The following is a 72,089-nucleotide window of genomic DNA, read 5'->3' as shown; positions in this document are numbered from 1 at the left end:
TTTTCTTCTTTTGTACAGTTCTTTTTATGCTGATATCAATGACATGACATGCATGAGGAATCTTCGGCCCAGTTTTAAAAGCCAATCTAACTCTGAAATAATAATACAAGAAATTGAGTGTGATGACGAGTTGGAATTTGACGGGGATGAGGCTTATAAAGAAATTAGTAAGGAACTAAGTCATTTCGAGGAAAAGCCCAAACCTAATTTGAACAATACAGAAGCATTTAATCTAGGGGAACAAGATAATGTCTGTGAAACTAAAATAAGTGTACATCTGGAACCTCAACTCAAGGAGGAGATAATTAAAGCATTGTTCGAATACAAAGATGTTTTTGCATGGTCCTATGACGACATGCCGGGTCTGAGCACTGGTTTAGTGGTTCACATGTTTCCCACTGACCCGGTATTCCCTCCTGTCAAACAGAAGCTGAGGAAGTTCAAAACAGATATGAGTGTAATGATCAAGGAAGAGGTCACCAAGCAGTTTGATGCCAAAGTCATTCGGGTCACCCGGTATCCCACCTGGTTAGCCAATGTTGTGCCTGTACTGAAGAAGGATGGCAAGACCAGGGTGTGTGTTGACTATCGGGATCTCAACAAAGCTAGTCAAAAAGACAATTTCCCATTGCCGAACATCCATATCTTGATCGATAATTGTGCCAAACATGAGATTGGTTCTTTTGTGGATTGTTACGCGGGTTATCATCAGATCTTAATGGACGAGGAAGATGCAGAAAAGACGGCATTCATCATGCCGTGAGGAACGTACTGCTATCGGGTCATGCCATTTGGTTTGAAGAATGTTGGGGCAACCTACATGAGGGCAATGACAACAATATTCCATGATATGATACACCAGGAAATCGAGGTGTACGTGGATGATGTGATCGTGAAGTCTAGAAAGCAGTCTGACCATGTCAGGGATCTGAAGAAGTTCTTCTGAAGGCTTCGCAGGTACAATCTCAAGCTTAATCCTGCAAAGTGTGCTTTTGGGGTGCTGTCTGGGATGTTGTTGGGGTTTGTAGTCAGCCGCCGGGGCATTGAACTGGATCCATCGAAAGTCAAGGCCATCCAGGAATTACCACCTCCGAGGGACAAGACCGAGGTGATGAGTTTGTTGGGGAGGTTGAATTATATCAGCAGGTTCATCGCTCAGCTCACAACAACTTGCGAGCCTATCTTCAAACTGTTAAAGAAAGACGTTGTGGTTAAATGGACAGATGAATGTCAGGAGGCGTTTGATAAAATAAAGGGGTATTTGTCAAATCCACCCGTGTTGGTCCCACCAAAACCAGGGAGACCTTTGATTCTATATTTGACGGTTTTGGACAATTCATTCGGCTGTGTATTGGGTCAACACGATATCACTGGCAGGAAGGAGCAGGCCATCTATTAACTCAGCAAGAAATTGACACCGTACGAGGTTAAGTATACTCATCTTGAGGGACGTGTTGTGCCCTAACTTGGGTAGCCCAGAAGTTGAAACATTATTTGTCCTCTTATACTACTTACCTCCTATCTCGCTTGGATCTATTAAAGTATATCTTTCAAAAGCCTATGCCCACAGGTAGGCTTGCAAAGTGGTAGATCTTGCTCACAGAGTTTGACATTGTCTACGTGACTCGAACCACAATGAAAGCACAGGCCTTGGTGGACCATTTGGCCGAGAACCCGGTTAACGAAGATTATGAACCTTTGAAAACTTATTTCTCCGATGAAGAGGTGATGTATATTGATGAGTTGGAGCAAGTTAAGAAGCCAGGATGGAAAATTTTCTTTGATGGGGCTGCAAACATGAAGGGCATGGGGATAGGAGCAGTGCTTATTTCTGAAACAGGACAGCACTACCCCGTTACGGCTCAGCTTCGTTTTACTGCACCAACAACATGGCTGAGTACGAGGCATGAATTCTGAGTTTGAGGTTAGCTGTGGATATGGGTGTCCAGGAAGTCTTGGTCTTGGGTGACTCGGACCTTCTAGTGCACCAGATTCAGGGAGAATGGGAAACACGGGATTTGAAACTCATACTGTATAGACAATGTTTGCATGATCTTTGTCAATGGTTTCAGTCAATAGAATTCAGGCATATCCCAAGGATCCATAATGAAGTCGTCGATGCTTTGGCTACTCTGGAGTCAATGTTATACCATCAAGATAAGGCTTATGTGGACCCTTTGCAGATTCAGGTCCGTGATCAGCATGCTTACTGTAATATGGTAGAACAAAAACTTGATGGGGAGCCATGGTTCCATGATATCAAAGAATACCTTCGGATGGGGGTATATCTGGTACAGGCCACAGGTGATCAGAAAAGAACAATTCGACGATTGGCAAGTGGATTTTTCTTCAGTGGAGGGGTGTTATACAAAAAACTCCAGATCTTGGATTGCTAAGATGCATAGATGCCAGACAGGCCACAGTTATCATGACTGAGGTACACTCCGGAGTTTGTGGACCGCATATGAGTGGGTACGTTCTGGCAAAGAATATTCTCCGAGCAGGTTATTACTGGCTCACTATGGAGCGAGATTGCATCAGTTTTGTGCGTAAGTGTCATCAGTGCCAGGTGCACAGAGATTTGATTCATTCCCCACCATCTAAATTGCATACCATGTCGGCACCATGGCCCTTTGTTGCTTGGGGCATGGATGTCATTGGGCCAATCAAGCCAGCAGCATCAAACGGACATAGGTTTATCCTGGTAGCCATTGATTATTTTACCAAGTGGGTTGAACGAAAACTTTCAAATCTATGACCGAGAAAGCAGTGGTCGATTTCGTGCATTCAAATATCATTTGTCGGTTTAGGATTCCTAAGGTAATCATCACGGACAATGGTGCTAATCTCATTAGTCATCTGATGACATAGACATGTCAGCAGTTTAAGATTATACATCGCAATTTCACCCCATACCTCCCTAAGGCGAATGGAGCAGTCGAGGCAGCCAACAAGAATATAAAGAAGATACTTCGAAAAATAGTAGAAGGTTCTAGACAGTGGCATGAGAAGTTACCTTTCGCATTGTTGGGTTATCGCACTACTGTTCGTACTTCAGTAGGGGCCACTCCTTGTTTGTTGGTGTATGGCACGGAGGCAGTAATACCCGCAGAAATTGAAATCTCATCCCCTCGAATTGTCGCTGAGGCAGAAATTGATGACGTTGAATGGGTCAAAACCCTTTTGGAGCAATTAAGTCTGATTGATGAAAAGAGATTGGCAGCAGTATGTCACGGCTAATTGTACCAACAGAGAATGGGGAGAGCATATAACAAGAAGGTACGTCCACGGAAGTTCGAAGTGGGTCAGTTAGTGTTGAGACGTATCTTGCCTCATCAGGCTAAAGCAAAAGGAAAGTTCGCCCTAAACTGGCAGGGGCCATTTGTCGTAACTAGGGTGTTGTCCAATGGCGCGCTATATTTGACAGATGTGGAAGGGAAATGTTTGGAAATGGCTATCAATTCCGATGCAGTCAAGAGATACTATGTATGATTCCTTTGTTTGATTGTACTTGTTTGTATTTAGCGTATTTTGAAGATTAAAATGACGAAGACGTTTTGTTCTGCTATCTAAACACTTTATCCCTCGTCACCCCTTTTGAGCCTTATTTATTTTCTTTTTTACCCCTTCTTCGGAATCTGTAGCAAAGACAAGAAGCACAAGCGTGAAAGATAAGTAAAGGAAAAGGAGAAAAGAAAAGAATGAAAAGGAGAGGAGAAAAATGAAAATTGAAGATGAAAAAAAAAGAAAAAAAGCGAAGAGAAAGAAAAGAATGAAAAGGAAAAGAGAAGAAAAAAACAACAACAAAAAGAGAAAAGAAAGCAAAAGGAGAAAGAAAAGAAAGAGAAAAGAGAAAATCACAACAACAAAGTAATTCCTATGACGTGAACTACGTTCGACCTGATTCCTTTTAAGGATACGTAGGCAGCCTCACGGTTCGGTCTCATCAAACAAAAATCCAAAAGCCCCCAAGCAAGAAACTGGGGCAGAAGTCGTGGTTGTTCTGAGAAATCTGATTCCGAAAGTTGTAATTTTAACCCATTTGAATTGTTTTGAGCCTTTTATACCCTTTCTTTCTAACCCTGTCCAAAAGCCCACATTACGGTCCAAAGAAAGACCTTCTGATCAGTCTTTGAGAAATGCCAAGTCGAGCAGGTAAAGGTAATCCATGTCAGGGGCAACACTCTGGTTCAAGCAGGAAAAATAAAAATGAGAGAGTCTTATTGGTGAAAACCTTCACAGGCACCGTAAGGCGACGGGAGTTAAGAGAAATAAAATGAGAGAGTCTTATTGGTGAAAACCGTCACAGGCACCTTGAGGCAAAAGTGCGTTGAAAAGTCAACAAGTGAGAAAGGCTTGTTGGTGGAAAACTGTTTCAAGGCACCGCAGGATGAACAAGGTCAAGGTTTGGGTAAAGTAATCAGGTCATAGAAATTCTGAGGTGACAAAGTACGGCAACTGAAAGTTGATTGGTTGGACAGATTGGGCCAATTAATCCGAAATGCATGTCATGATCATTGGTACCAGTTGTTCCACTCAGATAAGTTTCTTTTCCTTTTCCCTTTGTAGCAGTTATCTGGTTTTGGATTCTTCTTATCCTTAACCCGCAAAGTCATTACATTTCATTTTCTTTTGGGTTTATTTTTCTAAGAGGTTTTAATGTCAGTCTTGTCCCAAGTAATAGGAAAAGATTTTCAAAGCTCACTACCAACTCCCAAAATTGCAAATCACAATGTGGTCAGAGCATACTAAAGGCAGCGTGATGTAAGGTAAGGTATGGGGAATCACCAGAAGTTTCACCGGTGGAATGATTTGGTATGTCATGGGAGATGCAAAGGTTCAGATCAAGGAGTCAGAGGTGTGAAACAACAACATGGGTATAGAACAGTCGGTTCGTCAAAGGCCATGGGATTTGAAAGTCAGTCAGAAAGTCAAAGCGGTTTAGGGCCAGTTCGAGAAAGCCATTCAAAACAAAACAATGTAGTGGAAAGATCTCCAGCAAGAATACCATCAGCTAACCACCACTTTAAACTAACAAATTTTTCTTTGATTGAAACAGGGGTAGAAATTTCATTTGCTTCGGAGAAACTCTCCGCAGGGGAAAGAGCAGGCATCAAAACAGGTTTGACCTTAAACTTTCAGGACCCTCCTGGAAAATGGGACCTAGTTTAAAGTTCAGAAATAGCATAATCTAGCATAAATGTATCCCAAAAGAATATAAGTTAGCTTAGAAGTTTGCATGTTCGAGATAGGATTCAATTAGGAGTTTCCAGGACCCTCCTGAATAATGGAACTTAGCTGTAAAATTTCAATTAGATAGCAACATTTAGCGTAAAAGTTTGTTGTAGGGTAGTATAATTCAGCCATAAAAGTTGTCACTCTTAAGATAAAACTCGACTTTTGATTTCAGGACCCTCCTGGATAATGGGAAGTAGTTTGAAGACCCTCTTAGATAACAAGATTTAGCAGAAGTCACACTTTAGAAGATATAACTTAGATTTTTAATTGTCATTTAACTAGGAATTTCACGACCCTCCTGGATAATAGGACCTAGCTTTCAATTCTTAGTAATACGTGGTAATACGATTTAGTTTTACACTCACATCTGTGCCCAACCACTAAACTGGGGCAGAAAACTTTTTTTTGTTTTATCTATTTTGAAGTCAGGAGCCCGCCTGGAGAGCAGGGAATACATTTCAAATTGAAGTCAGGAGCCCGCCTGGAGAGCAGGGAATACTTTCAAATGCAGCAGTCGGGAGCCTGCCTAGAGAGCAGGGAATACATTTCAAGTTGAAGTCAGGAGCCCGCCTGGAGAGCAGGTAATACATTTCAAGTTAAAGTCAGGAGCCCGCCTGGAGAGCAGGGAATACTTTCAAGCGTAGCAGTCAGGAGCCCGCCTGGAGAACAAGGGAGTACAATTTAAGTTTTAGCGTTCAAACTCTTTGTTTTGTCTATTATTGAAGTCGGGAACCCGCCTGGAGAGAGGGGAGTACTTTCAAGTCAAAGTCAGGAGTCCGCCTGGAAAGCAGGGAATACTTTCAAGTTTAGCAGTCAGGAGCCCGCCTAGAGAACAAGGGAGTACAATTCAAGTTTTGGTTTTTCGAAATTCTTATTGATATTCGGTAATGTGATTCATTCTACACTTACACATGTGCCCAGCCACAAAACTGGGGCAGAAAAAAATTTCTTTGGTTTGTCTATGTTGAAGTCAGGAGCCCTCCTGGAGAGCAGGGAATATATCTCAAGTTGAAGTCAGGAGTCCGCCTAGATAGCATGGTAATACATTCAAGTTCAACAATCAGAAGTCCGCCTGGAGAGCACGGGAATGCATATCAAGTTCAGCAGTCAGGCGCCCACCTGAAGAAGGGGAAAACATCTCATACTACAATTCAAGGTGGCAATGAAGGAATTTTACCGAGAGAATACAAGGCAACAAGGTAACAAGAAACACAAGATCAAGTTTGAAGATCTAGATAGGATTTTGTAAAGCATAGATCATAGTCTAGTCTAACTTCTTTTATTTTTGACATGGTGTAATAAGGGATTCAGTGAGCAACAGCAGTAGTGCAATCACAGCTCCATGGTAGTCCCAGCTACCAGACATTCCCGAACTACATTGACCTGATTCCTATTTAGCCAAGGATATGTAGGCAACCTCGGAAGCAGGGTGCGGTCAAATCTTTCAAAAATGCTTCCCACGGAGTATTCAAACGGGCAAAAATCGCTCGTATCCGCTCACTTATCTTTGCACGAAAACTCTTCGTGTTTCCGGGCAAAGAGGGGCAGCTGTGAGCACGTGATTTTTGCCCTATATGTATTACTCCAACAAATTAAAACAAAATAATTTCTTTCAGTGTTTGCAATTTTGTTGGATTTCGTGGCATTTTCTGTTAATTATTTGCATTTTTCTGTGCATGTTTATTTTATTTAATTCATGAAAAATACAAAAATATGTTGTATCTGCATTTAGGATTTAATTTTATATATTTAGATTAATTGGTAAATTAGTTTGTTTATAAAAAATGAAAATCACAAAAAAATAATTCATTTTGCATTTTTACTTTTTAATTTTGAATTGTATAATTTTTCTTTAAATTTAGGATTTAACTAATTATTGTAAATACCATGATGAGTGATTAATCTAATTGGGTAGGTTAATTTAGTTTAAAAATTATTATTAATTAATTTAGGTTTTATTTTAATTTCGAAAAGAAAAGAATTTTGAAATTGAAAAAGAAGAAGAAAGAAGTGAAAGAAAATCCAGATCTGGGCTAAGACCCATTCAATTGTCCCCAGCCCAAACGAAATTACCCAATACCCGGCTCAAACCCACGCCTTCACCCGGTCGGTTCCCTCCTCCCAAACTAAACAACGTCGTTTCAATAAGTATCAATCTGAGTCGTTGATCTCCCCTTAATCAAACGGCTCAGAATTGAAGCCCCAGGGATATTTAACTGTTCGAAAACCCTTCCCCCCCCCTCAGAATCCCTTCGGCTCACCACTTTCACCACAAATACCCCGAAACCCTAGCTAAGCCGCCCTCAAATCCCCAGCCTCCGGTGGTGGCGCCACCTCCAAACGCCACCAAAATCACACCCTATAGCCTCATCACTACCCCCTTTCCAATTCCATACGCCATTACCCTCGAATGTTGCCCCAGTTCCTCGAATCTTAGATCAGAAACGAATCCCGAAAATCCCAAGTCAAGTTTTGGCAAAATTTCGTGTCGAATCTGAGTTTATTCATGTGTTCTTCGTAAGAGCACATGATTAACCTCAGATTTGGCCGGAAAATCCGAGGATCTGAAGACCCAGGCTTCCCTTTTATTTTTTGAACTTTTCTCAAGTATTTTTTCTTTCTTTCTTCTGGTTTAATCTGTCCTTCGTTTGTTTTCAAATTTTCTGTTTCTTCTCCTCTTCTCGAATCATTCTTCATTTGTTCCGGAATCTATTCATTCATGTATGAGTAATCGAAGTCTTGTTAGGTTAGCTTTAAAATTGTTAGTTTGGTTAAGTTTAGTTAGTAAACCGTTAGGGCTAAAGTTTAATTGTTCTGTGTTATTTGGTAATCAGATAATTGCTAGTTGGGCCGAATAGATCTTTGATATTGAGGGTTGGGTTTTTGGGTCTATTCTGGTTCATTTGGGGTTGAACAGTTAGGCCAAATTGACCTGTGGCCCATTCAGTCTGTCTAAGTATCAACAGGGGTTCTGCTAGGTTGATTTCCTAGAGTAAATAACCATGGCTCGAGGGTTAGTTTGGGAAATTGGGGAAGGGAATATATGAGTAACAGAATTGAGAAGCTTCTAGGAAGCTGGGGAGGGGGACTGCCTAACAAATTAAAATTCGAACCAGGGGTAGTTAAACAAAAAGAAAAATTGGATAAGGGCTCCTAAGCTAAAAGAAAAATTTGAAAAGGACTAAAATATAAAAACTGAACCCTTAAGGCTACCCTGTTTCTTGCCTATAAAGGCATCATTTCTTGCCTTTCAAGGCAGACCCAGGAGATTTGAAAGAGAAAATAAATTCTGAGAAAACAAAAATGGCTGAGAATTCTATAACTGCATTGATTTCCAGCATATTTCTTGGATAAAAACTGATCAAATTCTGTATCAGCTGGGGATTTCTAATCTTCTTCATTAGTTAAATCTTTGAAAGTTTCACATCGTGCACCTGCTGTGATTTTTGAAATCTTTGAAGGGTTTGATTTTTGGGTTTTCTGGGTTTCATGCTACTGTGAGGTCGTTGTTGCATTGATACTGCTGTGGTTTTGTTCTGCTATTATCTACTGCTTCTTCACTTCTTTTCCTTTTCAATTTCTAGGTATATATTCTTTGATTCTACCTAATGTAAAACTTGCTTCAAGTTTGATATGGAAATCTGGAGATTGGGAGCTTAACATCAACCTGTTCTTTGTCGTAATGTAGCTTTATTTTTCTTTAGAATCATGAGTTATTGGTGCATGTTTACCTCTTTGGTGATAGTATATTTTGAGGGTTGAATTTGGTTTAGAATTAGCAAGAGGCTCACTTTCCTGTTAAATGTCTCATAGTTAAAGGCTTGGTATTGTATGACTGAACTTTATCATGATTCTGGACTATTACGAATGTTTGATTAACAGTAGGTCTAACACAGCTTGGTTATATCTTGTATTCTTTTGTTCGGAATCTTAACTAAAGCTTTTGTCAGCCTGTTTCAAAGGCTGAAACTGACTGTTGTTTGGATATAAACGCTCTAGAGTGATTCAGACTGATATGTAGTTCATTTAAGTTTTGGATATCATGTTAGTTGTGTCTGGATAATGCTATGGGTCAGCTAAATATATTTTTGTTTAAATGGGGTTTTGAGGTCATGTTTGAAGGGAAGGGAATATAAGCGAATACTACTTTACTTTGGTGTTGACTGCGGGTATGTTTAAGTAGGATTTGTTGTTTGCAAACTTGCAATGTTTATCTCATTTCATATTTCATATCGTTTCTTAATTAAATTGCAAGTGACTAATTGTGCATTGGGCATTTTAGCTGGAAATGGTATTGCAATTTCGTAATGGTTAGTTAGTCATCATGTTCTCAAATAATTGAGATGCAGAAGTAGAAGGTTAACTCCATTCCATGTTCCATGAAGTGTTAATGAATTACAAGTAGCTAATTGTGCATAAAGGAGGGTTTTAGACTTGGGCCTAATATTGGCCCAATTAATGAAATTAAGGCCAGCCCAAGTCTGCTTGCGTGACACCCCCCTTTACTAATAAAATTGGGTTCACGCCCGTTCCGCCATAATTTGATGTCCTGCGTGTTCGGGACTCGACCTCGAGTCCAGCACTCCTCAACGCTCGATCCTCCAAAGGTCTGGGCTCACGTTGGGCCTGGAGTGCAGATCAGCCACCCTTCTTCACACGTAGAGCCAGTTCGTTCGAGCCCAAGGCTCTTTCACGTTATCCTTTAACCATCATGCCATCCGTTCGGTCCGTTAGTCCAGAGTTGGTCCAAATTTTCAGTCTAAAAGTAGTGATAATTTTTTCTTAGTTGATCAGATTTTGCTGATTAAGGCATGCGATGCGTACCATGTTAGAATAGAATTTGGCCTATGGCCCCACATGTTTAATTAGACAATAAGATAAATATTCGTAGAGGAACTTTTAGCGCCGTTTTAAAAATACTATTGTGGTTGTGGACACGTTCGCATGACACGGTTACGATTTCTTAAAAATAAATCAGAGTATATGTTCGCGTAACTTCGCCTAAACTTTCTTAATAATAATAAGCGTTATTAATTATGGACACATTCGCGTGAAATGATTTTTGACGCGCCAAAGGGAAAGAGCATACGTACGTGTAACTCAATTCTTTAACTACGAATAATCAAGTGATTTAAAAGCGGTAAAGGGTATGGATTCTAAAACGAGTAATTAGACAATTTAATAAGCCAAGTATAATCAAAGCGACCGTGCTAGAACCACGGAACTCAGGAATGCCTAACACCTTCTCCCGGGTTAATAGGATTCCTTAGCCGGATTTCTATGTTCGCAGGCTGTAGAATAGAGTCAACTTTTTTGATTCAGGATTTTAAACCGGTGACTTGGGACATCCTAAATTATCCCAAGTGGCGACTCTGAATCTTTAAATAATCAAATCCTGTTTCGATTGTCCTTTAATTGGAAAAACTCCCTTGTATTTATATCCTTTACGGGGTGTGAGTAAAAAGGAGGAGTGACACATAGTGCAAGCCCACAAAAATCCTCTGCACTCTCTCTACATTAGTGGGGAGAATCATAAGTGCATGGCGATACATCTTAGAGAACCTAGCCTCATAATTAGTCACGGACATATGATCCGACTGGAGCCACTCGTACTGACCCTGTAACTCTTCCATTTGAGAGGGTGGGATATACCTCTCATAAAAGAGAGTTGTGAACTTGTCCCAAGTAAAGGGAGGATAACCTGCTAGTCTGCTGAGAAGATAGGTCCTCCAAATCTAGGCTGGCCTGGTCCAATCAATGACAGTTCTGCAGTCCGCAAATCATTTATGCGGTCTCATATTGTGCCGCAGAATCTTACTCTGAAGTTTTCTCATGCTGGTTTTGTGGCGGATGTGCGGCCTGCGAATCGATTATGCAGTCGCATAGTTGACCGCAAAACAACCTCCAAAATTGGCCCATTTTTATGCTCCACTCCGCAGTGGATCTGCAGTCCACGGAGTAGTTCTACGGTCGCATAATGGACCGCAGAAATGCCATGTTCTGTAGCAATTTTCCTCCAACTCCCAAATGTATTACACAACTCAAAAAGTCTGTACCACGGCAAAACCCCAGGTTTTAGTAGAAATTTATAGGGCCTTACACCTTTCCCCCCAAACGGGGCACCACTAAACCCTCTAGAATATCGAGACTACTTATCCCTTGGTGCCTACTCTTGGCCCTGCGGATGAATACCCTCGATCCTCAGAGCTATCTCCACAACCTGCTTGTAAAGAGTCCCCATCTCAATCTATCAGTCCATAGTGAGCTGGATACCATAGAGTAAGCCTGCAATAAACTTACGCACTCTATCTGCATCAGTGGGGAGTATAACGAGACAACTCAAAGAACCTAGCCTCATAATTAATCACAGACATTTGACCCTGCTAGAGCCACTCGAACTGACTCCATAACTCTTCCTTCTGATAGAGTGGGATATATCTCTCAAGAAAGAGACGTGTGAACTAGTCCCAAGTTAAGGGAGGAGAACCTGTTGGTTTGCTGAGAAGATAGGTCCTCAAGAACTGGGTTGGCCTGGTCCAGTCTATGACAGATCTGCAGTCCATAAATCAGTTATGCAGTCACATAGTGTGCCGTAGAATCTTCTTCTAAAGTTTTCTCATGTTGGTTCTGCGACGGATGTGCGACCCGCAAAACGATTATTCAATCGTATTGTTGATTGTAAAAAGACCTCAAAAGTTGGCCCATTTTTTAGCTCCACTTCATGGAAGATCTGCTGTCCGCAGAGCAATTCTGCGGACGCAAAATGGACCGCAGAAATGCCATGTTCTAGAATAATTTTCCTCCAACTCTCCAATGCACTGCACAACCCATAAGGTTTGTACCATGGCGAAACCCCGGGTTTTAGTAGAATTTTATAGAGCCTTTCACCTCTGCCCCCAGACGGGGAACCACTGAATCCTCTAGAATATCGAGATCGCTTGTTCCTCGGTGCTTGCTCTCTGCTCTACTAACGAATACCCTTGATCCTCTAAGCTATCTGCACAACCTACTCATAAGTATTCCCCATCTCAATCTCTCGGTCCATAGTGATCTGGATACCATACTGCAAACTCGCAATAAACCTCGACACTCTCTCTATATTAGTGGGGAATATCATAAGTGCATGGCAAGACAACTTAGAAAACCTAGCCTCATAATCAGTCATGGACATGTGACCCTTGTGGAGCCACTCGAACTGCCCCATAACTCTTCCCTCTAAGAGGGTGGGATATATCTCTCATGAAAGAGACGTGTGAACTGGTCCCAAGTCAAGGGAGGAGAACCTGCTGGTCTGCTGAGAAGATAGGTCCTCCAAAACTGGGTTGGCTTGGTCCAATTTGCGACAGATCTACGGTCCGCAGATCAGTTATGCTGCCACATAGTGCGCCACAGAATCTTCCTCTAAAGTTTTCTCATGCTGGCTCTGCGACGGATATGCGGCCGGTGAAGCAATTATGCAGTCGCAAAGTTAACCGCAAAATGACCTCCAAAACTGGCCTATTTGGCCTCTCCACTCCACACGGATCTGTGGTCCGCAGAGTAGTTCTACGGTTGCATAATGGCCCATAGAAACGCCATGTTCTGCTACAATAGTAAACATACTAGCGTACCCCGGTAGCACGAAACCCCGAGTTTTAGTAGAATTTTACGGGGACTTACATCATCGCCCGCTTAAGATCATTCTTCCTCGAATGAGGGTCAAAATCTGCCATCAGCATCAAATGTAATTTAACTCTTAATTTACACCCGCAATTCCTAATTTGACTAACTCCCCAAATTTCTAGAAATTTCGGCAGAGTTTCTCCTGTAACCAGGCCTATCCACTTGTCAGAGAATCCCAAAAACCAATCCTAACAACATATACATAATCTAATAACATAACATAACATGAAAACAACACCTATCGTGGCCTCATTAGCAAAATATTACCAGAAAGGAACACCCTTAACATCAATTGTACAAGTGATACATAATTCATAGAAGGTAAGCTCTTAACATTTTCATAGAATGAAACTACCTAATTACATAGTTACTCAAACAAATGAGGGTACTTCTTCTTCATCTCTTCCTCGGTCTCCATGTGGCCTCTTTAACCTGTTGGTTTCGTCATAGCACTTTCATGAAGTCAATCTCTTTATTTCTCAACTTTCAGACTTGCCTATCAAGAAAGATAACTGGAATTTCTTCATAAGTCAATTCCTCATTAACCTCAATAGTCTCAACTGGAACAATGAGTGTTGGATATCCAACTACCTTCTTCAACAAAGTCATATGAAACATCAGGTGCACCAGCAACATGTCGGGTGGTAACTCAAGCCTGTAAGCCACCTGACTCACCCTCTGAATAATTCTATACTACCCCACATACCTCGAACTCAATTTCTCTTTCTTACCAAATCGCATTATACACTTCATGGGGGAAACCTTTAAGAATACCCAGTCATCCTCTTTGAACTCCAAATCCATGCGATGCACGTACGAATAGGACTTCTAGCGACTTCGAGAAGTTTTCAATTGTTCCTTAATGATCTTAACCTTCTCAATAGCCTGATGCACGAGGTCTGGCCCTATCAACTCTGCTTCCCCAATCTTGAACCACCTAATGGGAGATCTACATTTCCTACCATATAGAGCCTCGAACGGTGTCATCTGAATGCTAGCATGGTAACTGATTTTGTAGGCAAATTCTATGAGTGGCAAATAATCATCCCAGCTACCTTTGAAATCAATAACACAAGCGCGCAACATATCCTCAAGCATCTAAATATTCCGCTCTACTTGCCCGTCGGTCTATGGATGGAAGGTTGTACGAAGATTCACCTGGGTACCCAAACATTGCTGAAATTTCTTCCAAAAGTTAGTTGTGAACTGTGCCCCCCAATCATAGATGATATAAACTGGAGTGCCATGCAACCTGACTATTTCCTTGATATACAACTGTGCATATTGTTCTGCTGTGTCGGTAGACTTAACAGGTGAGAAATGTGTTGATTTTGTCAGTCGATCTACAATCACCCAAATCGAGTCGAACTTGCGAGGAGTGCGAGGTAGTCCTACCACAAAGTCCATATTTATCATCTCCCACTTCCACATTGGAATCTCTATGTTCTGTGCCAACCCACCAGGCCTTTGATGTTTGGTTTACCTATTGACAATTTGGACATTTTGCCACAAAGTCTCCTACATTCCTCTTCATATCATTCAACCAGTAGACTTCCTTAAGATCATGATACATCTTTATAGAGCCTGGGTGTACGGAATACCGGAAAATATGAGCCTCGATCATGATTCTTTCCTAGAGACCATCTACACTTGGAACAAATAATCTCCCTTGGTACCTTGGAGTACCATCATTGATACCAAGAGAAAAATCCATGGTCTTATGTTTATGAATTCCTTGCTTCTCCTTGACCTCCACAACAAGTGATGATTCAGACCTACTTTGCACAACCACCCCTTCTTCACTAGAGTCCGCAAGACGAACTCCCAAACTAGGCAACCGATGAACTTCCCTAGCTAATGGCCTTTGATATGCCTCTAAGTGAGCCAAACTACCCATGGATTTCCGACTAAGTGCATCCACCACCATATTAGCCTTTTCTGAATGATATAGGATATCAATGTATCTTTGAGTAACTCAAGCCATCTTCTCTACCTCAGATTCAATTCCTTCTGCTTGAAAATGTATTGAAGGCTCTTATGGTCCATGAATATGTCCAAATGGACCCCATACAAATAATGACGCCAAATCTTCAATGCAAAAACCACCGACGTGAGTTCTAAGTCATGTATTGGATAGTTTTACTCATGATTCTCGAGTTGCCAAGAAACATAAGCAATTACCTTACCATGTTTCATCAACACACACCCGAGTGTGATCCTTGAAGCATCACAATACACCACAAATCCAATCTGTACCCACTTGTAGGGTCAACACCGGTGTCGTAGTCAATCTTGATTTCAACTCTTGGAAGATCTTTTCACAAGCATATGGCCATTGGAACTTAACTGCCTTTTGTGTCAATTTAGTCAATAGAGAGGCAAGAGTAGAGAACCCCTCCACAAACTTTCTGTAATACCCCGCTAAGCCCAAAACACTGCAAAAATCTCTATTGGAGTTGTAGGTCTAGGCCAATTTTTCACAACTTCAATTTTCCAAAGATTAATCTTAATTCCTTAATTGGAGACAACATGACCCAAGAATGTGACACATTCAAGCCAAAATTCAAACTTCGAAAACTTTGCATACAACCTATGCTGATAGAGAGTCTGCAGAACTGCACTAAGATGATTGGCATGGTCCTCCCAACTTTGTGAATATACAAGAATATAATCAATGAAAACTATCACAAAAGAGTCAAGAAAAGGCTTGAAGACTCGATTCATAAGATCCATGAAAGTTGTCGGCGCATTTGTTAGCGCAAAAGAAATCACCAGAAATTCAAAGTGCCTATACTAGGCCCTGAAAGTTGTTTTCGGTATATACTGCTCCCTGATTTTCAATTGGTGATACCCAGATCTTAAATCAATTTTGGAGAAGTACTTAGCACCCTACTACTGATCAAACAAGTCATCTATCCTTGGCAGTGGGTGCTTATTCTTGATTGTGACATTGTTGAGCTGCCAATAGTCAATATACATCCTTAGTGACCATCTTTCTTCCTTACAAAGAGAACTCGTGCACACCAAGGAGACACACTCGGTCGGATAAAACCCTTCTCTAACAAATCCTTCAATTGTTCCTTTAGTTCCTTCAATTTGACTGTCCCATTTTCTAAGGTGGAATAGATATAGATTGCATGCCTGGCAATACATCGATCCCAGAATCAATCTCCATGTCTAGTGGAAACCCAGGGAGCTCATCAGGAAAGTCCTCCGAAAATTGATTCACAACTGGCAGGGACTCCAGTGTAGGTGCCTCAGTATCTTACTGAATCCCTATAAATCCCTCAAAAAATGCTCGGTATGATAAGGCTATCCCCACCACACAACGTGACAACACAATCCCAATAAATCCCCCTGGCCACAAATAGACTCGCCAACCATAGTAGATAGAGAGAACGGCTCATGAAACTATTTCGGTTCCATATTAAATTCCATAGCAAGATAAGAAGTGACATATGACAAAGTGGAACTAGGATCTATGAGAGCATATACGTCATGAGATTGGACAGTCAATATTCTTTTGACAACATCTGGAGAAGCCTATGAACTCTGGCAACCCATCATAGTCTATAAACAGTTGGGTCTTCTTGATATTTGTGCACCACCACTAGCTGCACCACACCATGTGGGTGCTGGAGTGCCTCGAGTTGGAGGATGTGTTGCGGATGAAGTAGCTACAGAACTGGCTAACAATGTCGTTCTCCTGCCGGTACTCTGGCAGGGTGAACGCAATCTCTCGAAATGTGACCCCTCATAAGACACCCATAACATATGGACAGATCCATGTAGCAGACCCCAAAGTGCATCTTCCCACACCTAGGGCATGGGGGCCTTCGTTGCTACTGGAATCTCCCACCAGGCCGACCTTGCTAGAAAGATCCCTTATCGCCCTGACTTGGACTGAAATGGCTCCACTGCTGCTAACTGAGCCCTAATGGCAGTGCACTGACTAAAGACTGAGCAAGGGACTGGGATGGCCCTGATGACCTCCTCTAAATGCTGACCTACAACCATCACTAACACCAAAAGAACCACAAAAGTTACCTGTGCACCAGGCCTTATTGCTACCCTCTCGCTCTATTCTATTCTTCAAGTTGTGGGTCTCCATGGCTTGAGAAAAAGCCACCATCTTCCCATTGTTCATATCAAAATCCAAGGTAATTGTAGTAGCCATTAATAACCAAGGAGTTGAGGCCCTGCACAAATCGATGCACTCTAACCTCCATAGTGGGCAACATCTAAATAGCATAGATGGACAGGTGCGCAAATCTCATATGGTACCACACACTCATACTACCCTGCCTCAGGCTCTCAAACTCCGTGGCACAGGCTGCCTTAGTCTTGGCAAGTAAGAAATGATCAACGAAGGTGTCGGCAAACTCACTCCGCATTACCGGTGGGCTCCTTCCCCTTACAGGACTCCTCCCACATCTCAAACCAAGTATATGCCACCTCCTTCAGGTGGTAGGAGGCCAACTCCACTGCCTCTGTCTCTGGAGCACGTATATTTCGGAGGGTCTTGTGCATCTCATCAATGAAATCCTAGGGGTCATCAAGATTGGTACCCGTGAACACTGGAGGATCCAACTAAAGAAACATATTCAACCTGGAACTAGCAGAATCCCCTTGCTGTCTGGCAAAAGTAGGGGTAATATTCAATCTCTAGGCCTGGGAAGCCACTATCTGAGCCAACATCTGAATGGTTCCCCTAAGGTCCCCATCAGAAATATTAGGACCGGAAACTGAGGTTAGATATGGGGCTAGGATATCAGTTGGAGGAATCATTGCACCCTCAGTAGGTCTAGGATCTAGTGTAGTCTAAGTAGGAGTAGTGGAATCTAGTGGTGTAGTAGTTGGGGGAATATCCTTACCTCTCAGGTACCCGCATCATTAGATATAGAATCAACTACCACTTCTGGGGTTTCATGGGCTCTTTGGCCAATTCTTGCTTTCTTTTTAGGCGCCATGTACTGAAAATCAAAATAATACACAAGTTAAAGGAGGAAAAGTCATACAGTTAGCTCTATCGCACGATCTAGATCATCAAAGAAGAGTGACATTCCTAAATGTTCAAGTATACTCCTAATTATAGATGTGATCTAAAACACACCGATAAGAAGGACTCTACTAGACATGGCTCCGAGATATCCTAGGATGTTTTAAAATATTATGCTCTGATACCAAGTTTGTCACGCCCCAACCTCGGGGAGCGCGACCGGCGCTCAACCAAGATACCCCTATAAAGCAAGCCTTCTAGATGCATCCTACCCGACCTTACCCATGAACAAAGTGAGGATGTATTCCATTAATTAGAGAATGAGAAGATTGCACGTGCAATACAAAATTCATTACCATTAGTACATCATTCAAGAATTCTAAAATATTACATTTTACATTCATAGTTTATAGGTGGAAACAAGTGATACAATTATAACATATTTAGCTTTACTTTCTCAAAACCACAACACAACCCACACTATGTCTACGGAGCCTCTAATGGACATAAAAGAGTAAGGTGATGGTGTCGGCAACAAGGCTCCGGCTATACCTCAAAATACTATATATAGACGACAAAAGATACAAGACCCCAAAATGAAATGGGGCTCACCAAATCAGCTGAGGAGAAAGGGTGTACCACTATCACTGATTGATGCCGCCTACTATGAAATCACCTGAATCTGTTAAAGATGCAGTGCCCCCCTAGAAAGGGACATTAGTATATATGGAATAGTACTAATATGTAAGACTAAACACTCACTCAATGAATCGAGTAACTGTACGAGGAGGAACAACATAGAACCAACGAAAGCCTCAATCCATATAAAAGCATCTAGTTAGGAGCAAGATAAGTTTCATGTAAAGCCAATGTTTTATGTTGGGATATCCTTAGCACAAATATACCACCGTGTTATTAGCACGGAGTTTGATCACGGCCTTACCGCTAAGCCATCTCAACCAAAGACATCCAATTACAATACCACCATGTTTTTTTGGCACGGAGTCCAATCTTAGCCCGATCGGCTAAGCCGTCTCAACCCAAGATATCCCGCCACAACACCATGATGTGTGCAACATGGCATCCGATCTCGACCCGATCGGCTATGTCATCTTCCCACATGTTCCATGTGAGTCGACATCCAATCCAAGGTTAACAACAATATCATCCCAAACAAGGGGAAATAATCTCAATACAGCCATCTCATCCCATTTAGGGGGAAACAATATCAACACATTATTACAGGGATTTACCCCTCAATCACACCTACACTGGCACGTGTAGTTTCGGGGTTAGGTTGTTTCAACCTACCCTTCCTCGGTGGCTAACGATACTCCAATATAATTTATTATATAAAGAAGTTACAGTTTGTTTCATAGTATTTTCACACATCCTCTTCTATTTCATTGGCACTATTGGCCGCAAGTATAATTCTTATTCTTGGCACGTTGGCCACATTTCATATTTCATACACGTTCCTTTCACTTTCTGACATCATCATGGATTATCAACTAGAAGGCGTTTCTAGTCAAACTTTAGGTATACATATAAACAATACGAGTTTTAAGTACATTGAGATTTCTTGCACAAATTAGCATGATAAGTTGCAATTGAAACATGATTTGAAATCATAACATTTTGATACATTGGTCACATTTAAACACAATCCCGAAGGAGAACACAATATGATGGGAGCATTTGGCACATATTTTTAGTATATATCTATCACCACAAGCTTATTCGGAATAGTCAAATTTATAAGGAATAACTCGGAACATGATACATAAGAACTTGAGCCAACCATAATTACAACTTTCGAGGACATCATGGAATTCGATTCTACAAGAGGAGTTTAGCCAACATACCTCGCTTTGAGCTTTTCTTAAATTATTATAATGTTCCGAAAATCCTAGCAACTTTAAACTATTTAGAAACATAAAAAAATTGAACCATAATTAGGAAGATATTCGGGGGTCCAACTCGTTTAAGCATTTTATCAAACACTAGGTGGGCATTATGAGTTCAAGGTTCTTCTATGGTGGATTCCTTCATCCCACAACCAAATGTTTACCCATTTGAGCTTAACAACCTTCCCACAAATCCTGATGGTACATGCATAAATAAATAACACCTTCATGCCCAAGAATCACACTCCCCATTACATATCTTCTACCCCAAATTTCAAATGGAAAGCTATGGCTAGAGCCTTACCTCTTTAGAAGACAACTAGCAAGGTTTCTTTGTGAATCCTCCAAGACGTGAGCAAGGATTGATGAACAAATAGCTTAAGGATTCCTTCTCTCACTCTAGAGCACTTTCCTCTCTCTAAAATAGCAGTTTGAACCTTCTAAAATAGCCCCAAGGTTGTTTTATTAAAATGGGATCGATAATTAGAAAATGGACCCTCCGAACTAACCTATGCAGTCTTAGAGTTCAACGCAAATCAGGTCTGCAGCCCGCAAAGTGGAACATAGAATAGTCCTCCAAAACTGGGTTGGCCTTGTTGAGTCTGTGACAGATTTGCAGTCCGCAGATCAGTTATGCGGTTGCATAGTGCGCCACAGAATATTCCTCTGAAGTTTTCTCATGCTAGTTCTATGACGAATGTGTGGTCTACGAAATAATTATGCTGTCATGACCCAAATCGATGGGCCACGATGGGCACCCGGTACCTTACTCAACCGATTACCAACATAATGTATCTTTCATTATTACATCATCATAGGTAAGTGGTCCAGAAGGGGCCTCATGAGATAACTAGAGTAAACATGAGGGAATACCTGACATATAATGACCCAGCCTAATATAGAAACTCATACCTGTGGCATATGGGCCTATAAGGCCTATGTGATCCATTATATACTTAAAAAATAGGCCGACAAGGCCATAAAAGTATCTGTATACATAGCATCTATCTACAAGCATCTAAGAGTACATACTTATCATAAAAGTTGGGATAGGGCCCCGCCATACCAAGCAATACACGTCTAAATCATACTGACCCAACAAGCAACTCCAGAGCAAATGGAACCCACCAACATCTTCTGTTGAGCTGATGCCTACTTGGAGGACTCACGGCATGTCTATCGGTACCTGCGGGAATGAAACGCAGCGATCGTAGCAAAAGGGACGTCAGTATAGATAATGTACCGAGTATGTAAGGAATGAAAATTAGTAAATAATAGACATGAGAGAAACATTGAGTAAATGACTCAACCTGTAAGTCTGGATAACTCTATAAATCATGAAATACTTATAGTGTCATGCATATGCGTATGAATTTCATGTCGTGCATTGGTACATTTGTTCATAACATCATTAAGCCTCTGAGGGCATCCTATATAGCGTCGTAACCTTTGGGCAAAATCATCAAAGTATACCAGCTGATCAGGTGGTGGTGCGTATATAGCGTCGTAACCTTTTCCCTATCCCATATATAATATACATATATATATATGCGTATATAATGCCATCCGATCATGGGTCAGTGTAAATGTATAAATGAATGCAATGCATGAGAAGTACGTCAATAAAATCTCTTGGAATGTCATAAGACCATTATGTCTTTGAGTAATATCATGAAGCAAACTTTTCAATTTATGTATTTTTCTGAGACCCATGAACAGAAGATGTAATAATAAGACACATGGGAATTCAAAAACATAGTCACTTCTAATACTTCTATGAATAGAGTCAATGGAAGTTGTGCATTTGCTCGTTTCGTTTGTCGTATAGATCATGCCAAAAGGAAAGAAGGGATAGCCTTAATATACCTGAGTTGATTCTCTTGACAATCCTTCCAACACATGTCAATTGCGACAACATGTAACGGCGGATCAAAGTAGGGTAAATTCGCATGATATTCTTGAGAAAGATTGTACCGTGCTATCTTAGAATCACATCTCACGCTGCCGTAGCATTATAAAACTTCATATGAGATTGTTAAGAATCCAAATCCCATCCGCTACATTATTGAATCTCTTAATCCATCTCCTTAAGTAATTTTGGAGACATTTTTATTATAGGGGTGGACCCTTTGCAAGATGACTAAGCCATTAGCTAACAAATTTTTTCCACCTTAAAGTGTGGCTTAAGAGTCACTATATTGGGAAAGGTGGGCTGCCACGTTGGGGCCTCTTTATGCTAATCCAAAGACCATAGTTATTTTTCCACAATTCCTTAATCAACATGTTAATCTTCCATTAACCAATAATTAACCAATTAACCACATAATTAAGAATTATCTCAAATTACTTAAAATAGTACTCGCTTTTAATACACTTTATGTACCCAACTATCATAATCATGTGGTACCTTGTATGGCATTACTCTATAAATGTCGAGTGCTATAGGTCGGACAACATTTTATCCCAAATTGACAACCTTCAACGAAACTCATTTTCTTTGATTCGTTTACCCTTTAATCTTTACGGCACTTACTTATCACCCGTTATAAATAGCATAAATGCTTATAACCTTAAAAATAATCTCATTCCCCAGTCTGCATCGATTAACTTACGACGAAACTTTGACGTAAGAAAATGCGAGATTGGGATGTAACATCTCATTTTCAAGCTTATATCAATTTACTTATGGCGTACTTCCACGTACGAAAACATGCGGTGTAACATCATTCCCCCCTTTAAAACATTCGTCCTCGAATGTTGATTGATGTACCTATGATTTTTATAACATATGCCTTCCGAACACATTAGTACTCTTCTTGCCATCTAGGCAACTGTTTTGTGAATAAATCCAATGGCCGGGGCATTCCCCCATATAGGTCTCTTTCTCACACCACGACTTGTGGTCGGAAACCTTCCAATCTTGTAAATGTTGCTATCTTCTATCATGCAACATGTACGACTCTGACTTTGTATGTGCGCCTATGCAACTCTTCTCTCCTCTTTCCTCAAACTTTTAGCCAATCTCTAGGCTTCACTTTGTATACATATACAGAGCTTGATAAGACATCCATCTGGCATCTATATGTATACTGAAGTTCTTTGCTCGGACCTTTGTTAAACTTATGAATAGAACTATATCTTGTTTCATATGCCCGGTTATCTAACCGTATGAGTTTACTGTATCTAGGTAGGCCATACTATACCATAACTTTTACTTCGATTTATCGTTACTGAGGTTTGCTACCAAACTCCAAGTTACTTGCGTTGCTCATCCCATACATATAAATCTAAGTCCTTTAATGCTTCCTCATCACTATTCATCTTAAGAATGACGGCCTAATCTTATCTCATACTTTGTGATATTTTTCCATCCGTTGTTGATTCACCTTATTATTGATCTACAATATACCACTGATAACTTGAAACTTCTTACATAATACCTTGCCACTAGGGATTACGTTGCATCGTGGAACATTTGAAGTGATTTTCTTGATCCATAATCGTATTTCATAGTATCCCAACGTGATTCATCTTATGGGTTTGAAAAATCTTTTTTTTTTTCAAGTCATTACTCAATCGAAGGCCCAAATGTCATCCTTTATCTAACACAATTACACCCTCATTCTACTACCAGGACAACATTCCATCTCGTCTAAATGCTACTAGTCTTAGATTCCTTTGAGTTCATTCAGGCTATACTGAGCTTTTTATAACTTAGAGAAACCATCAGCTCTCTTGTTTTTCATGGGCTTAATCCCGAGGATTTACCCATTCTCGTCACCTTCTCACTCGCCTTTTCTTATTCTTAGTCCTATCTTCCTAAAAGTTTGTTGCTCTACCATACTTTAGCTTGCAACCTACACATATCTATTAATACTACTCGCAACCTTCCTTCAACTTGCTTGCACCATAGATTTCCTTATGTTATTCTGGAACATCAAGCGAGACATCATATTATCTCTAACTCTGTTTTACTCTCTTGACTAGATCTCACGGCACCTAAAAACCATAGGCTGGAAGATATGCCACTGACGACGCTGCTATCTTTCCTGGATACTAAATCCACATGCTTCTGGCCTTCTATCCGAAGTATGGACTATTCACAATCTTCTTAATTTGAGTATCTCGTACGTTGTTCACCTTTATCTTACTTACCTTAAAATATCACATCATATCTTCTATCTCTTTCATAACCTCCCTTCTACATAGGTATGATTCACATCCACAACTTGAAGCTCTATTATAATACTACAATCCGGTGGGAGCTTCAAACTGGCTTTATCGTAGAGCCGTTATATAATATGGTTGTTGTACTATCTCTCTTGTACCTCTAATATTAAGAGTGATTCTGCAATGTTCTCAACCACGATTTCTATAATTTTATAGGTCCAATAATCAGACTCCTGATTTACTTAGTTGATGTCATTCTTTAGTTTCCTCTTCTTTCTAATCAGCCTTTATATAGGCTTAAGTTATCTCTCGATCTGCGGCTCATGGTATTAGTTATTACTTTAGTCTTTTATGGGCGCTATGGAATGTCCATGATACCTTCATCTAACAATTCAATTCTTTGTCAATGACTTGGACTCAACTCTTTCTTTTAACTTATACCGAAGTCTTCTATGGTTGTATAATTGCCAACATATATGATGCATGGATAATACTCCGAAATCTTAAGTATGTTCATAACGTAACTAACTTTGGATCATTGATCGAATAATTCCTTTCATTCCTTCTCAACTTTCTTTAAATGAAAGCTATTACTTTTCCTGGTCTTCCTGCCCCTTGTTGCGTGCATACTTAGCTTATCTTAGTTCCCATGCATGCCAAAATTTTCGTGCAACTCATATGATCTCAAATATTACTTTTGGTTTCACTTCTCGTTCATTAGCCACGGTAGGTACCACTTTCTTATGGAGTGCATACAATGTTGTTGTGAGACTGTTGTTACAAGACCATTTCCTCTTTAGGTCACTGTGCTTAGGTTGAAGCCTTTTTCCTTATTTCCTCAGCTAGTCTTTTATAATAGTACTTAGGGAGGACCCTCTGACTCTTGTAAAGCTGCAAGCTTATTACATTGTATTCTCGATAGAATTTCGATGTTCGTACTCACCTATAATTGCCCTTAGCTACTTACCTCCACACTCGTGTGCTCGTACGATTGTTTCTGAACTGAAGTTTTGATTGTCTTCCCAATGGCACTCTCTTTTATTCCTGTAACACTCATATGGTACCATTAACTACCCTAAGTCCTATCTGAATATTTCCTAAGGGTCATGATGTCATATCTGCGAGACTGAATTTCCCATGTTGGTGTTCACTCTGTTTATCTTGCACGATCTATTGATTTGTCTGTATCCTCTTGTCTATCCGTAACTATGCTCTTCCTGAAATAACTACTGATCAATACTTCGTGTAATCTTTCATGGATTATTTCCTTTGTCTTAACTTACCTCTCGCACTGGCTCCTTATTTATCAATAACATCCCGGGCAGGAACCCTTACCTCCTTTCCTTGATGTCGTGTTTGCATAATGTTCTAGAATCGTAGCAAATTTGTAGGATTTGAATAAGTGTAATTTCATCCCTTTCTCATTTATCGCATTCTTCCTTTACCATTCTATAGTTATTAGAACCACTTAATTCTGGCTTAATGCCACATCACTCCATATTCCCCCTTTAGAGGAGTACTAAGATTTAGTGCTACGACAATCTACCTATGGATATTTTACCTCTTCATCTTTGGTATCTTCTCACATTATCGATGACCCTTACTCACCTTGCAGTAATCCTTCTGGGCCAAGGATAACAGAATTCCTTACTCACGAGAGTTACACTTAGTGTAACTGGTACATATAGTCACTTAAGCTTAACTTTGCTCACATTGCTTGCTTTAGGGAAGCGTCTTCCTAAATGACCATTCTCTGAATTTCTCATGAATCTTCTTCTGTTGTCTATTCTATTATCACCGAAACGCAATCTGAAATTCTCATGATGCCGACCATTATCAAATCACCTGGTCCTTAATCATGTTTAGTTTATCTTGTTCACCAGACCATACCGATTTCTATAATTCGAGGGTCTAACTTTTCCTTTTGGTAGTCGCATTGGAGTTACAAACTTATTTCTCGAAATAAGGATATAAATTTATGGCCTATACTCTTTTGTTGTCTCAAGGCATGTCACCTCTCGTCTTTTCCTTCACTTGACTATAGACTCTGTAATATTGTCATTTTTTTGGATCTACTGTTGTCATCCATGTATCACATCTTAATCAAAATGCTTCATTAACTCTCTTCTTATTTCTCTGCTAACATTTATGTCTATCACTTTATTCTGAAAACTCCAACAAGACATTCTTTTACTTTTAGCTCCTTTTACTCCATCCACTGGCTCTTCGGGTTGCCCAACATTCTCCCTCTACTAGGGACGGGAGCCATACTAAGGTAATATTTATCCCTTCAAGGCTTCCAATGCCTATCTTTGTGGTACTCATATCTAGTTGTACTATTTTGGAGTGCACCATCTAGGTGTCTCACAAGGAGACCTACTAGCACATTTGCAATGTCATTTGGAAATGTCAACTGACGCAAACAAACCATCTACCATTTTGGGTTACTCTAACCCCAGCAGCGATCTTGATAACTTGTCCTTCTTTTAAACTATATCTATTAGCCCCCATAGGGCATAATTGAGATGGGTGTAGTTAATTGTACATATCTCTGTTACAATTGAAGGTAACTCAAAATGCTTATATTTCTCTACTTGAATTGTAAATACTATTAATCTTCATTAACTAGGTACCTCGTATCCATCTTCACCTTGCTTCTTTTACTTGCTGAAATTTGTGTCTACCTTCCGATTCTCTTATTCCTTTTTACCGTAAGAGTGGTTAGACATTCTTTCCTTAGGGATCCTTATCAAGAAACTTACACATCTTAGTACACACATGATCTACTGAATTATATTTATCCATCATAAGCATGATGCAAAAATTGAATTCCTCTGACTTAATTCTTCCACAGCTATATCTCTTACCTATCATCTTTCTGGATATATGCATCGTCGTATTATGAATAAGATAGAGTTTAGAAAATCTAGTTCTTACAGCTGAGATCTACCACATGATCTAGAGTAAGAAGAAAGAGTGATAGTCCTAAATTCCCTGTAGCCTCCTACTTATAAGTGCAGTGCACAACACACTCATAAACAATACTCTACTAGACACGGATTGTAGACTCCCTAGGACAGAACTGCTCTGATACCACTTTTGTCATGACTCAAACTGATGGGCCTCGATGGGCACCTGGTACCTTACTCAACCGAGTACCAATATAACGTATCTTTCTTATTACATTACCATAGGTAAGTGGGCCAGAAGGGGATCCATGAGATAACTAGAGTAAACATGAGGGAATTCCCGACATATAACGGCCCAACCTGATATAGAAACTCATACTTGTAACATACGAGCCTATAAGGCCTATGTGATCCATTATATACTTAAAATATACACCGATAAGGCCATACAAGTATCCATATACATGACATTTGTCTACAAGCCTCGAAGAGTACATACTTATTATAAAGGTCGGGACAGGGCCCTGCCATACCAAACAATACACGTCTAAATCATACTGACCCAACCAGAAACTCCAGAGCAAATAGAGTGCACCAACTTCTTCCGCTAAGCTAGTGCCTACTTGGAGGACTCTCGACCTGTCTATCGGGACCTGTAGGCATAAAACACAGTGTCTCTAGGCAAAAGGGACTTCAGTATAGATAATGTACCGAGTATATAAGGAATGAAAATCAGTAAATAATAGACAAAAGAGAAACATTGAGTAAATGACTCGACCTGTAAGTTTGGATAACTCTATAAATCATGAAATACTTATAGTGTCATGCATATGCGTATGAATTGCATGTCGTGCATATGTACATGTGTTCATAACATCATCAAGCCTCTGAGGGCATCCCATCATATCGTCTCGGCTAGTGTGGGAAAAATCATCAACGTATATCAGTTGATCAAGTGGTGGTGCGTATATAACGTTGTAACCTTTTCCCATATCCCATATATATATAACGCCGTAACCTTTTTCCATATATATATAAAATACCATCTGGTCATAGGTCAATGTACATGTATAAATGAATCAATGCATGAGAAGTACGTCAATAAAATCTCTTGGAATGTCATAAGACCATTATGCCTTTGAGTAGTATCATGAAGAAAACTTTTTCAATTTACGTATTTTCTAAGACCCATAAATAGAAGATGTAAAAAAGACACATGGAAATTCAAGAACATAGTCACTTCTAATACTTCTATGAATAGAGTCATTTATGGAAGCTGTGCATTTGCTCGTTTCGTTTATTGTATATATCATGCCAAAAGGAAAGAATGGATAGCCTTAACATACCAGAGCCGATTCTCTTAACAATCCTTCCAACACATGTCAATTGCAGCAATATGTAATGGCGGATCAAAGTAGGGGAAAATCCACATGATATTCTTGAGAAAGATTGTACCTGCTCTCTTAGAATCACATCTCACGTTGTTGTAGCGTTATAAGACTTCATATGAGATTGTTGAGAATCCAAATCCCATCCACTACATTATTGAATCTCTTAATCCATCTCCTTAAGTGATTTTGGAGACATTTTTGTTATAGGGGTGGACCCCAATTTTCAAGGTGACTAAGCCATTAGCTCACAAAATTTTTCCACCTTAAAGTGTGGCTTAAGAGTCACTATATTGGGAAAGGTGGGCTGCCACGTTGGGGCCTCTTTATGCTAATCCAAAGACCATAGTTAATTATCCACAATTCCTTAATCAACATGTTAATCTTCCATTAACCAATAATTAACCAATTAACCACATAATTAAGAATTATCTCAAATTACTTAAAATAGTACTCTCTTTTAATACACTTTATGTACCCAACTATCATAATCATGTGGTACCTTGTATGGCATTAGTCTATAAATGTCAAGTGCTATAGGTCGGACAACATTTTATCCCAAATTGACAACCTTCAATGAAACTCATTTTCTTTGATTCGTTTACCCTTTAATCTTTACGGCACTTACTTATCACCCGTTATAAATAGCATAAATGCTTATAACCTTAAAAATAATCTCATTCCCCAGTCTGCATCGATTAACTTACGACGAAACTTTGACGTACGAAAATGCGAGATTGGGATGTAACATCTCATTTCCGAGCTTATATCAATTTACTTATGGTGTACTTCCATGTACGAAAACATGGGGGTGTAATTGGCCCATTTTTCTGCTCCACTATGCGGCGGATCTGCAGTCCTCAAGTAGTTCTACGGTTGCATAATGGACCGCAGAAATGCCATGTTCTGCAACAATTTTCCTCCAACTCCCCAATACATTGCACAAACCAAAAAGTCAGTACCGCGGCGAAACCCTAGGCTTTAGTTGAATTTTACGGGGCCTTACACCTGGGCTCCTAGACGTGGCACCACTAAACCCTCCAGAATATCGAGACTGCTTGTCCCTCGTCTCCTGCTCTCGGCCTTGCTTACGAATACCCTCGATCCTCCGAGCTATCTCCAAAACCTGCTTGTAAGGAGTTCCCATCTCAATCTCCTGGGCCATAGTGACCTGGATACTATAGTGCAAGCCCGCAATAAACCTATGCACTCTCTCTGCATCAGTGAAGAGTTTCATAACTGCATGGCGAGACAACTTAGAGAACCTTGCCTCATAATCAGTCACGTACATCTGACTCTGCTAGAGCCACTCGAACTGACCCTGTAACTCTTCCCTCTAAGAGGGTGGGATATATATCTCCCGAAAGAGATGTGTGAACTAGTCCCAAGTCAAGGGAGGAGAACTTGCTGGTCTACTGAGAATATAGGACTATCGCCATCTACAGACCCTGCCCTCCAGCTTAAAGGTGGTAAAGTCCACCCCGTGGGATTCCAATACCCTCATGTTGTGCAGTCTGTCCCTGCAATAATCAATAAAGTCCATCTATCCAATACCTTATGCGGTTGGTCTGGGCTCTGGTATAGCTACTGCAACTAGCTGAGCCCTACCAACTGGTAGTGCACCCAGGGTCTGATATACGACAACAACATGCCATGGAGCCTGAGCGGTAGGGGTCCATGCTCCCCTTCCCACCTGAGATGTGGCTGGGCCCGCTAGAAATATACCAGCCTGCATTATAGAGTACATGAACCACAACATACGACCCATGACCTCTTGGAATCCTGGTGCGGACCTAAAATCCGCTAGGGTCGGCTCAGCTGCAGGTACCTCTCCCTGCTCCTCAATAATAGGATCCTTCACTGGATCCATTGGTGGCACAATTGGAGCAACTCTAGGACACCATCATCTGCTGGTAGGAGCTGGAGCCCTCCCCCGGCCTCTGCCTCGGCCTCTAGCAACATGGGGAGCAACTCCTCCATGACGAGTACATTTGCTGCGTGCGTTCTCACCATATGTAAGAGAATAAGAGAAAGATACTTGGCACAACATCAACTGCACGATTGGAGATGAAGAAAGAGAAATTTCCTATCACCCTATAGCCTTTCGAAGATAAGTACGAACATCTCCGCACCGATCTGCAATACTCAATTAGGCATGTCCATGACTTGTGAGAGCTACGTGAACCTAGTCTTCTGATACCAAGCTATCACGACCCAATTTTTCCTATAGGTCGTGATGGTACCCAACGTCACCGCTAGGCAAGCCAACTGTGAACTAGTCATGTATTTGTTCTTTTTAATAATTTCAAAGTATTTAATTTTATTTATTAAAAGAATGATTAGTAGGAATTTACAAAAAAGTAAAGTATAAACTAATGAAAGAGTAAATACAGTGAATTTAATACTCAAAACCATAAGGTGTCTACTAGAATATCCCCAAAACCTGGTGTCACAACTCATAAGCATATGAGCAACTAGTAGAATATACAAAACCTCATATACTATTGTCTGGTATAAGATAGATAAAAAATAAATACAAAAGAGAGACTACAGGGCTTTGCCAAACAAGCACAGAGAGCAGCTCACCACTATGTCTCAGTGTAATGGTGGTACACGCCTAAATGACCGCTATATGTACATGTCTCAAATCGTGCACGGGTTGTGTAGAAGTGTAGCACGAGTACATAAATAGCATATACCCAGTAAGCATTTGGTCTAACCTCGAAGAAGTAGTGACGAGGGGTCGACATCGACACTTACTATGGGCCAATAAATAAAGTACAGAAATTCTAAATAGGCATAGAGTACATCAATAATAATAACGCGATAATGAACAGTAAATAAGTGATTCTTTAACTAGATGTCAATTAAGATCTCCAATTAACACATACTGACTTCAACAAATACGAGCAATCAAGTAAATTATGTCTCAAGTCATGTAAGTAATATTAAGTGTAATCGGACTCCGAGCATTATCACGCACAATTTATGCCAAGGTCATATGGTCCGATCTAGAATAATGTGTACACTGTCGAGGATCGACCGACATGAACCATAGATACATCTATTACACTGTTGAGGCGTTCGGCCCACTCCACAAGAAGAGAGAATATTCTACGAACTACGATTTAACGGTTATTACAAGACTAATACACAAGGAGGCACAACTTCTACCAACAGTCAAGTAACCCGTCAAAACTTAAAGTAAATGAAATTTGGTCTTTTCGAATCCTTTATCAAGTTTCAATATAATTCAAGCACTTAAATAACAAGTAGAGTGCAAATAATACAAGTATTACATGATAGAGTCCTAAACTACCCAGACATAAGCATGATTTGTAGCTACGCTCGGGCTCTCGTCACTTCGTCCATACATAGAACCCACAATTAGTAGCAAATAACAATTTAAACACCGATGGGGTAAATTCTCTCTCACAAGGTTAGGCAAGAGATTTATCTCAATCCCAAGTTCACTTTCCAGTCCTCAAATCACCCTAAAAGCCTCAAGTCGGTGCCAAACACTCCGAAATTAGCCAGATATTGAATAAATTAATCAACATATACTCAAAAGTTCATTAGGGGCGTAAGTCTCATAGAACTAAGCTCCACCTATGAGCTCGGGGCATTTTTATGTTGCCTCGCTCCAGAGCAATTTCCCAAGGCGAGTCACAACAAAGCCTTTTAAAACACTGGTATAAGTTGTATGTAAATTATAGTTTTTGACCAAATTCTAAAAGTTGTATATAAATTGTGAATACCGAATTTATATATATTTTATAAATAACTCTTGTTATTTTTTATAAATAGAAAAGCCTAGCTAAAACAGATAAATATTGTTTTAGTTTTGTAACTATAGGGAAAAAAATCCCTTTCTTAATAGAACTATATTTGCCTCGTCAAAATAGCACGGGCTATTCAGTTTTCGGACTGGTAATTAAAACATAGCCAACATTTGCGAAAGTCATTGAAAGATAGCCATTGTTTTGCTGAAACACGAAAAGTTCCAGCATAATATGCTGGATTATGGAGCTCCTGCATATAAACTTCAAATATATTGTGATGGAACTCCAGCACACGAAAAATTCATGCATAATATACGGGATTATGGAACTCCATATAAACTTCCAGCATATTATGATGGTACTACATCACATTATCAAATTCCAGCATATTATGTTGGAAGCTCATATGTAAAAAAATCGAATTCCAGCATATTATGCTGAAATATTTTCAGATTTTTAAGAGTATTTTTATTCAAATTTTAACTTTACATAAAGAATAGCTAAAATTCGATTACTTTTAAAACTGCGGCTATTTTTCCATTATTAATGGTAAATATGACTATTTCTGATTTTTTCCCATTTGCCTCACCAATTTGGTCATGGGCTTGTCCATGAGGAAATTGGGCCAATCAGCCCAATATTCTGTGGACCGACGTCTGTTTGATTCAAAAATTCCAAGTCATCTCCCGCACTCTCTTTCTTCAGCTTCCCGCCGGCGATTTCCCTATTACCGTTTCAGACTCGTGGTTAGTGCACCGAGCAATCGATCGCTGTAGACGGCGAATATGGCCCCACCGAACTCCGGTCGCACAATATCTCAACAAGCCTTCGATGAATTAGTGAAAGAAAATATTGAAGATCTTGGAATGGACCCAACAGAAGCCCTTGAAGACGCCATTCAAACCCTATCTCTCCAAGGCGTCGATCTCTCCGGTATTTTTAGTTTCTGTAACAGACTCCCCCCCCCCCCCCTCTCTTCTCACTAAATCTTACTTCAGTCTGTTTCATGTTCATTCTCAGGTATTGTGACTAGCGTTTCGGGATCTGGGGAGGAAAATCCGGTAATTCAATCACTTGAGAGGCTGAAGGAATTGGATCGTGATTGGAAGCAGGGAGACGGGGATAAGAGCGACGTGAAGCAAATTATTGAATGGTTAGATAAGTTAAATGATGTGTGTAATGTTGATGGATCAGGAAATGCTGCTATAGCAACTAAGAATGGTGCTGTAGGATTGGTGTGTTCCATATGTTGTAAACTTGGGAGTGGATTCGATCAGGGCCTTGTTTCAGCTCTGAAGACGTTGGCTTCTTTACTTCATGGTATGACACATATTTTAAGTACATTAATTTTCTTTGAGGGAATGCGTGTTATTGGAATTTATGCGTAAGTTTAATGACTTTGTTACTTTTCAATTATTTTAAAGAAGAAGAAATAATAAATAGTGAGATGCTGGACGTAATACATCCTTTTTTTTCAGTCACATGCTGTCAGATTTTCAGCACATATAGATGTTTTCTTACTCCACTATTTTATATTGGCCGTGAAACTGAACATCGCAATTCTAGTTCTTGTTCTTGTTAATGAAATGTTTACTTATAGTTTTAGTGTTTTACAACGAATGCTTTTAATTAGGTTAAAATTGTGGATCTTTTTTGTATCTGTTCAGTTGTTCTGTGTAATTTACTGGAGGCATGCGTCTAGCACAAACAGAAAATGAAGGTTTTTGAGCTGATTGTGCTTTTGAGAAAGCAAATCCTAGTTCCTACTTCTTATCTGAAGCATTAGTCGTTAGTACATTATTTGGATATGACAGCATCTATTTACACTTTCATGCATCACTAGCAGGTTTAGAGGATGAAATGATTATGCTTAGTGAGTGTTGTAATATTTTGAAAGTCGTAATGTAGAAATTTCTCAAGTCATAATTTTTAATTTTCATTCGCTTCCCACTTGTGGGATTACATTGGGTGTGTTGTTGTTGTTGTTGTTGTTTTTATGATTTTGATTTGCTTATGAGATGACACATAGATATGTGACTCATACTGCCTAAATATCAGTTCCATACTTGTAAAATTATGGTTGAATATTTTGGCAGTTCTTCATGCCCTTTTGTCTAAATGGGAAAGTTGATATTATCTGTGGTAAATGTCTAATATGCATAATTGTATCATGTGCAGATCTACAGAGCACTGAAATGTTTAGAGAGAGTAATGGTCCAAAGATGGTTATGAATATCCTAAACAATAGGAAAGAAAACATAAGCATCTTGAACAGCGGATTGTCTGTTGTTTCTGCAGCTGCAACTGGTAATGCGGTCCTCAAGGAGGCATTTATGAACTTGAAAATTGATGAGCTGATTCTTCAATGTTTAAGAGAATATAGTAGGGGGAGCATTCCTTATTTATATGACGCTTTACGAGTCTTGCTAACATCTGATGATAATCGTGTTGTGGCCTCTGAAGTAAGTAAACATTAAAGCAGTAGTTGCTATTTCATGTTAATTGCTCATCAGATCCAGAGTTTTGTCAAAGGCGAGCTTAAAGCCCTGAAGCGAGGCTCAAAACATGTTGAGCGCTTTGCCTCGCTTTGTGGGCGCTTTAGTGTCGCATCAAGGCTCTAAGGCATACGTTTCCTTGCTAATGAGTGTAATCCTGAAAAGGCGACATTAAACAATTGAATTTCACTTTATTGTAAATTTTTTTCAATTTCTTTGTCTATATGTTTGTTATTCATGTTTATAATTATTAGTCTTGGACTACACAACAACCCAGTATAATCCCACTTAGTGGGGTTTCGGGAGGGTAGTGTGTACGCAGACCTTACCCCTACCCTGGGATAGAGAGGTTGTTTCCAAATAGACCCTCGACATTCTTCCCTCCAAGAACTTCTCACCTTGCTCTTGGGGAGGCTTGAACTCACAACCTCTTGGTTGGAAGTGGAGGTTGCTTACTATCAGAGCAACCCCTCTTGTGGACTACACATACATATTTATACTTTTTCTCCAGTTGTGCCTTTTTTCATTAAAACCCACGCTTTATTTGCGCTTTGCGCTTAAAGCCCCAACGGACCTTAGAGGTTTTTTGCACTTTTCGCCTTTAATACCACTGAGGGGTCGTTTGGTAGGGTGCATAAAAATAATGTTGAATAGGGTGTATTAGTAATACTGGTATTAGTTATGCTGGTATTGGTTATGCTGACATATTTCTTATCCATTGTTTGGTTTGATGTATTAAAACATTGCACAGTTTCTAAAAGAATTGCTTGTTTACAAAAATGCCCTCAAAACCAGTCCATCACTCTAACTTTTTGAAAGAAACATATGTTGAGAAATGTTTTTATATGAAAAAGTTTAAAAAAACTTATTTGATTTGTCTACCTATATTTTAATATAGAGCTAAATATTTATTTATAAAAAAAATATATGCTAAGTATTTATTTATTTACTAGAGATATAATTTTATTTCTCACTATTTGGATTATTTTAAACTTGGGAGGGAGGTGCGGCGGGGGAAGGAAAACGCTTTCGGAGATCGAGCATTAATATAATAACTAGCATATTTTAATCAAGCATAAATTTTGAAGGACAACTTTGTCTTTAACTAAGCTAATGCATGCATTAAAACCCATTGCATTGCTAATACCATGATTTTCTATGCATTAGTTATGCATAATACCAAATAGGATGTATAACTAATGCTTCCATAACTAATGGATAAGTTCAAAATGTCTACCAAACAAGGTATTATTAATACACAAAGCTAATGCATGTATTATTTTATCTAATGCATCCTACCAAACGGCCCTTGAGTTTTGTCACCATAATACAGGTGGAATACTTAACATGGATAGATTTGTGCAACCTATTCTATTCTTTAATAAGTTTGGGATCAAGCTAATTTTTGAAACTGAACAAGATAAATATGATCTATGACCTGGACCAGTATATGATGAAGTTCCCAAAAGCACCACTTCTGAGCGAGCAGTCTTTCAGGTTGTATCGTTGCATCGACGCTCACTTCTGACAAAAGCAATTCAGTCATTACCACATGAACTATAGAAAACTGAAGATTTCTCCCTATTTTATATTTCCAGACAACCTTGATTATATCACCTGAATAGGAGCTGCATTATGCTAGTCGTACATCATATTTTGACAAAATTCTTAGTTTTTTTTAATATGTAAAGTAAATATACTAAATGTAGAACCAAAAAGGTACTGTGAAGTACGAAGTAAATTGTTAGATTATAAGTTCTTTTGTGGCAAAATAAATGACACAGATCGCTCTTCAAAGTTTAAGCTTGATCATCTCTGACCAGTTTTCTTTAAAAGTGAAGATTTGCAGCTTCATCTTTTTATTTAACTCTCAAACCTGTTCAAATTGACTTTCAATTAAGCAACTATACATTCGTATTTGAGGAGAAAAATATATTTTTAGTGAATCCATTATTGCTGACCCAATGATTGAACTGCAGATCAATGACCCTTGACTCCAGATAAACCAACTATGCATTCAAATGGAGGATGCTGTATTAATATGGAACTTGAACTGCTTATCCTAGATCCACTTATTTACTGATTTATGAATGTTCTGGGTTATGAAGATATCAACTGGGGTGGGAGTTGGTTGAATTGGTATGGTAGGCCGACCTTAAGAGAGTATATGGCTTTAACAATCATGATTGAATTTTTTACATTTGTAAGGCTTGCTTTAAACAGTGAGACTTTGTGTAATGTTATCGTTCTCAACTGTAGGTTTACGGGTACGCCAGAAGGTTTGCCAAAATTGGAATTGTCGAAGCGCTTGTTGGTTCACTTCATGAAGGGATAAAGTCGCCTAGTCTAGTGTCTGCAAGCATCGCTTTGAAGGCTGTTGCTGTTAATGTAAGTACTGAATAATGTAAGAAATATATTCAAGACTCAAGGAATATGTTAATTATATACTTTGCATTTTGCATATCGGCATTCTTAAAGCCCTTAAACTTAAATCTTCCTTGGATCTGTCATAATACACTATCCCTTTTAGACATTACACTATTCGTAATGTACGCCCTCATACGATTATCTTGCAACACTTGTTGCTGGAATCAATAAACTACTACCTTCAACAATAAATAAAAGAAATACACTATCCTTTTCATATCTGGGCACTCTCCCTCCCTGTAAGTGATAGTTGTTGTATGCTAACATAGATCCACATTAACTGTAGTTAATCAAATTTTCTCTGCAGTATTGTCGTCAACTGACTAACCCCGTTAGATGGGCTTATGAGTCTTTAAATCAGGAGATGGTTTTTTCACTAGTCCTCATGTATTAAAGGTACAGAATGATGTTAACCGATCATATTCAGGAGCTAATTGTCAATTTCTCATTTTTATTTTTATTGCTAATTGTCACTTTGATGACTCATCTTGTTTTGGAAGATTGCTACTTTAGTCATAATACACAATGTGTACCTTGACTAGCAGTATTAAGGTATAAATTATCTTATGCAAGGTGCAATAAAAATAAATGAGCTCTGAAGGAAATATTACTATCTTGAGGAAGTGAATATTATTTCAACCCTTAGAAGAATTTTTTTTAATCAGCAACTGCATCTAGCATGTACTCAGCTAGGTGGCAAGGCATTAGTTGTAAGTTCTCTTAGCTGCCGTTGGCTCCACTAATAACAAACTGATGATCATAAAATTTTTCCTGTAGTCAGGGACTTGTAAGTTTGAGTCAGTTTTTTTATAGTTCCTAATTGTTATTCTGTCCTAATTTTGGCTTCAGGATGAAATATGCAGAGCTGTTGCTGATAATGGTGGTATAGATGCAACTCTTCGATGCATAGATGACAGCAGTGAACAGGGTGAAAAAGTTGTGGCCAGAACTTGTTGCTCCTTGTTATCTAAGGTGCAAAGTTGATTATTTATTCAAACATATATGCTCATCTTCCATGAAAATTTGGTAATGTAAGCATGATTCCTTTTGATATGGCAGATTGGCTAATTTTAGCAGCTGATTGTGCCTATGTATTGGTGTAGACAGAAGTCCCAATTGTCTCAGAAGTTTTGGTCATAGCATATTTGTACACTTTAGATTTAGTTTCTGATATACAAATTGAATTTTTCGTGTTTAGTAGATTGAATAATCTGAATCATGTTTCAACCTGTGCATGTAACTTCAGCTTTCTTTTGGTCCTCATGAACTGATTATCTGCTATTTGTCTTCCTACTTAAAATTAAATTTTAATATATTATAGTGAGCAGTTGGCAGGAAGTGACATAAACAAGAGTGCTATTGTAGAAAAGGGTGGCATGGACAAGCTTATTAAACTTGCAACAAGATTTTCTGATGATCCGTCTATGCTACAAGAGGTAATACCATTAGCTGTTACATAAATTTTCTCCAAATCACTATTCTCTAGAAAAGGGTGGCATGGAGAGGTATGGCTGGATATCAAAGACCTCCATCAATTGACTGACTGAATCAATGTTAAGAGAACCCCCTTTTTATATGATGACTTGAAAGAATCACCTAAGAATATATATATATATATATATATTTTCCTTCTTTTGTATCTCTTTCTGTGGATGAAAAGAGTACCAGCAAAGGGGAATATCTAGTATGGAAGCTACTGCAATTTTTGGAACCTGTCGCCCAATAATGATAATCTACAACAATTGAGGGAAAGCCGATTAGTGTAACACTTCGTCACATTTTTCTTCCGGTCATACCCTTCCAACCACCTCGTTAGTTAGAAGCTTCAGAAGGTTAAAAGTGTAGCCATACGAGTAGTTATTTCTTTTTAGTTTCACTCTGATACTATATTTTATTTATATAATATATTACACACAAGTTTCAGCTTAGTGACTGGTGGTGGAAAATGTTGATGCGGTGATGGTTATACTTGAAAACAGGACTATCTGCATGTACACAATTTTGTCACCATAACACCTCTTTGATGCTCTTTCCATTTTCCAGGTCATGTCTATGATTACCGTACTGTCCTTGAGGTCTCCAAATAATGCTGCCCGTGCAGTTGAAGCTGGAGCTGGTGATACTGTTATCCAAGCTATGCAGAGGTTTCCAGAATCAGAGCAACTGCTAAAAAGCTGTTGTTTCATGATTCGAAATCTTGTGGTTAGGAATCCAGAAAACAGGCAAGTGCCACTAGACTTTTTATTTTCTTTCTGCTGATATGTTAAGCATATGGTGTGCCAGTTTGTAAGGGTAGACTGCCAAAAAAAACTTTCCGCACCCGGCATCTGTAGCAAACAAATTGTGCATTATATATCTTTTACTTATACTTTAATCACTTTATCCTGATTAGTTTATATATATTCTCACCTTAATGTCACCACATCATGGTAAAATTATGTGGTTTGGTGCAAACATTGGGTGCTGGTAAGTTTTTTGTCAGCCAGTTTCCTAGGAAATAAGTAGTTTTGACATTGTGAAGCTCCTTGATGAAATTACTTCATGTTTTGTTTTCAGAACTATTTTGCTTGGTAATGGCATTGAGAAGCTCATCAGAAAGGCCAAGATGAATCACAAGAGCTGTAAGAATGCTGCAACTGATGCACTTAGGGATCTTGGACAAGATAACTATAACTTGTAATTCACACCAGTAGTCCAAGCTAAGTTTTTGTTGGTCTCCCCACCCACCCCCACCCCCCCCAAACCCAAGAACCCCGCTCACAGTCCCTCACCAACTCTCTAGGCCTGTAAAAGGGAGAAGATCATGCCGTTTATTTTGGATAGATTTGCTTGATCGATGCACTTCCAGATACTCGAATACTTACCGTCTATTATACTTAAAAGATGTATGATTTTATAACTTAATGATTTTGGTTTTGATTATAACTCGAATATCTTCCATATCATATTCAAGTGTACAAGTGTAACTTTTAATTTGAATTCTAAGAAACACAGTTTACTAGTACATGAGCTATTAAATAACGACGTAGTCAAAACTTCTAATACAACTATCTGGAAAGATTGAACAGTGCTAAATAAACTGAGAAAAAGAAGAGTCTAGGTTTGCGGATGCCAAAGCAGCTACCTCAAGTTTCCAACAGGTAATGCTCCAAGCCTAGCAACCATCGGGTCCAGATGTACTTGGACCTGCACACGAAGTGCAGAGTGTAGTATGAGTACAATCGACCCAATATACTTAATAAGTAACAGAACTAACCTTGGGCTGAAGCAGTGACGAGCTCAGAAAGGTACAGTCCAAATCCAGATAATAATAGTACAAGTATAACAGGGAAATGACAATAATACTTAGAGATATCTCATAGTCAGTTTATACAAAGTACAGAAATATAGACATGCTTTAAAATTCAAAAATTAAGCTCAATACCGGTAAAATATGTCAAGTATAGCTACCATGAAGAATGCTACATATCTATGCCTACATAAACAAATACGCATATCAAATGCAATGCATCACAATGATACTCCCATCTACTCACGCTCTCAGGGTACTCCATCTGACTGTCTCAACTCTCACTCATCACACTAAATCACTCAACACTGTATGGTACCTGCGCTCATTGCTGGTATGTCAGACTCCGAACGGGCGGATTCTGCCCAAGCGCTAATAAAACCTGTTGTGGCGTGCAAACCGATCCCATCATGAATCAAATACCTGCTGCGGCGTGCAACCCGATCCCATCATGAATCAATAAAGCCTGTTGCGGTGTGCAGCCCGATCCCATCAATATCACTCACCATCCGACCCTTAATCCCCAACTCAGTCATCAATCTCTCTAGTCTCTTGTGCTCACAAATCTCATGCCAATCAGCCCAAACAATGATAACATGATGTGACAACAAATGATAACAGAGACTGAAATATGATATGCAAATGAATGAATATGATTGAGTGTGTAATTTCAATTTAAGCAAATAATTCAATAGTAGAAATAACCTCACTAGGTCCCAACGGAATAAACATATAGGCTAAACATGATTCAAACATGGATTGCAGCTCAATTACTCTAACACGTAAGGATTACATGAATGGCAATAAGGTTTGATAACTACACGGTACCACGGGATCAACCAAGTCACAATTACTATGATACACGCCCACACGTCTGTCACCTAGCATGTGCGTCACCTTAACACCAACCATATAACACGAAATCCAGGGATTCATACCCTCAGTACAAAGTTTAGAAATGTTACTTACCTCAAACCACACAAATCCCTACTCTAACAAGTCCTTGCCTCGCGAATCGGCCTTCGAACGACTCGAATCTAGCCACAAATAGCTTAATACAATCAATACTAGCTATAGGAATTAATTTCATACGAGAAAGCTAAGTTCTTTTAACCAAAGCTAAAAAGTCAACCAAAAAAGTTAACCCTAGGCCCACGTCTCGGAACTCGATAAAATTTACAAAATTCGAACATCCATTCAATAATGAGTCTAACTATTACAAAATTATCCAATTCCGGCGACAAATCAACCTTCAATCCTCTAAATCTCACTCCCAAATCACTAGTCCAAAGTTCTCCAAATTTCACCTCAAAAACACCTAATCTATGTGGAAAATTCAATGGGTATTCAATATTAATGAATAAAGATGACCAAAAGTTGCTTACCTCTTGAAATCTAGTGAAACCCCTCTCAAAAATCGCCACTAGCCGAGCTTGCAAAGTCCACAAATGAAGAAAACTCGGAACCCTTTTGAATTATAACACTACCAGCACTTTCGCACCTCTGGTCCATGATCCACTTCTGCAGAACTGCATCTGCTAGTTCCGCACCTACGAAACTCACTTAAGCCCCCGACCAATCGCACCTGCGGTTCCCTCCTCCTACCTGCGGGACCGCTTGTGCGGGTCACACCCGCTCCCGTGCTTCCGCTCCTGCGGAGTCCTTCCGCTTCTGCTACCCCACACCTTCCTACCCGTTTGCGCTTCTGCGGACCTTCTTGCGCGGAAGGCGCTTCTGCGGACTTTCTTCCGTACCTCCGGTCCCAGGCTTTCTCACCAACTCTCGCATCTGTGCCTACATGGATGCTTTTGCGGCTACGCACCTGCGGCTAAACCTTCGCAGATGTGGTTACACTAGAACAACTGTCCACAAAAATTTCTCAAGTCCAATTCTTGATCCGATTTCAATCCGAATCACTCCTGAGGACCCGATACCCATCCAAACATACCAACCCATCCTAAAACATCATAGGGACTTAGTCAAACCCTCAAATCACATCAAACAACATCTAAAACACAAATCGCATCCAAATTCAAGCCTATTGAACTATTTGATTTCCAACTTCTACAATCGATGCTGAAACCTATTAAACCAACTCCGATTGACCTCTAATTTTGCACACAAGTCTTAAATGATAGAATGAACCTATTCCAACTTCCGAAACAAAAATCCGAGCCTAGTAACAACATAGTCAACTCTTGGTCAAACTTCTCAACTCTCCAAACTTCAACTTTTCCAACTTTCGCCAAAACAACCTACGAACCTCTAAATCAATATTCGGACACACTCCTAAGTCCAAAATGGTCACACGGAGTTAGCGGACCATCAAAACTCCATTTCGGGATCATTTACACATAAGTCAACATTCGGTCAACTCTTTCAACTTAGGCTTACAACCTTAGGACTAAGTGTCCCAAGTCATTTCGAAACATCCTCAGAACCTAACCAACCACCCCCGCAAGTCACATAACAACAAATTAACATAAAATATGTAATAAATGGTAGAATGGGGCGACAATACTCAAAACGACCGGCCGGGTCGTTACATTCTCCCCCTCTTAAACAAACGTTCATCCTCGAACAGGTCTAGAATCATACTTGGAGTCTAAAATAGGTGTGGATATCTGCTGCGCATCTCCCGCTCGGTCTCCCAAGTAGCCTCCTCAACTGGGTGACTTCTCCACTGTACTTTCACTAAAGCTATATTCTTTGACCTCAACTTTCGAATTTGTCGATCCAAAATGGCCACCATCTCCACATCATAAGTCAAATCCTTATATAACTGAACCGTGTTGAAGTCCAAAACATGAGACGGATCACCGAAATACTTCCAAAGTATGGAAACATAAAACGCTGGATGAACACTCGATAGACTAAGTGGCAATGCAAGCTTGTAAGCCACCTCTCCAATCCTCTCAAGAACCTCAAAAGGGCCAATATACTGAATGTTAAATTTCCCCTTCTTCCCGAACCTCGTAACACCCTTTATGCGTGAAACTCTGAGCAATACCTTCTCCCCCACCATGTAGGCAACGTCACAAACCTTCTGATCGGCGTAAATCTTCCTCTAGAATGCGTTTGCGAAGCCGATCATGAATCAACATAACCTTTTCCAAAGCATTCTGAACCAAGTCAGTACCTAATAGCCCAGCCTTACCCGACTCAAACCAACCAACCGGAGACCAACACTGCCTCTCATAAAAGGCCTCATACGAACCCATTTGAATACTCGATTGGTAGCTGTTGTTGTAGGCAAACTCTGCAAGCCCTAGAAACTTATCCCAAGAATCCCCAAAATCCATGACACAAGCATGTAGCATATCCTCTGATATCTGAATGGTATGCTCGGACTGTCCGTCCGTTTGAGAGAGGAATGTTGTACTCAACTCAACTCGTGTGCCTAACTCTCGCTGCACTGCTCTCCAAAACTGTTATGTGAACTGTGTGCCCCAATCTGAAATAATGGACACTGGCACACCGTGAAGGCGAACAATCTAGCGGATATAGATCTCAACCAATCGCTCCGAAGAATGGGTAGTACCAACTGGAATAAAATGTCCGAACTTAGTCAACCGGTCCACAATCACCCAAATAGCATCAAACTTCTTTAAAGTCCGTGGGAGCCCAACTACAAAGTCTATGGTGATACGCTCCCATTTTAACTCAGGAATCTCAAGCCTCTGAAGTAAACCACCCGGCCTTTGATGCTCGTACTTCACCTGTTGATAATTCAAGCACCAAGCTACAAACCCCACTATATATTTCTTCATTCTCCTTCACTGGTAGTGCTGCCTCAAGTCCTGATACATCTTCACAGCACCCGAATGAATGGAATACCACAAACTAAGGGCCTCTTCAAGAATTAACTCACGTAGCCCATCCACATTGGGCACACAAATCCGACCCTGCATCCGCAACACCCCATCATCCCTAATGGAAAGCTCCTTGGCCTCACCGTGCTTAACCGCGTCCTTAAGGACAAGCAAATAGTGGTCGTCATACTGACGCTCTGTGATGCGATCATATAAGGAAGACCGAGAAACCACACAAGCTAGAACCCGAATAGGATCCAAAACATCTAACCTCATGAACTGATTGGCCAAGGCCTGAACATCTGATGCAAGCTCTCTCTAACCAGCAGGAATATATGCAAGGCTACCCATACTCACCGCCTTTCTACTCAAGGCATCGACCACCACATTGGCCTTCCCGAGATGATATAATATGGTAATATCATAGTCTTTTAACATCTCTAACTATCTCCGCTGCCTCAAATTTAGATCTTTTTGCTTGGACGAGTGCTGAAGACTCCGATGATCTGTAAATACATCACAAGGCCCGCCCTAGAGATAGTGCCTCCAAATCTTTAATGCATGAATGATGGCTGCCAACTCCAAATCATGAATGACGTAGTTCTTCCAATGAGGCTTCAACTGGCATGAAGCATAAGAAATCACTCTACCCTCCTGTATGAAGAAACATCCAATACCAATCTGAGAAGCATCATAATACACTGTGTATGAACCCGATGTTGAAGGCAAAACTAGAACTGGAGTTGTGGTCAAGGCAGTCTTGAGCTTCTAAAAGCTCTCCTCACACTCATCCAACCACCTGAATGGAGCACCCTTTTGGGTCAACCTAGTCAAAGGCATTGCAATGGACGAGAAACCCTCCACAAAACGACGATAATATTCGGCCAAGTTGAGAAAACTTCGAATCTCAGTAGTCGAAGACGATCTAGGCCAACTCTAAATTGCCTCAATATTCTTTGGATCCATCTTAATCCCCTCACTGGATACCATATGCCCCAAGAACGCCATCGAACTGAGCAAAAATTCACACTTGGAGAACTTAGCATAAAGCTTCCCCTCTTTCAACGTCTGTAGCATAATCCTCATATGATGTGCATGCTCTTCCTGGCTACGTGAGTATACCCAAATATCATTAATAAATAATATGATGATTGAATCAAGATATGGCTGGAATACACCGTTCATCAAATGTATGAATGCCGCTAGGGCATTGGTCAGCCCAAAGACATCACAAGGAATGCGTAGTGACCATAGCGGGTCCTGAATGCCACCTTCAGAATATCAGAGTCCTGAATCTTCAAATTGTAATATCCAGACCTCAAATCAATCTTAGATAACACTCTAGATCCCTGAAGCTCGTCAAATAAGTCACCAATGCGCGGTAAATGATACTTGTTTTTAATTGTAACTTTGTTCAACTGTCTATAGTCAATGCACATCCACGTGGTACCATCTTTTTTCTTCAAAAATAAAACCGATTCACCCTAATGCGACACACTAGGCCTAAAGAACCCTTTATCAAGAAGATCTTGAAGTTGATCTTTCAACTATGCTGGTGCCATAAGATATGGAGGAATAGAAATGGGCTGAGTTCTTAGCACCAATTCAATACCAAAATCAATGTCCCTGCCGGGAAGCATGCCCGATAGGACTACATAAAATACGTCCAGAAAATCTCGCACTATTGGAACAAAATCAATGGCGGGAGTATCAACACCAACATCCCTCACAAAATCCAAATATGACAAATACCCCTTCCCAACCATCCGTTGGGCCTTCAGATATGAAATCACCCTACTAGGAATATAGTCCAGAGAACCTCTCCACTCAATCCTAGGTAACCCTGGCATCGGCAACGTCATGGTCTTAGTGTAACAATCTAGAATAACATGACATGGGGACAACAAATCCATGCCCAGAATCACGTCAAAATCAACCATACTAAGCAATAAGAAATAAACTCTCGTCTCCAAACCCCCAATGTCACCACACACGACCGATACACACGGTCCACAATAATAGAATTGCCTACCAACATAGATACATGAACATACGAAACTAATGACTCACGTGGAATATCAAAATAACGTGAAAAATATGATGATACATATGAATAAGTTGAATCGAGGCCAAATAATATGGAAGCATACATGTGGCATACTGAGACAATACCTGTGATCACTGCGTCTGAAGCAACGGCCTCTGGCCTGGCAGGGAAAGCATAGTCGCGAGCCTGACCGCCATCTGATCGGCCTCCGTCCAAGATGACCTCTAGCTACCTAAGCCCCACCTTGAGCTGGCTTAGTGGGTGGTGTAGTAACTAGTGCAGAAGTTATAGCCTGACTCTTCTGCTTAACTGGACCTCCAAAAAGACAAGGATAATAACTCTTCACATGAAAAAAATCTCCACACTCAAAGCAACCCATTCTGACAATGGCGGCAGATACTAAATCGACCCCGAGAACTAGAAACACTACTAGAATGACTTGGCACAAATGAATCGTGAACTGATGGAGCACGAGATAAACTTTAAGCTGGGAGAGCAATGAGAGATGACAAATCCGAAGATCACTGTATGAATCATGGCTAGCTGATGCACCACGATAAACTGGACGAACTATCTGAGCGGACCTATAAGGACGACCCCTACTTTGGTAGGACTTCCTTTTAGAAGAAACAATGTTGAAAACACCCGAACCATGAGGCCTCTTGGCCTCCTTCTCCTCACTCTCCTAAATACGGACCTGCTCTAGCCGCCTAGAAATATCGACGGCCTCATAGAACCTAGCACCTGAAGCAAGCTCCCCAGTCATTAAGAAGCGCAGTCCATAGTTGAGGCCATCAATGAACCTCCTAATCCTCTCCCTCTTTACGGGAACCAACCAGATCTTGTGATAAACCAACTCTGAAAATCTCATCTCATACTTGGTCACGGACATACCCTCATGGCGTAGTTTCTTAAACTGCCTATGCAACTGCTCCCTGCAGGTCTATGGAACAAACTTCTCCAAGAAGAGAATTGAGAACTCATGCGACATAAGTCGTGCAGCGCCGGCTGGCCTGCCCAACTCTTAAGCCTCCCACTATCTGAAAGTTGCCTCTAACAGCTGAAAAGTAGTAAATGAAACTCCACTAGTCTCCAGAATACATGTCGTGTTAAGGATCCACTAACACCTGTCTAAGAAGTCCTTAGCATCCTCTAACCGATGAATGCAAGAGGCCGGAGCTTCCCAAAAAGCTCTGGCCTCTTTTGCTTCTCGTCACTCATAGGTGGACCCACCTAGGCCTGAGCAACTACAATTGATTAGGCTAGTAGTACCCCCGATGTCTGAAGTCTTTGAACCACCTGCTCTGGAGTATGGGTGACAGGAGTCTAAGTACCTCCCCCGGCCTGAGAAGTGGCTGGTGCGGCCTGAACTTAAACCGCTTGAGCAAGGCTAGTGCATACAGTCATTATCTAGGCCAAAGCCTCCTGAAGGTCTGGAATCACAATGGGCACAACTGGTGCCTAAGCTAGTCCCACTGGCTCAACCACATCTGGTATCTGCTCCCGAGCTGGATCAACTGGTGGCTCCACGGGTGCTGCTCTAGTTGTTGTACGAGTTGTACCTTGGCCTCTACCTGTCACGCCCCAAACCTGGGGAGAAGAGGCTGGTACCCGTTGCCTCACTTAACCTAGCGTACCAACTTGCGGATAGCTCTAAACATACAATGTCATACTTTGGCCATGGGGCCACATTGCAAGACAATTTTCGAAGCAAAATATAAAACTGAATGGAAACTAGTTTTGACTAAACAACAATATAAAGCTGGGCCGACAAGGCTGTTATAACTACTACAGTTGACAAACCAACAAAATATACATACAAGGCCTACAAGCCTAACATACTATCCTAACTGACATGATATGTCTACAAGCCTATACGGATGGATGTACTGTGATTGGAACAAGGCCCCAACCTACCTATAACATATATACATATATACACAATATGTACACAAAACCCTAGACTCAAAAACTCTGAAAGACGTGGAGCTTACCGATCAAGCTGAACTCGAGCAACACATACTGAGGAGGTCTACCCGTTTGTCTTTATGAACTTGCAAGAATGAAATACAACGTCCCTAGAAAAAGGATGTCAGTACGAAATAATATACCGAGTATGTAAGGCGATAAAATAACTGAAAGATGAAACAAAACTGATAATATAATAACTGAAAGTAACCAGGAGTCAAATAGGGTCCTTCCCGCCGATTATAGCTCGATGGTGGTGAAAATACTGTAATACTGTATACATATATAGACCCTCTTCTCTCTTGACTGGAAGAAGACAATACTTAACTGAATATAAAGTCCTGATAAGGAAGAATACTATAACATATGAGACTAGGATAATGTACATAAGTTCATGAATACGGACTTCTCTTTATGCCTCGTTATCAAACTCATGTAGTTACGGGATCATGCTAAAATGAAGAAATGTTTAGCCTTAACATACCTTATCGCAATATTCCAATCACCAAGTTGAAATCACCTCTTCTCACCTTAATCTACAACGATGATAATAATACTATAATTAAGTTACGACAGATACAACTATCGTATAACGAACGATTGGCTTATTTTATTAAAACGGGCAGCATCTCCCCTTTGATCTTTACTTCCTCCAAATTCAAGATAACACCAACAACACAAGAACACAACAATAACAACATATATACATTATTTTGCAACCTTATATACACCACAAAATACTACAAAATAGCCCAACACGCCCCAATCTCTTCATACACAAAACGACCACTGTAGTAGTGTAAAACAGTCCGAAAATGTTATGACGAATGACCAGCCCACCACCCTAAGTTTATGTGGTGTTTATCCACACCCTTACTCCTTCAAAACTCCATAAAAATGTAGTAAAACACGCAATCCAACAGCAACACAAAATAGTCCACAAAACAATCCGCTACAAGTGAATAACTTGAACTCACGAGCTTTCGATCACCGTCCCGTGAGTTCTTACATGTTACATACCATATTTTTGTACGTGAAAGTATTCCATAAGTAAATTGATATAATCTCAGAAATGAGATGTTACATCCCGCATTTTCGTACGTTAAAGTTTCATCGTAAGCTAATCGACGTAAGCTCGGGAATGAGATTATTTGAGATTATAAGTATTACGCTATTTAAAATAAGTGATAAGTAGAAGGAGAGGGTAAGCGAATCGAAGAAAATGAGTTCCGTCAGAGTTTGATAATTTGGGGATAAAATACGATCCAAGCTATATTACCCGGTATTTAGGGGCTAGTGTCATACAAGGTACCACATGACCATGATAGTAAGATGTATAAAGTATGTTAAAAGTGAGTAGTATTCTAAGTAATTTGGGATAATTCTTAATTATATAAATAATTGGGTAATTATGGATTTTTAGTGGGAGATTATCTAATTAGTTAAGCATAATTTGGATAAGGTTATGTGTTCCCAACATGGTAGCATGTGTAAAGCTTTCATTAAGCCTAATGTGACTAATATGTCATGAGGCTAGGTGGCACCTTTAGAGGGCCTCTTGGCTAAGCCATAAAAGGCTTCTTAAATTCAACAAAAGACATGTAAGATTATTATCAAAATTCACAAAATAGAGATGCTCACCTCCTCCCATTTCCTCTTAGACCTCAACTGGCGAACCTGTCTATAAACAATGGCAACTAGCTCCTGCTCATAACCCAAGCTCTCATCTAGCTGAATCACTGAAGTCTAACACATGTGACAAGTCGACATGATACCTCCGGAGCATACACACGTGGAAAAATGGATGAACTCCCGATAGACTGGGAGGCAAAGCAAGCTCATAAGAAACCATTCCAACTCGTCTGAACACCTCAAATGGGCCTATAAACCTTGGGCTCAACTTTCCCTTCCTCTTGTACCTCATAATCCACTTCATTGGCAAAAATTTCAAGAGAACCTTCTCACCCACCATAAATGATACATCACGCGTCGTCTGATCCGCGTAACTCTTCTGTCTGAACTGTGCTATGAGAAGTCGCTCCTGAATCAACTTTACCTTTTCCAAGGCATCCTTTACCAAATCAGTACCATATAATTTAGCCTCACTGGGATCAAACCACCCAATGGGAGAATGACATAGCCGACCATATAAAGCCTCAAATGGAGACATCTCGATGCTGGACTGATAATTGTTATTGTAACAAAACTCGGCCAAAGGAAAGAAGTGATCCCACTTCTCTCCAAAGTCAATCACACATGCTCTGAGCATGTCCTCCAAGATTTGAACTCTCCACTCCGACTGCCTATCGGTTTGGGGATGAAATGCTGAGTTGAGCTATACACGGGTCCCCAACTCACTATGTACTACTCTCCAGAAATGCTAAGTAAACTGAGGACCTCTATCTAATATGATGGAAATAGGCACACCATGCAACCAAACTTCTCCTAAATATAAATCGGGCCAACCTCTTTGAAGTATAAGTAGTCACAACCGGAATGAAGTGTGCCGACTTGGTCAACCTGTCGACAATGACCCAAACTGCATCAAACTTCTGCAAGGTCCGCGGCAACCCAACTACAAAGTCCATAGTAATGCGCTCCCATGTCCACTCCGGTATAGTCATCTGCTGGAGTAGGCCACCTGGCCTCTGGTGCTCATACTTAACTTGCTGGCGATTTGGGCATCTAACTACATACTCAACTATGTCTTTATTCATCCGCCGCCGCCAATAATGTTGCCTCAGGTCGCGATACATCTTTTTAGCACCTGGATGAATAGAATACCAAGAACTGTGTGCCTCCTCTAGAATCCTCTCCCTTAAGACATCGACATTAGGAACACATAGATGACCCTGGAGTCACAGAACACCATCCTCGCGGATAGTAACCTCCTTGGCACCACCCTATAGTACCGTCTCTTTGAGAACCAACAAGTGCAAATCATCAAACTGTGGAGCCTTGATCTGCTCCAATAGTGAAGACTGGGCAACGATGCATACAAGAACGCGGCTGGGCTCTGAAATATCCAACCTCGCAGGTCTGTTAACCAAGTACTGAATGTCCAATGCTAGTGGCCTCTCCTCTACTGAAATTAATGCCAAGCTACCCATACTCTCTGCCTTTCTAATCAAGGCATTTGTAGCTACATTCGCCTTGCTCAGATAGTAAAGAATGGTGATATCATAATCGTTCAGTAACTCAATTCATCTGCGCTGCCTCAAATTGAGATCACTTTTCTTGAGAAAATGCTACAAGCTGCGATGATCAGTGTTAACCTCACATGAAACCCTTAAAGATAATGCCTCCAGATCTTAAGAGCATGAACAATCGCGGCCAACTCTAAATCATGCACATGGTAATTTTTCTCATGGATCTTCAACTGACGTGAAGCATATGCAATAACTCGCCCCTCCTACATCAAAACACAACCCAAATCGACGCATGAAGCATCGCAATACACATATATATCCCTGAACCGGAAGGCAACACTAGAACGGGTGCCGTAGTAAAAGCTTTTTGAGCTTCTGAAAGCTCGCCTCACAATTATCAGACCAATGGAATGGATTACCCTTCTGGGTCAATCTATTCAAATGTGCTATAATAGATGAGAAGCCCTCCACAAACTGACGATAATAACCTTCTAACCCCAAGAAACTTCTGATCTCAGTCGCCGAAATGGGTGAGGCCAACTCTGAACTGCCTCAATCTTCTTGGGATCCACCTTAATACCCTCGCCTAATACAATATTCCACAAGAATGCTACAGAATCTAGCCAAAACTCACACTTGGAGAACTTAACATATAACTTTTGTTCCTGAAATGTCTGAAGCACAACTCTCAAATGCTGCTCGTGTTCTCCATGCTATACGAGTAGATCAAAATGTCATCAATGAAGACAATGACAAACGAGTCAATGTATGGCCTGAACACCCTATTCATCAAATCCATAAACGCCGTTGGGGCGTTAGTCAAGCTGAAGGACATCACTGGAAACTCATAATGGCCATATCTAGTATGGAAAGCAGTCTTTGGAACATTCGAGTCCCAAATCATCAACTGATGGTACCCCTCAAGTCGATGTTAGAGAATGCCCTAGCACCCTACAACTAGTCAAACAAATCATCAATATGCGGCAACGGGTACTTGTTCTTAATAGTAACTTTGTTCAACTGGCGATAATCAATGCACATCCGCATAGTACCGTTTTTCTTCTTCTTCACAAATAACACTGGTGCACCCTATGGTGATACACTTTGTCACGACCCAAACTGAAGGGCCATGACTAGAACCCGACCACACTTGCCGAGCACCAACGTACATTTCATCTAACCTTCATTATTATCTTTTAAGGCTGACGAGATCAATATAAATGGTAGACCTAGATCATGGACAACCAGCAATAAAATATGACGGCATGAAAAAACATAGCAGGGGATGACCAGACAATCAAGAAACTACGTATAAGGTATGAGCTACCACGCTACTATGAAAGACTATACAACAAAAACTAGCCGACAAGGCATACCAAACTATACATGAGCCGACACCTGTCTATGAGCCTCTAAAAGAACATAAGTGTTGCAACATAGCCGGAACAGGGCCCCGACATACCCATAATGTCTATAACAAAAATTACATACCAAGACCAAGGCAAGTCCGGAGAAGGGATCTCGCCAATCACCGCTGAACTAGACAGTCTACTGTGGTGGGGGAGCTGCACCTGCCTGTCTATCAGGACCTGCAGCACGACATGCAGCGTCCACAAATAAAAGGATGTCAGTACGAATAAAGTACTGAGTATGTAAGGCAAGGAACCATAAATGCGATCAGTAATGTAAGCAAGGATAGAGAATATACAACCTGTAACATCTTAGTACCTCTGAGGGCTACTTACATGAAATGCATGATACATATGTATAAATACATAAACCTTTAAAGCATTCGCCTCTGTGGGCATCATCATCATCATATCGTACCCGGCCATAATAGGCTCGGTAGAATCGTACCCGGCCACGTGGAGCTCAGTAAAACCTAACTGATCAGTGGTTGCACAATAGGTGCCGTACCCGGCCAACTATAGCGTGGCTCGGTAGAGTAAAATAGATACATATATATATATAATGCATGCTCGACTCATGGAATCACATTCTAAACCTTTCGGAGTGACGTAAGGTCGGTATCCTCTGTACACGTTATTAGGACTAACTCTTCACTATGAACCTTATAAGAATCAGGAAGTACCAATAACATTGATAACATAAGAATAAGAGAAGCAACATTAACATCAATCGTTCCATAAGAGGGAAAACAATGTAAGTACTGCTAGCTTCTAAGAGTAGAGTATCTTTGGAAGCTCGTTCATTACATTATGTACAATCGGAGTCGTGCAAAAGAAGGAAAGGGATAGCCTAACATACCTTGTATATACTGCCCCAATCTCAAGCTATGCAATTGTCAAAACTCCTTAGTCTACAATAAGAGAAACGATACTATCGTTATCATTTAAGCGTCATAACTATTATGTATCGACCACAACCTATTTTACGATGAAACGGACAGCACCTCCCCTATATATGACCTCACACCATTCAAAACAGTCACCAAACAGCCCAAACAACATCAATAATAAACATATTGAGCCTCCCAAAATAGTCCACACATAGCCTAATCACTCCATACATACGACGACCACCGTAGTCGTGTCAAACAACCTGGAAATGTTACGAATAACTATCAGCCCATAACCCTATATATATATATGGTGTTTCTCCACACCCTTCATCCTCCAAAACTCCATAAGATAGTAGTAAAATACGCAGCCCAACAACAACGCAAAACAGTCCACAAAACAATAACATTACTACCAAGCCTTTCGATATATATCTCACAAGTTCTAGCTTCAATGGCTTAGCCGCAACTTGGATAATCTTAAATACGTATAGAGTAAGAGGTTCCTTACCTTTATACAGAAAGAACAACTCCAATTTGAGCTTAAATTTCCATGAAATATCCCTCCAATGCTGCCACAACAACAAAAAAGCAAAACTAGCGATCAATTAATGTTTTTCGGCACTAGAATCACTTTAGAAGGCTTGAAATCACCTAGGATTGATATTAAGAACATGAAGGAGTATTTACAGAACATAAACCCTTTAAAACCACCTCCCACACGAGCTGGAACGACACAAAAATGAGCAACAACAAGAAGAACAAGAGACTTACTAGCGCCACGGAATTCCCGACACTTGATTTGTGTTGTTTGCCCTTTATTTGGGTCTTGAATCTTGAGAGAACCTTGAGAGGATGTTCCTAGGGTTCTAAGGTCTGAAAATAGTGAAAATAAATAACTTAAAACGGGTTGGAGTCATCCTATATAGGTCCAAATATCTTAAACCGACTTAGTGGGCCCCATAGAGAGGTGCTTGGCGTAGTCTCGCGAAAACGCGAATATCTCTCTACTCCGAAATTGTATCGATGAACGGTTTAATGCGTTGGAAACTAGACTCATAGATCTTTAATTTGGTTGGTAGATAATCCCGTAATTCCTTGTAAATTATGAGAAAAGATTAGAAACATTTGACCTAATGTTTAAGTAAAATTATGAACCTAAGTTGCGACAACTTTTGTCGACTTTTGTTTCATAACTCGTTTGACTTCAAGACTTATGATACGGATATTATATGATTAAAATACCTTCATAAATGACCTCTTGAGTGTATTAAGCACCGCTAGATTACCTGAAAATTCGAGTTACAACATCCTTGATTCGTTTAACTTCTAATACTGGTTAATCACCCTTATACACTCTTGTATCACTTAAGACCAATAGGATTGACTTCTTATCATCTCAAAGATAATTCCTTCTTGGATTTATGTTAACTAATATATGGCATGAACTAACACATGTGGATATGGGTTGTAACACCCTCCCCCCCTTAGGAACATTCGTCCTCGAATGTAAGGGTTTATGGGGAGTTTAAATCATCGTGGATTCCAATTGAAATTTCCGATCAATTTTCCCCTATAAAATGGTCACTAGCAAAACTTGCAAGTAATTAATCCCAACATATGGCTTCACAAGGCTACACAAAGCATTATGCGTATTTACATTATCTACATATCACCATTTTGTATTAAGGAGGAGTATTCTCAAATTATTGCTTACCTCATAGAGCCGTTTCACCTTCCAATGTATTCTGTCTTCCACCAGCATCCTTGTTATCTTTATTCTGGAATAAGTAAGGGTATTTAGACTTCATCTCCTCTTCTGCTTCCCATGTCATTTCTTCCATATTTTTGTTCCTCCACAATACTTTGACGGAAGCTACATCTTTTGTTCTCAGCTTGCGGACTTGCCGATCTAATATCGCCACTGGCACTTCTTCATATGATAGGTCCTTTGTAACTTGTACATCTTTGATATGGATGACTCAAGAAGGGTCTCCAATACATTTTCTCAACATAGATACATGGAATACCGGGTGAACAAATTCCAATTCGGATGGCAATTCTAACTCATAAGCAACCTGTCCAATCCGTCGAAGAATTTTATACGGCCCGATATACCTTGGACTCAGCTTACCTTTCTTCCCAAAACGCATAATACCCTTCATTGGTGAGATCCTCAGGAAAACCCAATCACCAACCTCAAACTCTAGATCACGATGTCGGACATCAGAATAAGATTTTTGCCTGCTTTGTGCCGTCCTCAATCGCTCCTGTATCACTTTCACCTTCTTAATAGCTTGGTGAATCAAATCTGGCCCATATAATTCTGTTTCACCAACTTCAAACCATCCAATTGGTGATCTACATCTCCTCCCGTATAGTGCCTCATATGGGGCCATTTTAATACTGGAATGGTAGCTATTGTTATAGGCGAATTCTATGAGTGGAAGATGATCATCCCAATTCCCCTTAAAATCTAGAACACATGCTCGTAGCATATCTTCCAGTGTCTGAATGGTACGTTCAGCCTGTCCGTCAGTCTGCTGATGAAATGCAGTGCTGAGATTTACTTGTGTGCCTAAACCCTTCTGGAAAGACCTCCAAAAGTTAGCCGTAAATTGAGCTCCTCGGTCTGATATAATAGATATGGGTACACCATGAAGCCTAACAATCTCCTTGATATACAACTTCGCATAATCTTCAGCCGTGTAAGTTGTCTTCACTGGCAGAAAATGGGCACATTTTGTAAGTCAATCAATTATCACCCAGATGGAGTCAAACTTATGATAAGAGCGAGGTAATCCAATAATTAAGTCCATATTAATCACCTCCCACTTCCAGGTCGGAATCTCTATATTTTGAAGCAATCCACCGGGTTTCTGATGTTCTATCTTTACTTGTTGACAATTGGGACACTGGGCCACAAATTCTGCAATAGACTTCTTCATATTATCCCACCAATACTGCTCCTTGACATCATGATACATCTTTGTCGAGCCGGGATGGATGGAATATCGGGATTGATGAATCACATTCATAATCTTCTCTCACAACCCTGCCACATTAGGCACACACAATCGGCTCTGGTATCTCAGTGCCCCATCTTTTCCGATCCCAAAAGCCATACTTTTACACTGTTGAATGCTTTCTCTTAATCGTACTAAGATAGGATCTTCATATTGTCGTGTTTTTACCTCGGTTACCAAAGATGATTCTGATGTATTCTGTACAGTAACACCTCCGTCATTAGAGTCTAACAATCTGATTCTCATATTGGCTAGCTGATGAAGCTCTTTAATCAACCCCCATCTACCTGCCTCAATATGTACTAAGCTTCCCATTGATTTACGGCTGAGAGCATCTGCCACAACATTGGCTTTACCGGGATGATACAATATCTCGATGTCGTAGTCTTTCAATAATTCAAGCCACCTACGCTGCCTCAAATTCAACTCTTTCTGCTTGAAGATGTATTGTAAACTCTTGTGATCTGTGTAGATGTCAACATGGACGCCGTATAAGTAGTGCCGCCATATCTTCAAAGCATATATTACTGCAGCCAATTCCAAATCATGGGTTGGATAATTCTTTTCATGCTTCTTCAATTGCCTTGATGCATAAGCAATCACATTCCCACGCTGCATCAATACGCACCCCAAACCTATACCTGAGGCATCACAATATACCACATAATCTTCTGTTCCTTCAGGAAGAGTGAGCACTGGTGCAGATGTCAATCGATTCTTCAGCTCCTGAAAACTACGTTCACAAGTGTCAGACCACTGGAATTTGGTAGCTTTTTGTGTTAACTTAGTCAATGGTGATGATATAGAGGAAAATCCTTCTACAAACCGCCTATAATATCCTGCTAGTCCTAGGAAGCTGCGGACTTCTGATGGTGTTGTAGGTCTCGGCCAATTCTTTACTGCATCGATCTTCTGAGTGTCGACACTAATACCCTCATCAGATATCACATGGCCAAGGAATGCTACTGAGTTCAGCCAGAATTCACATTTGGAGAGCTTAGCATATAACTTATGATCCTGAAGCGTCTGTAATACTATCCGCAAGTGGCCCGCGTGTTCCGCCTCCGAACAAGAATACACTAGAATGTCATCAATGAATACAATCACGAACACATCAAGATAGGGCCTGAATATAGTATTCATGAGATCCATAAAAGCTGCTGGGGCATTTGTTAGCCCGAACGACATCACCAAGAACTCAAAGTGCCCATATCTTGTCCGGAAGGCCGTCTTTGGAATATCTTTCTCCCTAACCCTTACCTGATGATACCCTGAATGTAAATCAATCTTGGAGAAATACTTGGCACCCTGGAGTTGGTCAAACAGGTCATCAATTCTTGGAAGTGGATACTTGTTCTTTATAGTAGACTTATTCAACTGTCGATAGTCGATACACATCCGTAACGACCCGTCTTTCTTCCGCACGAATAGGACTGGTGCACCCCAAGGTGAAGTTCTAGGCCTAATAAAGCCCTTATCTAGCAAGTCCTTCAACTGCACCTTCAACTCTTGCAAATCTGCCGGGGCCATTCTGTATGGAGGAATAGAGATCGGTTGAGTGTCAGGCAACACATCAATGCTAAACTCAATCTCCCTTTCAGGAGGAAGGCCTGGGAGTTCATCTGGGAAAACATCTGGGAATTCGTTGACCACAGGGATTGATTGTAAAGTAGGCGGTTTCGCCTCCGCATCCCTAACGCGAACGAGATGATAAATGTAACCTTTTGAGATCATTTTCCTTGCCTTAAGATAGGAAATAAACCTACCTTTCGGTGTAGCAATGTTCCCTTTCCATTCAATGACGGGTTCACCCAGAAATTGGAACCTAACCATCTTCGTACGACAGTCAACATTTGCATAGCATGAGGCCAACCAGTCCATTCCCATTATCACATCAAAATCAACCATTTCTAACTCAAATAAATTTGCCGAGGTTTGACGACTACAAATCATCACAGTGCAACCTCTATATACCCTTCTAGCAATCACAGAATCTCCTATCGGAGTAGATACCGTGAGGGGTTTACTTATCAATTCAGGTTCAATGCCAAACTTATTAGCCACAAAGGGAGTAACATATGATAATGTAGATCCCGGATCAATCAGCGCATATACATCATAAGAAAACACAGATATAATACCTGTAACAACATCTGGAGACGACTCGAGATCCTGTCGACCTACTAGAGCATAGGTTCGATTTTGAGCACCACTCGAACTCGGCACTGCACCTCTACCCCTACCACGACCTGTCGACTGCTGAAAACCTCGTGCTAGAGGTCGAACTGATGAGGAAGAACCAGACACAGATCCAGTCGGCTGAGCCATACCATCACCTCCTCTATTAGGACAATCCCGCATCATATGGCCAGGCTGCCCGCACGAATAGCATGCATCAGAACCTCGACGACACAGTCCAAAGTGGGCCTTGCCGCACTGATCACAATGTGGTGTTGGGGGTCTCATCTGACTAGTATCCCTGTGATGTTGCGAGCCAGATGCCCGCGAACTCTGACCTGGACCAGAATAGGATCGATCATATCGAGGCCTCTGAAACTGTGGAGGAGCACTAGCTACAGGTGGCGCCGAACTCCTCGAAAACTGTAGCCTGATGCGGCCTCTGAAGTCATCAGAATACCCTGCAAATCTCGCCCTCTTATGCTGGCCCCTATCCTGCTCCCTAACTGCCCTCTGCTGGCACTTACGATCCTCTAGGGTCTGGGCATAAGCTTGAATACGGGAAATATCCATGCCCTCCACCAAGGAGGCTGTCGTACACTCATTTATTAGATGTGGTCCCAACCCATTCACGAACATATGCACCCTATCACTCATCTCGGCCACCATATGGGGAGAATACCTTGCCAAAGAATCAAACTGCATACTGTACTCTCGCACACTCATATTACCTTGTCTAAGGTTCAAGAACTTATCAGCTCTAGCTCGTCGTATCTCAACTGGCAAGTAGTGACGAAGAAAGGCCTCAGAAAATTCCTTCCACACAGCTGGAGGAGGGTTCGGACCCCTGGATCTCTCCCAACTATCATACCAGAGAACCGCTAAATCCCGTAGCCGATAAGAAGCCAACTCTACTGCCTCTGCATCACTAACATGCATAACCCGAAGTGTACGATGAACCTGGTCAATAAAAGTCTGTGGGTCCTCCTTCGGGTCTGATCCGGTAAACACTGGAGGGTCTAAGTTAATAAAATCACGAACTCTTGTACTAACTGGTTTCTCAGCAGTATTCTGCCTCTGAGCCTGAGCAGCTACCAAGCTAGTCAATAACTGCAAAGCACTCCGCATATCCTGGTCTGGAGTGCCAGACGGAGGAACTGGAGGCGCTGGGTGCCTTCTAATATCCTCTGGAGGAGATGGAGTAGATGAGGTATGAGACGGCATCTCACTTTGAGCCTCACTTTGTCCTGCTCTGACTTGGGGAACCTGACTGGTACCCTCTCCCGCTGCTGTATCAAGCCGTCTACTAATCGTTTGCTTCCTAGTCGAAGGCATCACTGAAAAAAACAAGGTGAATATTAGAGACGAACACTTACGACTCAACTCTACGCACGATCTAGATTCAAAAAGAAGGTAACAACCCTAGATGTCATGTAGCCTCCTGATTATAAATGTGGCGCGCTACACATCCATAATCAAGACTCTACTAGACACGGCTCATAGACAACCCCTAGGACAGACTTGCTCTGATACCAAATTTGTCACGACCCAAACTGAAGGGCCATGACTAGCACCCGACCACACTTGCCGAGCACCAATGTACATTTCATCTAACCTTCATTATTATCTTTTAAGGCTGACGAGATCAATATAAATGGTAGACCTAGATCATGGACAACCAGCAATAAAATATGACGGCATGAAAATACATAGCAGGGGATGACCAGACAATCAAGAAACTACGTATAAGGTATGAGCTACCATGCTACTATGAAAGACTATACAACAAAAACTAGCCGACAAGGCATACCAAACTATACATGAGCCGACACCTGTCTATGAGCCTCTAAAAGAACATAAGTGTTGCAACATAGCCGGAACAGGGCCCCGACATACCCATAATGTCTATAACAAAAATTGCATACCAAGACCAAGGCAAGTCCGGAGAAGGGATCTCGCCAATCACCGCTGAACTAGACAGTCTACTGTGGTGGGGGAGCTGCACCTGCCTGTCTATCAGGACCTGCAGCACGACATGCAGCGTCCACAAATAAAAGGACGTCAGTACGAATAAAGTACTGAGTATGTAAGGCAAGGAACCATAAATGCGATCAGTAATGTAAGCAAGGATAGAGAATATACAACCTGTAACATCTTAGTACCTCTGAGGGCTACTTATATGAAATGCATGATACATATGTATAAATACATAAACCTTTAAAGCATTCGCCTCTGTGGGCATCATCATCATCATATCGTACCCGGCCATAATAGGCTCGGTAGAATCGTACCCGGCCACGTGGAGCTCGGTAAAATCCAACTGATCAGTGGTTGCACAATAGGTGCCGTACCCGGCCAACTATAGCGTGGCTCGGTAGAGTAAAATAGATACATATATATATAATGCATGCTCGACTCATGGAATCACATTCTAAACCTTTCGGAGTGACGTAAGGTCGGTATCCTCTGTACACGTTATTAGGACTAACTCTTCACTATGAACCTTATAAGAATCAGGAAGTACCAATAACATTGATAACATAAGAATAAGAGAAGCAACATTAACATCAATCGTTCCATAAGAGGGAAAACAATGTAAGTACTGCTAGCTTCTAAGAGTAGAGTATCTTTGGAAGCTCGTTCATTACATTATGTACAATCGGAGTCGTGCAAAAGAAGGAAAGGGATAGCCTAACATACCTTTTATATACTGCCCCAATCTCAAGCTATGCAATTGTCAAAACTCCTTAGTCTACAATAAGAGAAACGATACTATCGTTATCATTTAAGCGTCATAACTATTATGTATCGACCACAACCTATTTTACGATGAAACGGACAGCACCTCCCCTATATATGACCTCACACCATTCAAAACAGTCACCAAACAGCCCAAACAACATCAATAATAAACATATTGAGCCTCCCAAAATAGTCCACACATAGCCTAATCACTCCATACATACGACGACCACCGTAGTCGTGTCAAACAACCTGAAAATGTTACGAATAACTATCAGCCCATAACCCTATATATATATATGGTGTTTCTCCACACCCTTCATCCTCCAAAATTCCATAAGATAGTAGTAAAATACGCAGCCCAACAACAACGCAAAATAGTCCACAAAACAATAACATTACTACCAAGCCTTTCGATATATATCTCACAAGTTCTAGCTTCAATGGCTTAGCCGCAACTTGGATAATCTTAAATACATATAGAGTAAGAGGTTCCTTACCTTTATACAGAAAGAACAACTCCAATTTGACCTTAAATTTCCATGAAATATCCCTCCAATGCTGCCACAACAACAAAAAAGCGAAACTAGCGATCAATTAATGTTTTTCGGCACTAGAATCACTTTAGAAGGCTTGAAATCACCTAGGATTGATATTAAGAACATGAGGGAGTATTTACAGAACATAAACCCTTTAAAACCACCTCCCACACGAGCTGGAACGACACAAAAATGAGCAACAACAAGAAGAACAAGAGACTTACTAGCGCCACGGAATTCCCGACACTTGATTTGTGTTGTTTGCCCTTTTTTTGGGTCTTGAATCTTGAGAGAACCTTGAGAGGATGTTCCTAGGGTTCTAAGGTCTGAAAATAGTGAAAAGAAATGACTTAAAACGGGTTGGAGTCATCCTATATAGGTCCAAATATCTTAAACCGACTTAGTGGGCCCCATAGAGAGGTGTTTGGCGCAGTCTTGCAAAAATGCGAATATCTCTCTACTCCGAAATCGTATCGATGAACGGTTTAATGCGTTGGAAACTAGACTCATAGATCTTTAATTTGGTTGGTAGATAATCCCGTAATTCCTTGTAAATTATGAGAAAAGATTAGAAACATTTGACCTAATGTTTAAGTAAAATTATGAACCTAAGTTGCGACAACTTTTGTCGACTTTTGTTTCATAACTCGTTTGACTTCAAGACTTATGATACGGATATTATATGATTAAAATACCTTCATAAATGACCTCTTGAGTGTATTAAGCACCGCTAGATTACCTGAAAATTTGAGTTACAACATCATTGATTCGTTTAACTTCTAATACTGGTTAATCACCCTTATACACTCTTGTATCACTTAAGACCAATAGGATTGACTTCTTATCATCTCAAAGATAATTCCTTCTTGGATTTATGTTAACTAATATATGGCATGAACTAACACATGTGGATATGGGTTGTAACATACTTGGTCTGATGAACCCCTTTACTAGAAACTACTCAAGTTGTTCCTTCAACTTCTTCAACTCTTTCGGAGCCATGCGTTACGGTGGGATAGATATAGGCTAGGTACCTGGAGCTAAATCAATACAGAAATCGATATAATGATCTGGTGGCATGGCTGGAAGATCATAAGGGAATACAATCAGAGAACTCTCGGACTAGTGGTACTGAATCAATCGCTGGAGTTTTTGTAGTGATATCCCGAACATAATCTAGATAAGCCAAACAACCCTTCTCGTCCATGTGTCAAGCCTTCAGGAAATAAATAACACTGCTAAATGCACTAATAGACGGCCCTTTCCACTCTAATCTATACAACTTTGGCATTGCCAAGGTAACAGTCTTGGCATGTCAATCAAGTATGGCGTGGTATAGAGATCTCTAGTCCATGCCCAGGATGACCTCAAAGTCAGTCATATCAAGGAACAGAAGCTTCACTCTAGTCTCTTAACCACAGAATGTGACAACACATGGCTGATAGATCTGATCCACAACTACAGAATCGCCCACGTGAGTGGACACATAAACAAGAGTGCCCAAAGACTCACGAGGAACATCAAGGAAATGAGCAAACAGAGATGACACATATGAATAAGTAGAACCTGGATCAAATAATACCGAAGCATCCCTACCACAGACAAAAATAATACATGTGATCATAATATTCTAAAGCCACTACATCTGGTCTAGTCGGAAAAGCATAGAACCTAGCTGGAGTGCCAACTGGCTGGCCTCCGCCTGACTGAACAGTAGCTGGTTGACCTTCCCCTTCCTGGCCTCCACCTCTAGGACGACCCCTACCTGTCTGCCCTCCACCTGTAGGCGGTCTAATGGCTGGTGCTGTAATCATGGGCTGATGGCCCTGCTGTACTTCCTTGCCCTAAAGTCTGGGACAAAACCTCTTCATGTGGCCCAGATCCCCGCACTTGTATCAACCTCTCAGTATAATAGATTACTACCTTGAAGTCTGACCTTGATGGCCTGAATACCCACTGGAAGAACCCTGAATAGCTGGTGGGCGGTATGAACTCTCTGGCATGGAACTGAAATAAAGCTACCCCGAGGAGGTGGCGGTACTGGATATGTGGTCCAGCTAGGCTGAACCTTCCCAAACTGACCTCTGCCCCCAGTGGGGGCACCTCTAAACTCTCCCGAAAAACAAAACCAATTGTCCCGCTGCATCTGCTCTCTTCCTCGCTGATGGTAACCCTCAATCCTCTAGGCTATCTCCACTACTAGCTGGTAATAAGTCCCCATCTCAAACTCCCGGACCATGGTGGCCTGAATACCTGAGTGCAACCCCGCAACAAACCTCTGCACTCTCTCCGCGTCAGTAGGAAGTATCATAAGTTCATAGTGAGACAACTCATATAACCTTGCCTCATAGTCGGTCACTCACATATGACCCTGCTAGAGCTGCTCAAACTGACACCGCAACTCTTCCCTCTAGGAGGGTGGAATATACCTATCCAAGAAAAGGCGTGTAAAATGATTCCAAGTCATGGGAGAAGAACCTGCTGGTCTGCCGAGAAGATGTGACTGCCACCATCTATGGGCCCTGCCCTCCAACTGGAAAGTAGTGAGATCTACCCCATGAGACTCAGATATACTCATGTTGTGCAGTATGTCCCTACACCTAGCAATGAAGTCTTGGGGGTCCTCATGTCGCTCATCTCCGAAGATTGGAGGGTGAAGCTTGGTCCATCTATCCAGTAGCTTCTACGGCTCGCTGGCCACAGTTGGTCTAGGCTTAGGTACATCTGCTGCAACTGGCTAGGTTCCGCCCACGGTTAGTATACTCGGGGTCTGATATACGACAGCTACATGTCTAGAAGCCTGAGCAGTAAGGGTTTATACACCCCCTCCTACTTGAGATATGGTTGGGTCTGGTGGAAATAAACCGCCTGAGATGTGGCTGACCACCTCGGCCCCAATCCTTTTAGCCAATTCGAGACCTGCAATTATGGCCTCATACTCGGCCTCATTGTTAGTCAATTTTATAGTTCGAATAGACTACCTAACTATGTTTCCTATAGGCAGCTTCAACACGATGCTGAGTCTGGATCCCTTTACGTTCCAAGCATCGTCAAAAAGAGGGCCCAAATTCCCGAGAAAGTTCCCAAAGTTAACAACAATTCCTTTTCGACTTCAGGTATTAAGGCCGGGGTAAAGTCGGACACGAAATCTACCAAAATTTGTTATTTAATGGTGGTTCGGTGTCGATACTCGATATCATACCCACTAATTTCTACGGCCCATTTGGCCAAACAGCCCTTAGAGCTCGGGTTTGTGCATAATATTCCTCAATGGGTAAGAGGTTACGGCACATATAGGGTGGCATTGAAAATACGATTTTAATTTTCTAGAGGCTCTTAGCAAAGTGATCGCCAATTTTTCTAGGTGAGGATACCTTGTTTCGGCCTCGCCCAAAGTTCTACTAACTTAGTAAATAGGGAATTGCATACCTACCTCCTCTTGGACTAAGACTCCAGTTACTGCTACTTCGGATACCGCCAAGTAAAGGTACATCTGCTCGTCTGCCTTTGGAGTATGAAGCAATGGTGGACTCGAAATGTACATGAAAAATTATTCTTATTCTTCTTCAATAACAAAAAGAATCGATGGCTTTTATCTGAGGACCTAGATATGAACCGGCCAAGGGTGGGTATGCACCCGGTTAGCCTCTGAACGGCCTTGACACTGTCCACCACTGTGATGTTTTCTATAGCTTTGATTTTATCGGGATTGATCTCAATCCCCCGGTTGGACACCATGAATCCAAGGAATTTTCGGATCCTACCCCGAATGAGCATTTTTCCCGGTTCGGCTTCATATTGTATCTTTTTAGAATGTCAAAGGTTCATGCAAATATTTCAAATAGTCCTCTGCTCGCAGGGAATTAACTAATATGTCTTCAACATAAACCTCCATTGATTTTCCTATATGTTCTTCGAACATCCGGTTTACTAGGCATTGATATGTGGCACTGGCATTCTTTAGTCCAAACGACATTATGTTATGACAATAAGTACTGAATTTAGTGATAAAGGATGTTTTTTCTTGATCGTTCGGGTCCATCTGAATTTGGTTGTACCCGAAATAGGCATCGAGAAAGCTAAGTATCTCGTGCCCGGCCATCGCATCGATCATGCGATCGATGTTAGGTAAAGGAAAAGCGTCTTTAGGGAACACCTTGTTCAAATATTTGTAGTCTACGCACATTATTAACTTTTTTCCTTTTTAGGCACTACCACTATGTTTTCTAACCAATCTGGGTACTTAACTTTCCGAATGGAACCTATTTTAAGGAGTTTGGATACCTCTTCTTTAACAAATGCATGCTTGACTTCGGACTAAGGCCTCCTCTTCTGTTTAACCGGGTGGAACTTCGGATCCAGGCTCAGCTTATGGATGGTTATTTCTAGCAGGATCTCTATCATATCAAGATGGGACCAAGCAAAACAATCTATGTTAGCTATATAGGAATTCAATGAGTTTTTTCCTGATCTCGGGAGCTAACCCCGTGCCTAGGTATACCTTCCGATCGGGCAAGTGTCCGATCAATATGACTTGCTCCAGCTCCTCGATCGTTGACTTGGTTGCATCAGAATCATCGGGGGAGATGAATGACCTAGGTACTCCATAATCATCATCCTCTTCTTCTCCTTGTTCTCCGGTTTGGTCAGGGCTTGTATCAGTGATTGCTATTTAGTTTCTTTCCTCCTAACAGTTTCTGTGTTCTTTGATGTCGAGAGTGCATACGTTGAGATCACTTCATCGGCTGCAAACATTTCTTTTGCGGCTGGTTGCTCTCCGTAAACCGTCTTGATTCCTTCCTGTGTGGGGAACTTAAGTTCCTGGTGTAGCGTCGAGGGTACTTCCCTCATGTTGTGAACACAAGTCCTTCCAAATAAGGCATTATACCTAATGTCCCCCTCGATCACGTAGAATTAGGTAGCTTGAACAGTCTCATCGGTATTTACTAGCAAGGTTATTTCTCCTTTTGTGGTTTCGCATTCCATGTTGAATCCATTAAAAACTCAGACTGCTAGCACTATTTGGTCTTGTAGACCCAATTGTTTTACAACCCTCGATCTGATGATGTTGCCTGAACTACCTGGATCAATCAACACACACTTAACTCAAGATTTATTTATAAGTATATATATTACCAGCGCGTCATTATATGATTGTACGATGCCTTTGGTGTGCTCATTACTGAACGAAATGGTTCCCACTAGTATATTATCTTTGGTTCATTTATCCCTTGTGATGGACACCTTATTGCTCTTTAGCAGTGGTCCTTGGGGGACGTCGACTCCCCCAATGATCATGTTAATGATATGCTGAGGTTCTTCTTACTCGGTCTATTTGTTGGAGTTCCTGTTCCTGAAGTGATTTTTGGCTCGATCACTTAGAAATTCCTGAAGATGCCCATTATTGAATAATCGAGCCATTTCTTCCCTTAACTATTGGCAGTTCTCGGTTCTATGGCCATGAGTTCCATGATACTTACATATCAAGTTAGGGTCTCGCTGGGCAGGGTCGGATTGCAATGGTCGAGGCCACTTGGTATCTTTGATGCGACCGATGGCAGATACGATGCTAGCAACATCGATATTGAAGTTATATTTTGATAGCCTTGGTGCCTCTCTAGCCCCGAGTAGCCTATCAAAATCATTTTTTCTCATGAGTCCCCGGCTTTTGTGACCTCCATTGTTCCTCTTTTCGCTTCTCGTAGGGTTACGCTCAGGTCTGTTACACATTCGATCTCCACTATACAGTTGATACCGATCTTTGTTCAGTCTTGGTTCATGATCGATGCATCTTTTAGACATGTCATTAGTTCTGATAGGATAAACGAACTCGGAGGGAGTCCTGAGCTAATCGTCCTCGACTCTAATTTTTGACTGGTACCTGTTGTGGACGTCGGCCCATGTTATTGCTGGGTACTTTATCAAATTTTGTTTCACCTATTATAAAGCTCAGTAGATTTGGGGATTGAGTCCTTGATTGAATGCCTAAACGGCCCAATCATCTGTAACCAGAGGCAGTTCCATCTGTTCCATTTGAAACCTCGATACAAATTCCCTGAGTATTTCGTTATCTCTTTGCTTTTACCTTAAAGAGTTCTGATTTTTTGGTCTCGACCTTGATGACCCCGACATGTGCTTTTACGAAGGCATCTACAAACATAGCAAATGAATCAATAGAATTTGGGGGTAAGTTGTGATATCATATAATATCTCCCTTTGACAAGTTCTCTCAGAACGTTCTTAATAGAACCGACTTGATCTCGTCATCTTCTAAGCCGTTCACCTTTATGGCACACCTATACGAGATCGTGTGTGTTACACCCCAAATTTTCGTACGTGAAAGTATGTCGTAAGTCAAGTGACGTAAGCTCAGAAAGGAGATCATCTTTGAAAGTATATAAAGTAAGTTAATCGTGTTAATTTGGACATTACAAGTACTTAAGATTATGAATACCAAGTACCAAAAGGGTTTGAAGGCCTAGAAGCTAAACGAATTAAAGAAAATAAATTTCATCAAAAGTCGACAAGTTGGGAATGTTATAATATGTACTTTTTGAGTGAGACTAGGGTTCTTAACATGATAAGGAGGTTATATTATAAGTTATGTTAGTCGTATGGTATTCGTGTGTTATGTTTCGAAGTCAAGCGAGTTGTGTAACAAAAGTTTGCAAAGGTCATCACAAGTTACATTCATAAATGTGCTGAAAATTAGGTCAATTGTAGTTGAGCGTTTCTCCCAATGTACTTAGAATTACCGGATGATATACCTACCACAATGAAGATCTACGAGTATAGTTTCCAACGAGTTAAACTATTCATTTATTTAACATTGGAGTAGAGAGATATTTGCATTTTTGCGACACTGCACAGACTAGTAGGTGATAAGTAGGTGCATCAACTACTTGCCAAAAGGAGAGGCCTCAATTAAGTCGGCCAAGAGGGGACTTTTAAGGGATAATTAGCTCATTTATTTGACTCACCTTTCAAACCATGATAACCAGATTGAACCCCTGCAACTCCTTCCCAAAAATCCCACACAAACCCTAGGTTATTTCGGGTGTTACGATCTGATTCTAGTGCCGAAAACCCCGGACAACTTGCTAGTTTTTGTTTCTCCTTCTTGTAGCTGCGTTGGGGGACTGATTTTTGATGAAGAAGGACTAGGTTTTGTGGGTTCTAGTTATTCCAAGGTAAGGTTATGCTTCTCCTTCCATTATCTATGCTTGTACGAGTTGTAACTCGATCGTAAAGACTAGATCTAGCGATTTTCAAAAGACTGGTATGCTATTTGTTGTTGTGTTACTCTTGGCTGGTTGTGAACTTATTTTTAAGTTGAATTCATGGATGGTTTATAGGATAGGAGTCTTAATTATGTACTATTGTTTGTGTTGTTCAATTTGAAAAAAAAAGACAAGTCAAAACGTGTTTTAGTAAACTGAAAAATTAGTTTTGAGTTGCTTAACTTGTGGGACTGTTTTGTTGGCTACTCTTTGTTGCTGTTGGGTTGTCTTTATCGCTACTATTTCATGGAGTTTGGGAGGAGAAAGGGTGTGGAGAAACACCACCTAATGGCAGGGTGGTTGGCTGGTCGTTCATCATTACATTTTCGAGTTGTTTGACACTACTAGAGTTGTCGTTTTGTGTATGAACTGATTAGGGTGTGTGGGCTATTTTATGATATTTTGTGATGGATAGAAGGTTTGAAAATAATGTATACATGTTTTTATTGTTGTGTTCTTGTTTTTGTTGTTGGTGTTATGTCAAATTGGGAGGAAGTAAAGATTATAGGGGAGATGCTACTCGTTTTATTATAAAATAAGCTTATCGTTCATTGTGTGATAGTTGTACCTTCCATAACTTGATGATAGTATTATTATCGTTGTTGTAGATTAAGGTGAAACAAGATAAATTTAACGGGGTTATTGGATAGATTGTGATAAGGTATGTTAAAGCTAAGCCCTTCCTTCATTTTGGCATGATCTCGTAACTATATGTATTTGATAACGAGGCATAAAGAGAAGTTCATACTCTCAAATTTATATACATTATCCTAGTCTCATAAATTACAGTATTCTCCCTTATCGGGACTTTATATTCAATTGAGTATTGTTTTCTTCCAGTCAAGAGAGCAAAGGGTCTTTATATATATACAGTATTACAGTATTTTCATACTATCGAGCTATAATCGGTGGCAGGCCCCTATTGGGAAACCTCTGATCAGATGGTAAGTTATATACCAAGCCTACTGTGGCTGAGCGCCTATGAGTGAGCCCAAAATGGCTGAGATACCTAGCCTATTATTGTCGAGCGCCTATGAGCGAGTCTACTATGGTAGAGAAGTTACACTTACTAAGCCTTATAGGGCTGGACAAGTATTTTACTTACTATATTGAGAGAGGTGAGTCAGTATCAGCAGGTAAGCATATCTTCAAATTATATTTTACTCTCAGGTACTTTCAATTATTATATTATCAGTTCAGTTTCAATTTTCAATTATTCTATTGCCTTACATACTCAGTACATTATTTCGTACTGACGTCCCTATTGCTGGGACACTACATTTCATTCCTGCAGGTCCTAATAGACAGTTGGATAGACCTTCCCAGTAGACAAAGTCAATCATCAGCTTGTTTGGTAAGCTCTAGTTCCTCAGCGCTACCAAGTCTATACCTTAGAGTTCATTTTATATATATAGGTTCGATGGGTAGGTCGAGGCTCTGTCCCGATCATGATACAGTTCAGCTATCACTAGAGGCTTGTAGACGTGTCCTGTATATTTTGTATATTAGTATTATGGCTTTACCAGCCATTTGTAGATGTTTAGTTTGGTATTGTTGGTTGTAGACGATACTTTCAGATGATTCAGAATATGGCCTCATCGTCCTAATTTGAGGGTTACCCCTCCATAGTTCACAGTTATAGAGTGGTATACTCGAGCAGAGTATGGCACTACATGCCAGCCACGCCTCTTCAGGCTTGGGGCGTGACAACATGCTCATTTTGATCCTTAATTCCGTTATACTTCTGGATATCGTGCATGTGAAACTTCTTCGGAATTGGCTTCGGTTCCGTGCTCGGAGGAAAAGGCTTATGGAAAAATTTCTTGGAGTCTAGGCCTTTAAATATCAGGGGCGCTCCTGGGATTTGATCAACTCTGGAATTATAGGTTTCCACCTTTTTGTCATTGGCCTCAATTTTATTTTCCCCCTATTCCACACTCTTTGTTAGTTCCTCAAGCATTTTTATTATTTCGGGGTTGGTCCTGGGCTTAGTTTCATCTGGTCTATTTGTCACTTGCTTGTTTCATCGGGTGTTTTCCCGGGATGGTTCAAGCTCTCCCTGCTGGGGGCGCGTCTTAGATTCTGTAATTGTTCTATTGCCGCCTGCTGGGCCTGTAACATTTTGAAGATCACCCATAGATTGATCACGTTTCCCTCGCCTTCGAATGTAACTCGAGTCGTTGGTCGGGCTCCTTTGCAAACGCTATTCTCAGGGTCGGTCGGCAGGTTGGCGTCGAGGGCCACATGTGAGTTGGCGTCGATTGGGTCTGCAATTGGGACTCTATTAGGATCAGTAGGGGCACCTCATTGCTAAGTACTATATTGTTGTTTTTGCCATGATGGCCAGACTCAGCATCAACGTTCAAGTGAGCAAACTGGGAGTTTGACATTCTTAGGTGGATCTGAAATCAAAAATCTTAAAGAATAAGAGTAAAATATAGTATGTTATGAAAATTTTATATCAAACTACCATTATTATCCTTAGCCCCATGATGGGTGCCAAACTGTTTACACTTATGAATGTATAACAATTAAATTTATACGCGATTTTAGGATGTAGATTAATTCCATACAAATGATTTATCATGTTAGATAAGCAAATAAAAAATAGAACAAACTGCCAAACCTCCGGTCTCAGTTAAAAGCTTAACAAGAAACTTGCCATCTATGACGACCCGGCCAGTCGTCTCATGAGGTACTGCTCTATTTTCCCATTTCTGCTTCTTTATACTTTTTTTATCCGTGTTATGTGATATCGGGTTGGTCGGAACGAATTCGGAAGG

At 40.7% G+C, this 72,089-nt stretch overlaps 1 protein-coding gene across 1 annotated transcript; it reads left to right on the top strand.

The window, feature by feature from the left end:
• The first annotated feature begins 32,728 nt into the window (after positions 1 to 32,728).
• On the top strand, positions 32,729 to 39,921 carry LOC107789177 (uncharacterized). The gene is made up of 8 exons (XM_016610955.2): positions 32,729 to 32,988; positions 33,076 to 33,375; positions 34,234 to 34,517; positions 36,810 to 36,938; positions 37,827 to 37,949; positions 38,306 to 38,413; positions 39,021 to 39,199; positions 39,534 to 39,921. Exons 1-8 carry the CDS (start codon positions 32,841 to 32,843, stop codon positions 39,655 to 39,657), a joined length of 1,395 nt encoding a protein of 464 aa, XP_016466441.1. The 5' UTR covers positions 32,729 to 32,840; the 3' UTR covers positions 39,658 to 39,921.
• Positions 39,922 to 72,089: the final 32,168 nt, after the last annotated feature.

The sequence above is a fragment of the Nicotiana tabacum genome, chromosome 6, assembly GCF_000715075.1.
Source record: "Nicotiana tabacum cultivar K326 chromosome 6, ASM71507v2, whole genome shotgun sequence".
Classification (NCBI taxonomy): domain Eukaryota; kingdom Viridiplantae; phylum Streptophyta; class Magnoliopsida; order Solanales; family Solanaceae; genus Nicotiana; species Nicotiana tabacum.
The sequence above is the reverse complement of the archived record's forward strand: the minus strand, read 5'-3'. Positions and strand labels throughout refer to the sequence as shown.

What these genes read in the sequence shown, in the direction of transcription:
- LOC107789177 (XM_016610955.2), top strand. Translation starts at nt 32,841, where the DNA reads ATGGCCCCACCGAACTCCGGTCGCACAATATCTCAACAAGCCTTCGAT. An exon ending in GTTGGCTTCTTTACTTCATG is followed by an intron (nt 33,376 to 34,233) that starts GTATGACACATA and finishes TATCATGTGCAG; the next exon opens with ATCTACAGAGCACTGAAATG. An exon ending in ATCGTGTTGTGGCCTCTGAA is followed by an intron (nt 34,518 to 36,809) that starts GTAAGTAAACAT and finishes TCTCAACTGTAG; the next exon opens with GTTTACGGGTACGCCAGAAG.